General features: G+C 39.6%; 1 protein-coding gene and 1 pseudogene across 1 annotated transcript; one reads left to right on the top strand and one right to left on the bottom strand.

Annotated features, from left to right (window-relative positions):
• Positions 1-12,604: 12,604 nt before the first annotated feature.
• Positions 12,605-16,425, top strand: LOC125157103 (endogenous retrovirus group K member 7 Env polyprotein-like). Its single transcript, XM_047843326.1, has 2 exons — positions 12,605-12,675; positions 15,112-16,425. Exon 2 carries the CDS (start codon positions 15,273-15,275, stop codon positions 16,077-16,079), a length of 807 nt encoding a protein of 268 aa, XP_047699282.1. The 5' UTR covers positions 12,605-12,675; positions 15,112-15,272; the 3' UTR covers positions 16,080-16,425.
• A 7,279-nt stretch (positions 16,426-23,704) lies between these two features.
• LOC125157017 (NADH dehydrogenase [ubiquinone] 1 beta subcomplex subunit 5, mitochondrial-like) lies at positions 23,705-66,081 on the bottom strand (annotated as a pseudogene).
• Between the last annotated feature and the right edge of the window lie 6,008 nt (positions 66,082-72,089).

Genomic DNA, 72,089 nt, shown 5'->3' with positions numbered 1-72,089 from the left:
CTCCCCAAGTGTATGTGAAGGCATGTCAAGGTCTTGGCTCTGGAGACACCAGCTATTCTTATGCAGCAAATGAGTCCCAGGCCAGCATCCTATTAGTCAGCCTTGATCCTAGTCCTTGCCAACATGCAGCGTAAGAGACAGGGAGGGCCTTTGCCTCCTGTGTCATTTAAACCCGGTCCTGAAGGTAGAGAGACATATTTTATTGCGCAGTGTTTTTTACTTCTCTTTGCAGAGGGCAAAAATCTCTGTTAAAGTACCAATCAACAGGATACTCACTAGGCTTGAGAAAAAAAAAAATTGAAGACATCAGCGAGACCCTTACCACAGAGATAAAAGAGTTAAAGAAGGATCAATCAGAGATGAAGAATGCAATAAATGAGAGATTGGAAACAGGCCTGATGCAATGAACAGCAGGATGAAAAAAGCAGTGGAATGAATTAGTGACCTAGAAGACAAAATAATGGAAAATAATGAAGCTGAACAAAAGGGAGAAATAATTATGCAACATGAGAATAGACTTAGGGAACTCAGTGATTCCATCAAACATAATACCATTCATAATATAGGAGTCCCAGAAGAAGAAGGGAGAGAAAAGGGGGCAGAAAATCTTTTTCAGGAAATAAGGGCAGAAAACTTTACTAATCTGGGGAAGGAAACGGACATCCAGATCCAGGAGCCACAGAGAACTCCCATCAAAATCAGCAAAAGCAGGCCAACACCAATTAATTAATTTTGCAAAGTGTAATTATAAAGAAAAAGTCTTAAAAGCAGCAAGACCAAAGAAGACCTTAACTTACAAGGGAAAAACCCATAAGGCTAGCTGCAGGTTTCTCAATAGAAACTTGGCAAGTCAGAAGGGATTGACATGATATATTCAAAGTGCTGAGTGGGAAAAGTCTGCAGCCAAGAATACTCTATCCAGCAAGGCTATCATTTAGAATAGAAAGACAGATAAAGAGTTTCCTAGACAAACAAAAATTAAAGGAGTTGATTAAAAGCTGACCACTAAGCCAGCCCTGCAAGAAATATTAAAGGGGACTCTTTGAGTGGAAAGGAGAGACCAAAAGTGACAAAGACAAGAAAGGATCAGAGAAAATCTCTAGAAACAATGACAAAGCAGGTAACAAAATGGCAATAAATACCTATCTATCAATAATTACTTTGAGTGTAAACAGACTAAATGGTCCAATCAAAACATATAGGGTGTCAGAATGGATTAAAAAAAAAAACAAAAATCCATCTGTATGCTGCCTGCAAGAGACTCATTTTAGACCTAAAGACACCTGCAGTTGAAAGTGAGGGCGTGGAGTAACATTTATCACACAAACGGATGTCAAAAGAAAGCCAGAGTATCAGTACTTACATTGGACAAACTAGACTTTTTTGTTCTTGTTTTTATCCTGCTTTGGTATCACGGTAAAATGGGCCTCATAGAATGATTTTGAATGTGTTCCCTCTATTACATTATTTGTAAGATTTTGGCAAAGATGGTCATTAATTATATATTTTTAAATGTTTGGTAGAATTCACCAATGAAGCCATGTAGTCTTGGGCTTTTCTGTTCTGGGAGATTTTTGACACCTAATTCGATTTGCATTCTTGTCATTGGTCTAAGAAGATTTCCTATTTCTTGGATTCAAGATTCATGATTCCATCTTGGTAACTTGTGCATTTTTAGGAGTTATCTGGTTTTTTTCTACGTTATCTGATTTGTTAGTGTATAATTGTTTATACTGATCTTCTATCACACTATGCATTTATGAAGTATCTATTGTATTGTTTTCTCTTCCATTTCTCACTTTGGTTTCTGAGTCTTCTCTCCTTTTATTCTTAGGACATGCAGTTAATATTTGTTATGTCTCTTTTTACATGATTTAACCAGGGGACTCTTCTGTGTGTACTTGAGGAAAATGTGTATTCTATTTTTCTTGGATGGAATGTGCCATATATATATATATATATATATATATATATATATAATTAGAACCATGTATTCTGGGGGCACCTGGGTGGCTCAGCTGGTTTAGTGTCCAACTCTTGATTTCAACTCAGGTCATGATCTCATGGTCGTGAGATCAAGTCTTGCATTGGGCTCCACACTGGGTGTGGTGCCTACTTAAGATCCTCTCATTCTTCCTCTGCCCCTCCACTGAATGTTCCTTCTCACTCTCTCTCTCTCTCCCTCTCTCTGAAAAAATAAATTGAAAAAATAACCATGTATTCTGAAGTATCCTCCAAGTATGCTCCAAGTTAAAAACAAATAAAAAAAAACATTTTTGTTGATTTTGAATCTGGATAATGAAATTTGTCAAAAAAATTTTAAAGATTAATAAAAAAATAAATAATCGCTGAACATTCCACGTTCTAACAAGGAACGGAGAGACTGATGTAGAAAGCTATTAAGTATTTCCAAGAGCCCTGCTTTACACCCTTCTTTGCAATTGTTTCATGTGTATCACAATGGCCTATAAAGCTCACTATTGCTGGCAGGACCTTATGGGCACTTACCTTGCTCTTTCACAGCACAAGATCACTGCGTGAGGAGCATGTTAGATATTGAGTAGACACCTACTTGTTGGTAAGTGGACCACAGAATAGGGAGATGAGTCACTGAGTGGAGATAATGGAGTCAGACACCAGAAATAGGAGTAACACACCAAATTCCCTCCCAGACTGGGGCTCATTCTGCACCCTATCACTTAATGCTTCTAGTGCTTTCTTTGAATACTTGTATTATTTCATTTTTAAACTTACAAGCATTTGAAGCATTTGAAATTCTTCCTGATTTAAGACAGAGAAATGGGCCCATTTTTACCTATTTACCTGAGTGAATGGATATCTTGTTATCACCACACCACTTCATTTTTCTTAATTGTTTTTAAATTTAAATTCCAGTATAGCTAACATATAGTGTTCTATTTGTTTCACATGTGTAATATAACGATCCAATAATTCTATATATTACTCAGTACTCATCATGATAAGTATAGTCTTTAATTTCTATCACCTATTTCAACCATTACCCCACACACAACTTCCCTCTGGTAACCATCGGGTTGCTATCTAGAGTTAAGTGTCTCTCTCTCCTCTCTCTCTGTCTCTCTCTATCTCTCTCTTTCCCTCCTTCCCTCCCTCGTTTTTCTTTGTTAACTTGTTTTGTTTCTTTTTTTTTATTTTTTTAATATAATTTATTGACAAACTGCTTTCCATACAATACCCAGTGCTCATCCCAACAAGTGCCCTCCCCAATGCCCTTCACACACTTTCCCATCTCCCCCACCCCTCATCAACGCTTAGTTTGTTCTCAGTGTCCAAGAGTCTCTCATGGTTTGCCTCCCTCCATCACTGTAACATTTTTCCCCTTCCCCTCCACCATGGCCTTCTGTTAAGTTTCTCAAGATACACATATGAGTGAAAACATATGGTATCTGTCTTTCTCTGACTTATTTCACTTAGCATAATACCTTCTGGTGCCATCCAGGTTGCTGCAAACGGCCAGATTTCATTCTTTCTCATTGCCAAGTAGTACTCCATTGTATATATAAGCCACATTTTTTTTTTATTTTTCAATATATGAAATTTATTGTCAAATTGGTTTCCATACAACACCCAGTGCTCATCCCAAAAGGTGCCCTCCTCAATACCCATCACCCACCCTCCCCTCCCTCCCACCCCCCATCAAGCCTCAGTTTGTTCTCAGTTTTTAAGAGTCTCTTATGCTTTGGCTCTCTCCCACTCTAACCTCTTTTTTTTCCCTTCCTCTCCTCCATGGGTTTCTGTTAAGTTTCTCAAGATCCACATAAGAGTGAAAACATATGGTATCTGTCTTTCTCTGTATGGCTTATTTCACTTAGCATCACACTCTCAAGCTCCATCCACGTTGCTACAAAGGGCCATATTTCGTTCTTTCTCATTGCCATGTAGTACTCCATTGTGTATATAAACCACAATTTCTTTATCCATTCATCAGTTGATGGACATTTAGGCTCTTCCCATAATTTGACTATTGTTGAGAGTGCTTCTATAAACATTGGGGTACAAGTGCCCCTATGCATCAGCACTCCTGTATCCCTTGGGTAAATTCCTAGCAGTGCTACTGCTGGGTCATAGGGTAGGTCTATTTTTAATTTTCTGAGGAACCTCCACACTGCTTTCCAGAGTAAGCCACATCTTCTTTATCCATTCGTCAGTTGATGGACATTTAAGCTCTTTCCATAATTCGGCTATTGTTGAAAGTGCTGTTATAAACATGGGGGTACATGTGCCCCTATGCGTGAGCACTCCTGTATCCCTTGGGTAAATTCCTAGCAGTGCTATTGCTGGGTCATAGGGTAGCTCTATTTTTAATTTTTTGAGGAACCTCCCCACTGTTTTCCAGAGCAGCTGCACCAGTTTGCATTCCCACCAACAGTACAAGAGTGTTCCCATTTCTCCACATCCTGGCCAGTATCTATAGTCTCCTGATTTGTTCATTTTAGCCACTCTAACTGGCATGAGGTGGTATCTCAGTGCGGTTTGATTTGTGTTCCCTCATGAGGAGTGACGTTGAGCATCGTTTCGTGTGTTTGCTGGCCATCTGGATGTCTTCTTTGGAAAAATGTCTATTCATGTGTCCTGCCCAATTCTTCACTGGATTATTTGTTTTTCGGGTGTCGAGTTTGGTGAGTTCTCTGTAGGTTTTGGATACTAGCCCTTCATCCGATATGCCATTTCCAAATATCTTTTCCCACTCCGTCGGTTGCCTTTTAGTTTTAATGATTGTTTCCTTTGCAGTGCAGAAGCTTTTTATCTTCATGAGGTCCCAAAAGTTCATTTTTGCTTTGAATTCCCTTGCCTTTGGAGATGTGTGAAGTAAGAAATTGCTGCAGCTGACGTCAGAGAGGTTTTTTCCTGATTTCTCCTCTAGGGTTTTGATGGTTTCCTATCTCACATTCAGGTCATTTATCCATTTTGAGTTTATTTTTGTGAATGGTGTAAGAAAGTGGTCTAGTTTTATTCTTCTGCATGCTGCTGTCCAGTTCTCCCAGCACCATTTGTTAAAGAGACTGTCTTTTTTCCATTGGATACTCTTTCCTGCTTTGGCAAAGATAAGTTGGCCACACATCTGTGGGTCCAATTCTGGGTTCTCCATTCTATTCCATTGGTCTGTGTGTCTGTTTTTGTGCCGATGCCATACTGTCTTGATGATCACAGCTTTGTAGTAGAGGCTAAAGTCTGGGATTGTGAGGCCTCCCACTTTGGTTTCTTCTTCAATATTGCTTTGGCTATTTGGGGTCTGTTGTGGTTCCATACACATTTAGGATTGCTTGTTCTAGTTTCGAGAAGAATGCTGGTGCAACTTTGATTGGGATTGCATTGAATGTGTAGATTGCTTTGGGTAGTATTGACCTTTTGACAATATTTATTCTTCCAAACCATGAACGTGGAATGTTTTTCCATTTCTTTGTGTCCTCTTCAATTTCCTTCCTAAGCTTTCTAGAGTTTTCGGCATACAGATCTTTTACATGCTTGGTTACATTTATTCCTAGGTATTTTATGGTTCTCTGTGCAATTGTGAATGGGATCAGTTTCTTTATTTCTCTTTCTGTTGCTTCATTATTGGTGTGTAAAAATGCAACCGATTTCTGTACATTGATTTTCTACCATGCGATTTTGCTGAATTCATGTATTAGTTCTAGCAGAGTTTTGGTAGAGTCTGTCTGGTTTCCCAGGTAGAGTATCATGTCATCTGTGAAAAGTGAAAGTTTGACTTCATCTTTGCCCATTTTGATGCCCTTGATTTCATTTTGTTGTCTGATTGCTGAGGCTAGGGCTTCCAACACTATGTTAAACAACAGTGGTGAGAGTGGACTTCCCTGTCATGTTCCTGATCTCAGGGGAAAAGCTCTCATTTTTTTCCCCACTGAGGATGATATCAGCTGTGGGCTTTTCCTAAATGACTTTTATGATGTTAAGTATGTTCCTACTATCCTGACTTTCTCGAGGGTTTTTACTAAGAAATGATGTTGTGTTTTTCCAAATGCTTTTTCTGCATCTTTTGACAGGATCATATGCTTCTTATCTTTTATTTTATTAAAGTGACATACTACATTGATTGATTTGTGAATATTGAACCAGCTCTGCAATCCAGGAATGAATGTCACTTGATCATGGTGAATAATTCTATTTATATGCTGTTGATTTTGATTTGCTAGTATCTTCTTGAGAATATTTTCATCCATATTCATTGGGGATAATGGCCTGTAGTTCTCCTTTATTGTGGGTTCTCTGTCTGCTTTGGGAATAAAGGTAATGCTGATTTCATAGAATGAGTCCCAAAGTCCTCCTTCCGTTTCTGTTTTTTGGAACAGCTTGAGAAGAATAGGTATTAACTCTGTTTTAAATGTCTGATAGAATTCTCCTGGGAAGCCATCTGGCACAGTACTGTTATTTGGTGGGTTTTTTTTTTTTTGATAACTCACTAAATTTCTTCACTAGTTATGTGTCTGTTAAAATTTTCTATTTTTTACCTTTTGAGTTTTTGTAGTGTGTGGATGTGTAGGAATTTTTCCATTTCTTCCTCGCTGTCCAGTTTGTTGGTATATAATTTTTCATACTAGTTGCTGATAATTCCTTGTATTTCTGAGGGATTGGTTGTAAGAATTCCATTTTCATTCATGATTTTATCTGTCTGAGTCTTCTCTCTTTTCTTTTTGAGAAGCCTGGCTAGAGGTTTATCAATTTTGTTTATTTTTTCACCAAAACAGCTCTTGGTTTCATTGATCTGTTCTACTGTGTGTTTTTTTAATTCTGTATTGTTGATTTCTACTCTGATCTTTATTATTTCTCTTCATCTGCTGGGTTTGGGGTGTGTTTTCTGTTCTGCTTCTAGTTGCTTTAGGTGTGCTGTTAGACTTTGTATTTGCAATTTTTCTTGTTTCTTGAGATAGGCCTGGAATGCGATGTATTTTCCTCTTAGGAGTGCCTTTGCTGCACCCCAAAGGTTTGGGATTGTTGCATTTTCATTTTCATTTATTTTAATATATTTTTTGAATTTCTTCTCTAATTGCCTGGTTTACTGATTCACTCTTTAGTAGGACGTTCCTTAACATCCATGCTTTTGGAGTTTTTCCAGACTTTTTCCTGTGCTTGATTTCAAGTTTCATAGCATTGTGATCTGAAAGTGTGCATGGGATGATCTCAATTCTTTTATATTTATTGAGGGCTGTTTTGTTACCAAGTATGTGATCTATCTTGGAGAATGTTCCATGTTCACTCAAGAAGAAAGTGTATTCTGTTGCTTTGGGAAGCAGAGTTCTAAATATATCTGTCAAGTCCATCTGGTCCAATGTATCCTTCAGGGCCATTGTTTCTTTACTGATTCTCCGTCTAGATGATCTGTCCATTTCTGCAAGTGGAGTATTAAAGTCCCATGCAGTTACCATATTCTTATCAATAAGGGCACTTATGTTTGTGATTAAGTGTTTTATATATTTGGGGGCTACCATATTCGGTGCATAGACATTTATAATTGTTAACTCTTCCTGATGGATAGACCATGTAATTATTATATAATGACCCCCTTCATCTCTTGTGATAGTCTTTAATTTAAAGTCTAGTTTGTCCGATATAAGTATGGCTACTCCAGCTTTCTTTTGACTTCCAGGAGCATGATCGATGGTTCTCCATCCCCTCACTTTCAATCTGAAGGTGACCTGGGGTCTAAAATGAGTCTCTTGTGGACAGAAAATAGATAGGTCTTGTTTTTTATCCATTCTGATACCCTATGTCTTTTGATGGGGCCAGTTAGTCCATTTACATTCAGTGTTATTATTGAAATATACGAGTTTAGACTCGTGTTATCTGTAGGTTTCATGCTTGTAGTGATGTCTCTGGTACATTTTTGTCCTTGCAACTTTTCAGTCACAGAGTCCTCCTTAGGATCTCTTGTTGGGCTGGTTTACTGGTGATTAATTCCTTCCGTTTTTGTGTGTTCGAGAACAGCTTTATCTCTCCTTCTAGTCTCAATGGCAGGCTTGCTGGATAAAGGATTCTTGGGGGCATATTTCTCCTGTTCATCACATTGAAGATTTCCTGCCATTCCTTTCTGGCTTGCCAGGTTTCAGTAGATAGGTCTGCTACTACCCTCATTTATCTACCCTTGTAGGTTAAGTCCCATTTATCCCTAGCTTCTTTCAGAATTTTCTCTTTATCCTTGTATTTTGCCAGTTTCACTATGATATGTTGTGCAGAGGATCGATTCAAGTTATGCCTGAAGGGAGTTCTCTGTGCCTCTTGGATTTCAATGTCTGTTTCCTTCCCCAGATTGGGGAAGTTCTCAGTTATGATTTGTTCAAGTACGCCTTCAGCCCCTTTCTCTCTCTCTTCTTCTTCTTCTTCTTCTGGAATTCCTATGATACGGATATTGTTCCGTTTGATTGAATCACTTAATTCTCGAATTCTCCCCTCCTAATCCTGGATTTTTTTAATCTCTATTTTTCTCAGCTTCCTGTTTTTACATAATTTTATCTTCTAATCTACCTATTCTCCCCGCTGCCTCTTCAATCTGCACTGTGGCCGCCTCCATTTTATTTTGCACCTCATTTATAGCATTTTTTAATTCATCATGACTATTTCTTAGTCCCTTGATCTCTGTATCAGTAGATTCTCTGCTGTCCTATATGATTTTTTCAAGCCCAGAAATTAATTTTATGACTATTATTCTAAATTCTTGTTCAGTTATGTTGCTTAAATCTGTTTTGATCAATTCTTTAGCAGTCGCTACTCCCTGGAATTTCTTTCAGGTGAATTCTTCCGTTTCATCATTTTAGCTAGTTTTCTGTCCCTTATGAGTTTTAAAATTTGTTGTGTGCTCTGCACCTGTGAGCACTGCTGTATTAAAGGGTGGTCCTACACTGTCCAGGGCCTGGCCCCTCAGGAGGTATTTTTTTGGAAAGTGTTACTTGCTCTCTGTTGTGACTTTGGTTAGTTTAGTTCCCTACTCATAGTCATGTCTTGGACCCTCCACCAGGTGTGCTTTGATTTTTTACTTGACATACCCCTGTAAAGGAAAGCAAACAGGCAGTCAAACAGGAGACAAGAACATGCAAACACACAAACATATAAAACAAACAAACAAACAAAAACAATCCAACAGCAAAAGTCCAGAAACACCAGCTAAAAGTAAAGAACAGGGTGGAGGCGGTGCTGATGGAAGAGCACATACAAAGAGAGAAATGACAGGGGCGGGGGAAAAAGAAAAAATAAACATTAACCAGGCAGAGAGACTAAAAGACTTAATCCAGAGAAAGAGCAAGGAAAATAAGGAAGGAGGCGGGGAAAAGAAATGAGAATAAAATTACCCAGACAAAGAAACTATATGGCTTGATTATTCCAGAGAGAGAGAAAGGAATGTAATGAATGAAGTGTAGAACACGTATCAAGAGAATGGATTAAATATGTCTGTGTAAACCAACCAATAACCAGAAGAATCAGCCTAGAGGAGGGAAGAGATAAGAGGGAGAAATGGAGGGGGGGGGGGAGAATATATCTATATAGCAAGAAGTGTCCCAGAATTAATCCAGGCAATGCAGCAGCACTGGTCAGGAGGAGAGGTCTGTCTGGTCCTACAGTGTCTACCCAGCTCCAGTAGATACACAGTTACCCAGCGTGGAAGGACCTGGTTTGGCATAGGCTGGTCCCACCTCCACTGTGGGCCCTGCAGACTGATCCCTGAGGCCCCACATTGGTGGTGGTGGGGAGAAAAATGGCAAACCCCCAGTCTCTTCTCCATGACCCAGTGTCCCGAATCACTCCTTTGGAGCCGTCCTCCCTGTGCCGCAGGCGCAGACAAGGCTGTCTGTCTTGCTCCTCCAACTCCTTTGCCCTGGACGCTTGGCTGGGAGTTAAACTCAGCCTCCGTGTGCCCCAGTACTGGGGAAGCGCCTCCCGATATGAGGTCCCGGCTGCTTTTGTCCTGTGCCGCAGCCCTTCAGGGGAGGGGACCGGTTTCTCCTAATGTGGACAGCGCCCCTGATCTCCCAGTGAACCCGGGGGTGGCTCCCCTCCTCCCCAGGTGTGCTAACAGGGCAGCGGACCCCAGTCCAAAGATGGGATCTGCAGTTAGAGATCCTCTAACCTGCAGTTAGAGATGGGATCCCTCTCCATCCTGGTCCGAGGTTCTTCCTCTTGTCCAGATACAGTCCTACACTTCCCCAGCCGCTCTTTGTCTCCCCTCTGTGCCTACACAGCCCATTTTATCTCCCCCAGTTTGCAATCACCCACCTATGGTCTCTCAAGCTGTCCCAGTTTCTCCCTTGTAGACTCAGTCTCTTTTCCTCCCAGACTCTTGGGGTTCAGAGTCCTTTCACTTCAGTCCTTCTTTGTTTGGGAGACATGGGAAATACAGATCCCCTACTTCTCTGCCATGTTGTGAGCCTCATTTGTTTCTTAAATGCCACATATGAGTGAGGTGATATAATATTTGTCTTTCTCTGACTGACTTATTTCACTTAACATTATGCTCTCTAGCTCCATTCATGTTGTTTCAAATGGCAAGGTTTCATCTTTTTTATGGCTGAGTAATATTCCTGTGTGTGTGTGTGTGTGTGTGTGTGTGTGTGTGACTTCTTTATCTATTCATCTTCTGGTGGGCACTTGGACTGCTTCCATAATTTGACTATTGTAAATAATGCTGCAATAAGCATAAGGATGCATGTATCCTTTTGAATTAGTGTTCTTGTACTTTTGCATAAATACCCAGTAGTGCGATTACTGGATTGTAGGGTAGTTCCATTTTCAACTTTCTGAGGAAACTCCATACTGTTTTTTACAGTGGCTGCACCCGTTTGCATTCCCACCAACAGTGCAAGAAGTTTCCTTTTTCTCCACATTGTCAGCAACACTTGTCATTTCTTGTGGTTTGGATTGTACCCATTCTCATAGGGGTGAGGTGATACCTCATTGTGGTTTTGATTTGTATTTCCCTGATGATAAGTGATGTTGGGCACCTTTTCTTTTTTAATTTTTTAATGTTTATTTATTTTTGAGAGACAGAGAGAGGAAGAGACAGAGAGTGAGCAGGAGAAGTGCAGAGAGAGAGGGAGACACAGAATCCGAAGCAGGCTCCAGGCTCTGTCTGTTGGACATCTGTATGTCTTCTGTGGGTAAATGTCTGTTCGTGTCCTCTACCCATTTTTAAATTGGATTATTTGACTTTTGGATGTCACAACAGCACTTCTAAATCATCAGTCACATCTCCAATGATTTGAAATGCTGCTTTAATCACATCCTAATCTTGAAAATATAATTAGGTTGTATTAGTATCATGTTTTCTGTTTCATTAGTCATGCTGTCAATTCATGAGTCAACATCATCTTCTTGTATTGTACACTATGTATTGTGTGCTTTAGTATCTGATAGGACCAACTGTCACATCCTCCCATTACACTTATTTTCCAGATTTATTTCACAATTGCTGTTTATTCTACCAAACAATCTGACAATCAACTTATCTAAGCCTATCAAAACAGCTAATGGCATGTTAATGGGATTGCATTAAGTTAGTAAATTAACTTAGGGTCATTGGGACCATTATGATCTTGAGTTCTTACCTAAGAATATTATATGTCTTTCTACTGCCTCAAGTTTAATTTTGCGGGGTTTTTCTTTATGCATTGTCCATTGCTAGCTGAGTTTATGACCAATCGTTTCCTTCTCGCCCATTATGCCGTATAATGATTTGTTTGTTTGTTTGTTTGTACATAAGAAGGTTATTGAGTTTTGATGTTGACAGCATAACCTGCTACTTTCCTAGATTCTCTTTTTGTTTGTTGTACTTTTCCTAGCGTTGGCGGGGGGTGGTTTCCAACATGTAATCATATTATCAACAAATACAGAGAATTTTAGCTCGTCCTTTGCTTCTAATTGCTTGCCCTTGTCAGTTGTATTCATAACACCTCTCACACGGTGGCGAATATTGGAGGAGAAAAGTAGGCATCGTGTCTTGCTTTTGGCTTCATAAGGAAAGCCTCTAGTGATTCTCCATTAAGCAGGATGCTGGGGCTTTGTGTGTACGTGTGTATGTGCATGTATGTATGTGGGAGGCCGGACCCCAGTGTCAGGCTGATACCGGGTTGAGCAATGGCTCCCTGTTGACTCAGCCAACCCGGTGGTTCCCCCTCCCATTCCCCCACTTGCAAAGGCATACGAAAGCCTTGTCAAGGCTGAGAAAGCTAATTCCTGAAGCCTGTGGTCTGTGGGTGTTGGCAGTAACGTTACCCCCCTTTTCTACCCCGGGTCAAATAGAAACAAACATGGGAACTGTGTTTTGCTAGCAATCTATCAACAAGGTCTTGTTGTGACCCATTTAGAAGGTTCACAAGGTACACAGAACTAAATGTTTTGGTTGGCAGCGATCATGTGAAACCTGTTTATTCTTAGAATGATCTGACCCATAAGAGTCTTGATATAAAAGATTGTGTACAGCAAAAATAAAGCCGTCACTTGGGCCATCAGCCCAGGGGACCCTCCTGTTCCCAAACTGGCTTCTCTTCTCTTTTTTTTCTTACATTCTTCCCCTACCCTCAGGACCCTGATCTTGGTGTTTGTTGCGCTGGTGGCAACAAGTGGCGCCCAAACAGGGACCTGAGACAACAAGGAGGAAAGCGAAAGCAGATCACACGGCGTCTAATTCAGGTAGGGGAACTGTGCCAGCAGCACAGACGACGGGAGTAAAACTATGGGACAGAAACAGTCTACGGAACAGGGATATTTTGTAACTGCCTTGCAGGCTCTTATGAAGGAGAAGGGAATTAAGGTTTCTCAGTCAGCCCTTAGGGAATTTTTTGACATAGTGCATGATTATTGCCCATGGTTTCCAGACGGGGGTACAGTTGATTTAAAGGATTGGCAGCAAGTTGGTCAGGAACTTAAGAATCAAATGAAGATTTGTGGGGCTGCGGTTCCAGGGACCTTGTGGTCTACTTGGACCTGTATTAAAGAGGTCCTTGATCCTGGAGGTTGCTGCAGGATTTGAGAGCAATTAATGCTATCATGAAGCCCATGGGGGCTTTACAACCCGGCCTCCCTTCCCCATCGGCCATTCCTTTACAATATCAATTACTAGTTTTGGACTTAAAAGATTGTTTTTTTACCATTCCGTTAGCCCCTGGTGACGGAGAACATTTTGCATTCTCCCTGCCTTCCACTAACTTACAGGAACCTGCTAAGCGGTATCAGTGGAAGGTCTTCTCCACGAACTTACAGGAACCTGCTAAGTATCAGTGGAAGGTATCAGTGGAAGGTCTTACCGCAAGGCATGGCTAACAGTCCAACTTTACGTCAAGAGTTTGTGGCCAGAGCAATTACCCCTTTTAGACAGAGCTTCCCCCGTGTATATTGCATCCATTATATGGATGGCTTACTTTTGGCTGCTGAAACTGAGGAATTATTACAGGAGTCTTTTATTTCTCTTCAAAGATGCCTTAAAGCATATACTTTGATTGTTACCCCTGAGAAAGTTCAAAAGGAAGCCCCTTTTGAATACCTAGGGTATCTCATCTCCAAATCAACTGTTCGACCTCAGAAAGTATCAATTACAACCGGGCATTTGACTACTCTAAATGATTTTCAGAAATTATTAGGAGATATAAATTGGATTAGAAATACACTAGGGGTCACCACAGAAAAATTACTGCCTTTGTTTAATATTCTAAAAGGAGATAGTTCTCCAGCGTCCCCGCGAAGTCTCACTCAAGAAGCTAAAGAAGCCATAAGACATACAGAACAGGCCATTCAGCAGGCCCAAGTCACTAGAATTGACCTTTCTCAGCCTTTGTATCTAATAATATTAAAACCTCAAGTCATCCCCTTTGCAATTCTGTGGCAATCTCATGGCCCACTTGAATGGCTACATTTAGCCTTACACTCCCTGCATGTCATTAATCCTTTGCTATCTATCGTTTGTCTTCTTATCATTAGAGGAAGATCCTGAGCTGTTCAGCTCTTTGGACACGATCCAGAATTTATTGCATGTGTCTTTCTGACACAGAAGCTGGTGGACGCTGCTTTTGCCCAGTCCTTCGAATGGCAATTCGCCTTGGCTAATTTTACAGGCCAAATTAAATTTCATCTACCTTCTGATTCTTTAATACAAGGTTTCAGTCTTATAGATATTTTGCCCTATAATCCTATTGTTTGTCAGCCGATTGAAGATGCTGCTTCCATCTTTGTGGATGCTAGTAAAGAGGGTAAAATTGCAGTGTATTATGTCACTTCCCAACATAAAAATTTGATCACTTTAAATTATACGACTAAATCTGCCCAAAGGGCTGAGCCTTGTGCTGTACAGGTAGCCCTAAAAACTTACCCGGAATCTATAAATGTCTATTCTGACAGTCAGTACATTGTCAAAGCCGTGTTGCAGCTTCCCACTGCCTTTATACTGACAGCGGATGAGGAACTTTATCATCTATTTCATGCTATACAAAAACTTCTTAATTTACGGCACAGTCCAATTTATATTTCCCACATTCGAGCTCACACCGGTCTACCTGGTCCCCTAGCTGCTGGGAATCGGATAGCCGATGCAGCAACCCATTTACTGCAAGTTCTGCCCATTACCACTCCTTTGGAAACAGCCAAAAGGAGTCATGATAATTTTCATCAGAATGCGGCAGCCCTTCGATGAGAATTCAAAATATCTCATGAGGTGGTCAGACAAATTGTTAAACAACGCGACATCTGTCCACAATTCTTCCCACAGCCAGTCTATGCCATTATTCCCCGAGGTCTTCGGCCCAATGATTTGTGGCAAATGGACATCACCCAATATTTACCTTTTGGGAAATTGCAATATATACATGTGTCTGTAGATACTTGCTCAGGCTATATACATCTTCAGCCCACTCAGGAGAAGCATTTGTTGATGTTCAAAATCACCTATTTTCTGCCTTTGCAGCAATGGGCAAACCTCGTAAAATAAAAACTGACAATGGTAGTGCTTTATCCCACAAACCATTTTGCAATCCCCTGAAGGAAGAATTCATTCTGATCTTTGGAAGTTATATGCTGCCTTTGATAAAATATATACTAATGACAGTTTTAGTTTTCCAGAATATTATCTTTCTCCAGTTCTACAATTGCGTGCCTGTGTTCCACCTCCCTACTATTTGATTGTTGGAGATGGGACCATTACTTCAGTGAAAGAAGATCATCATCAGTTATACCGGCTGACTTGTCCTGCTTGTGTTTTGACCAATTGTCTACCAGTAGATGGACCCTGTAGAAGTGAAATGAAGGTTTATCTGCTCTTACAACCTCCCTATTGGATGTTGCCAGTAAATGTTACAGGACCTTGGTATCCTAATTATGGAATGCAATTTGCCTTAGAAATCAGTAAACGGCTGCGCAGGACCAGACGGTTTCTTGGACTCTTGATTGCTGGACTCATAGTAGCAGTGACTGTAATTGCCTCTGCAACTGTATCTGTAATATCCTTACATGAAAGTGCCCAAACAGCATCCCATGTAAATGAATTGGCTCATAATGTATCCAAGGTGTTTGCCACTCAAGAGAGAATAGACCGTAAATTGGAAGCCCAATTGGAGGCACTACAAGAAGCATTGATATATCTTGGTGATCAGTTTGCTGTTTTGCGTACCAGACTTTCTATAATTTGTCATGATGCATATAAGCATATCTGTGTTACCCCTTTAGAGTATACTAATATGACATGGGGACAAGTGCGTCGTCATTTACAAGGGGTTTGGCATGACACTAACACTAGCTTAGACCTCTTACAGCTACAAGAAGAGATAAATGCTATTGCAAGTAGCTCACTCAGTTTCCCTGACCCTGGGGATCTCGCTGGAACCATACTGCACCAACTTAATGGGTTTAATCCATTTAATATTCTTCAGCATTCCTTTTGGATCTTTATTGGAATTGTCTCTGAAATATCTGTTATACTTGTCTTGCTGTGTTGTTTCTGGAGATGGGGTCTCACTGCCTTTACCACGTACCAAGCCAGGATGCACATGTTGCAATTACAAACAATAGGGGGAAATGTGGGAGTGAGTGCCAGGCTGAGACCGGGTTGAGCAATGGCTTCCTTGTTGACTCAGCCAACCCGGTGGTTCCCCCTCCCATTCCCCCACTTGCAAAGGCATACGAAAGCCTTGTCAAGGCTGAGAAAGCTAATTCCTGAAGCCTGTGGTCTGTGGGTGTTGGCAGTAATGTTACCCCCCTTTTCTACCCCGGGTCAAATAGAAACAAACATGGGAACTGTGTTTTGCTAGCAATCTATCAACAAGGTCTTGTTGTGACCCGTTTAGAAAGTTCACAAGATACATAGAACTAAATGTTTTGGTCAGCGATCATGTGAAACCTGTTTATTCTTAGAATGACCTGACCCATAAGAGTCTTGATATAAAAGATTGTGTACAGCAAAAATAAAGCCATCACTTGGGCCATCAGCCCAGGGGACCCTCCTGTTCCTAAACTGGCTTCTCTTCTCTTTTTTTTCTTACATTCCCCTACCCTCAGGACCCTGATCTCGGTGTTTGTTGCGCCGGTTGCAACATATGTATATATGTATATACACAAATATATATACATATTATCCTCTGCTTTCTACCTTCTGGAGTTCTATAACATGAATGGATCAATGGATGAATGTGAATGGGTATTCATGCTGTCAAATGCCTTTTCTGCATCTGTGGAGGTGGTCATGTAATTTTTCTCCTCAGCTCTATTAATACAACAGTCATATTATTAGATTTCATGACATTACACCTTTGCAGTCTTAGGATAAACTGCACCGTGTCATGAACTGGTGTGTGTGTGTGTGTGTGTGTGTGTGTGTGTATGCTTTTGTCATAGGATTGTGTTTGCTGATATTTAAGAAACTTCCTTCGTCGTATTCTTCTGTGCAATTAGACTGTAATTTTCATTTTTGGTGAAAATTTGCTAGATTTTGGAATCAATTATGTACTTGGTTCATCATCTTATCATTAAACGTTTGGTAGAATTTGCCTGAGGAAAGTACCACTCCAGTCACTTTTCTTTCTTTCTTTTTGTTTAATATAATTTATTGTCAAATTGGCTTACATAGAGTGTGTAAAGTGTGCTCCTGGTTTTGGGGGTAGATTCCCGTGGTTCATCGCTTACGTATAATACCCAGTGTTCATCCCATCAAGTGCCCTCCTCAATGCCCATCACCCATTTTCCCCTCTCCCCCCAACAGACACATGATAAGATGCTCAACATCACTCATCATCAGGGAAATACAAATCAAAACCACACTGAGCTACCATCTCACACCAGTCAGAATGGCTAAAATGATGAACAACTCAGGAAACTACAGATGCTGGCAAGGATGTGGAGAAATGGGAACCCTCCTGCCCTGTTGGTGGGATTCCAGTCGCTTTTCTACGGCAGGAGTCTTGAGCCAGTTCATCTATTTCTTCCAAGTAATGGGTTTGTTTAGACCTTCTGTCTCAACTGGGGTCAACTGGGGTAAGTTGTAATTTTCTAGAAATACGTCCATTTCATCTATGTGTTCAAGTGTAGTTGAATAGAGTTGTGCAAGTTCTTCACTTGAGAGTCTTAAGATCTTCCTTTGTTTTGATGACAATTTCCCACTTGTTACTTGAAATGTTCTGTGTCTGTCCTTTCCTGCCTGTTTTCTTGATTACTATACCATTGATTTGTGCATCTTGTTGATCCCTCCTGAACTTATGCCAATATCTTTATGCATAAGTTCTATTGTAGTTTTGTTTTCTAACCCTTTTATTTCTACTTTTACTTTTAATGATTCTCTCTGTCTACATTCTTTTAGTTTCCATTGTGGTCCTTTATCTGGCTTTTTGACTGAATGTTTTATTTATTTATGCTTATTTTTATTGACACAGGTATTTTTACCATAAAATTTACTCTGACAATTGTTCTAGCTTCCAATTCTGATATATTGCATTTTCATTATCATTACTCCCATCAAATTCTGTAGTTTTAACCTGAATTTTCCACTTATTTCTAAGATTTGTTTAACAGCCTCAGAAAGAGTCAGTTTTCATGAATGTTCCATGTTCGTCTGAAGAGTAGATGTATTACCTAATGTAAAGCTTCAGAATTCAGATGTCTATCTATAAGGTGTGTCTTTTGCATTCTGATGTTTAGATCTTCTGTATGATTATTACATTTTTGGGGGGCAAGTTGGTCATTCTTGGAATGAGGGACTTATGTTAAAATCATTGATCATCAGTGTCTTTCTTCCTATTTCTCCTTATACTTCCTACAGTTTTTGCTCTATGAATAGTTTTGCTGTGTGACTGGGTACATAATTATTCATAACTCACATCTTCCTTGTAAATTTTATCCTTTAGCTTTATCAATGGTGCTCTTTTTTTTCTCATCTAAATCATTTTGATGTCAATTCTATCTTCTTGAATGTCAGGATTGTAAACACTGCTTTCTTTTTTATTTGCAATTGGCTTAACCATGTGAATGACATTGTTTTAGGTGTATCTCTTGAAAGAGAATGGTTTTGGATGTTGCTTCAATGGCAATCTTGAAATATTTCTACCATTTACACTTTTTGATAGGATCACTATGTTTGGTCATTTGGCTCTGATCTGTTATAATGTTCATACACACATATAAACTATATATGTAACCTCAGTAGGTCTTTTCACTAGGTTGTCCACTTCACTCTCTCCTTTTTGTTGGTGTTCAGAATGGTTATTATTTTTTTCCAGTAGTTACTTCCATTACTCCTTAATAGCCTACTTAATATTCTTGATATGGAATGGACACTTATTTGTAAATAAATAGGTGGCCAAAGGATATCAATACATAATTCACATAAAAACAATACACATACAAACTGTCAGTTATATGATTGAATTAGTTCTGGAGATCTAGTGTACAGCATGGTGACCATAGTTAATAGTATTGTATCGCATACTTGAAATTTGTTAAGAGGCTAGGTCTCAAGAGTTCTCATTAAAGAAAAGTAACCATGTGACGCAACGGATGTGTTGATTAGCTTGATTGTGGCAATCATTTTGCAATGTATACGTATATCGAATCATCAAATTGTACACTTCAAAATATATACAATTTTAATTTCTCAATTATACTTCAATATGGCTGAGGAAAAAACCAACTGCATACCCACTGCCCTTTTAATATATGCTTAATCAAAATAATTAGAGAAATACAAATTAGTACCCTGGGCTATCATGCTAAGTGCAACAGGCACGTTGCTGAAAAGAATATATAATTCTATCTCAATTTTGCAAAAGGATATATGTATGTGAATATGTTTTGTGTATTTCAACACACATGCATACACACGCATCTCTAAGTAGGTGAATGTGTACACACACACACACACACATGCACGTCTCTAAGCAGGTAGATGAATGGGATCGTGAGTACTGAGTTCCTGAGTTCCTTTCATAAGCCTGACTGACCTCAGTTGTCTGTAAAATGGTCATAGTAATACTTACCTCACGAAGCTGTTATGAGTAGAGAAGACAAAAACTATAGAAAATGTGTGACCCATAATGCTTAAATAAATTAAAGTTTGTTCTCCCCTGTGTTCTTCCTCTCACAAAAGGGCTCATTTAAGCATGGATATCTCATAGAGGTACTTGGATCGGAGGCAGCAAGAAACAAAATGTATACACACTTATATGATAAATGAGCTTTGCTGTCATTTCTTTGTAGGAGGAGATACCGACGCATGGTGTGGGAGAGGAAGCAAATCATCCCCCAACTACTTTTTATTTGATGTGTGTTATCCTGAGAGGCCTGAGAAAATTGAAACTTAAAAGCTTAAGTTATGGAAAACTGAAACCTAACCAAGCTTAACCAGCTTGTTCCGCTTCTGTACAATTGCTTGGCGCACCCATGTATTCCTGATCAATCATTATTGCCTGGCACATCCGTATATTCTTGATCAACCATTGTTACTTGGCACATCCGTGTACTCCTGATCAATCATTGTTGCTTGGCACATCCGTGTATTCCTGATCAATCATTGTGATACCCGTACCCCCGGTTGTGGTCTGACCTGAAGGCAGGAACCAATCGAATACTGTTAAGTGTCCAACTTTAAACACCAACCAATCGCAGCTCTGTAACTGTGGAAAATTCCTGATTTCCCCATGACTTGTTTGTACCTGTCTATAAAAGGGGTGTAAAAACCTCTCTCAGGGCCTCTTGGCGTCACCGGCAACGGGGGCGCAGAGGTCCAGGTTCGAACCTGCAATAAATGACCCTTGCTGCTTAGCTTTGACTCTGGACTCTGGTGGTTCGTTTTGGGGGTCTCTTAGACTCTGGGCATTTCAATCCTACTTGCCACAAATATGCCACTCATAGATCATTCCTGCTAATGTTTTCACCTGCATTGTATTCTTCCAAAAGTTTTCTTATGCAGGTGTTTAGATATTTCTGCATGCATGTATTTATATGTTTATATTCAAAAGATGAGGTCTCAGGTTTCATGTAGTCTTATAAACTTATATCACTCTAGTGGATTTATTTTTGCCCCCCAAAAGGTATGTCCAAATCCTAACCCCCATATCTGTCAACATGACCTCATTTCAAAATAGAGTCTTTGCAAATGTGATTAAGTTAAAGATCTCGAGATGAGATTACCCTGAATTTAAGGTGTTTCCTGGATTCAATGACTGCTGTCCTCCTAAGAGAAACAAAAGAGAGATTGCACACACACACCGGGAAGAAGATGAGTCGCACTGCCACAAACCAAGGAAATCCAGGAGCTACCAGAAGTTGGAAGAGGTAAGGAAGGATTCTCTTCTTGAGGCTTCAGGGAGAGTGCGGCCTTACTAACACCTTATTTTAGACTTCTGGTCTCCATAACAGTGAGACACTAAATTCCCCTTGTTTTAGGTCACAAATTTTGTCATATTTTTTTTTAATTGAAGCCCTAGGAAACTAATACACCTATTAGCAACATACTTCAGTGTCATCGGTTGTGAATTCATGTCAGTCTATATCCTTTTTTTTTTTAAATTCCTGTGGGAATGGTAATATCAATTATGATATGTAAAAATAGATATGGCTGAAAATTTCTTATGTGCTAATATTTTATGAATTGTTTCATTTAATGGCCACAGCACTCCTACGAGGTAGATCCTGCTGCCAATTCCTATTTTGTAGGCAAAAAGTTGAGGGACACAAAGAACAAGGACTTGGCCAGGACCGCACATTTAAGGAGCAGGACAGCTTGGGTTTGTACCCAGTACTTCATTCTCCAGAGCATGCCCCATGCCTAGGAAACTGTCAAAGATTTGCTGTTCATTAACAGAAGCAGTGTGCACAAATATTATTATTTTAGGAGGTTATTTAAATGAATATTCAGTATGTGTCAATATACGTATATGAAAAAAGTTGGACCTGGTGACAAAAGATGGCTTGCGATCTTGGTGAAAGCACATTCATTGCAATTATGGGGAAGGAAGACACAGTGCAGTGAGGTAAGGAGTCAATGGGAAGTGAAGAATGATAACAGGAAATGCAGGAAATGACTTCTGTAACTTTGTCTTTGAAGGAATCAAGGAAAGAGGAAGAGACAGAGAGAGAGAGAAAGGGAGAAAGAGAGAGGAAAGGTGAGAGAGAGAGAGAGAAAGAAAAGAAGAGAGAGAGAGAGAGAGAGTGAGAGCGTGCCACCTCTGGCTTAAAGGAGATGAGGGGTCCAAGGAGAGACTTTTTTTCTTGTTTTTAATCTTTAATGCCTTGAAAGGGCTAATTTAAAAGTTCGTGTGAAGGAGCCATCTCATCTCAGATTTAACACTTGAATATGCCCACATATTTATTTCTCTTCTTAGTCTCTTGTTTTAGAGTTAATGAAATGACTCTAATGCAACAGTATGAGTTTTAAGTTGAGTACCACATATATTTAATTATCAGTGAATGAAATAAATGAATAATTGTGTATCAAAGAAATGTTAGCAATTTGTAGGTTTTTGCCTTTCAGGGAAGCATCAGACAGCTGAAATCCTGGTGGATGTGGTGAGATAACATATGAAATGAAGACCTCTGTACTGATGACTGCACAAAAGGTCCAAATTTTTCCTATAAATGTATTAGCATTCCGAGCAGTCCAGGAGCAGCAGTTAAGCTAATACCACACTGTTTCCCTGGTGTCATTTCTCACTGAGCTCATCAGGTGAGTCAAAAACAAGCCTGTCTTTCCAGCGTGGGGAACTGAATTAGGTTCTGCTCAGAGGCAGGATGGTATTAAACAGCCCTTTGGGGCTTCTGAGTCACTGAAGAAAGTAGAGAACCTTCCCTCCAATGTCAAGGGCACTCAAAGGCAATTTTATTGACTTATTTTTTTTAATGTTTATTTATTTTTGACAGAGAGAGAGAAAGAGAGAGAGAGAAAGAGAGAGAGAGAGAGAGCATGAGCTGGGGAGGGACAGAGAGAGAGGGAGACACAGAATCTGAAGCAGGCTCCAGGCTCTAAGCTGTCAGCACAGAGCCCAACACGAGTCTCAAACACGCTGACCCCAAGACCATGACCTCAGCCCAAAGCTAAGACTGGACACTTAACCAACTGAGCCACCCAGGCGCCCCGATTATTATTTTTTTTTAACTGAGTGTGGGTCACGGTTATGGACTGAATGCTTCTGTCCACCTCCCCATGCCCCCATGCCCCCATGCCCCCACACCCTGGCCAAGTTCATGTGTAAGTTCTATCCCCTAAGATGATGGAATTTGGAGTGGGGCTTTCAGGAGCTCATTGGGATTGAATGAGGTCATAAGGGTATGACCCTCATGATGGGATTAGTGTCCTTAGAAGAGGAAATACTAGAGATCTTGCCCTCTCTCTCTCTCCCTCTCTGCCAACTGAGGACTCAGCAAGAAGACAGCCATGTATAAGCCAGGAAGAGAGCTCTCCCCACATACCAACTGTGCTGGAATCCTGGTCTTGGACTTCCAGCCTCCATAACTGCAAAAAAAAAAATATGCATTTTTGTTGTTTAAGTCACCCAGCCTATGGTATGTTGTTATGAGTGCCCAAGCTGATTAATGTGTTCACCTTTTCCTCATTTGTATGTCTTGTAATACTTTTGAAAATTAGACCTTTTACATAATACATGTTTGCAACTCTGGCTTCTGATATTTTTCAACAATTTTGCTGTTGCTAATCTATATTGTTTGTTTGTTTAGCCATATGTCTGGAAGAAACCTTTGAAATTTGCTTCCTTTGTCAAATACAGCAGATGATGCCTTGTTTAGTGTGTGTGTGTGTGTGTGTGTGTGTGTGTGTGTGTACTTTTGTGCACATGTAGGAGCATGTCTTGCTCAGTTTTGTTCTTGCTTCTATTTATAGGTCTGTCTTATTAAGGGCATCCACTGGTTCTGTGTAGTCTAAGGATGAATAAATGATTGGATAGAGTTTGTGCTCCAACAACTCCAGCCAGTAAGGCTTCTGTGCTCTGTCATTATATCTGTGTGTGGGTAGGGGAGTGCATTCAAAGTTCTGGGTTCTTGTCACATCTCCTCTGTCTGTGAATGCTTGGCTCTCTCAGGGCTGGGGCCCTGGCTAGGGTTTGGGTTAGGTCTCAAGAGGGGTCAGGGCCTGGACCCCCAGCAGTGCAGTAGTCTCCCCAGAGGGCTGAGTTGAGGGCACAGGTTAGGATGCGGGTCAGGCTCAGTCTTTGGGTTCAGGTTAGGATGCAGGTCAGGCTCAGTCTTTGGGTTCAAGTTCCAGCCTCTGGTGTGGGCCAAGCTTAGCTTTGACCTCAGCATCCCCCTTGTGCAGCCCCATCCCTGCTTTAGAGATGGCATGACGACTTTCCAGGTTCCAGCTCAATAATCTTGCACCGGTTCTGGGCTCCAAATCCATTCTGTTCTCAGACCTAGGAATTGGGCCCCCATAAGGAAAGAGCCTTGGCTAGGGATAGGGTTAGATCCCAGGAGGGTTCAGGGGCTGAACCGACAGCAGTCCAGTGACTTCCCTGGAGGGCTGAGTTGAGGGAGCCTGTTAGGGTGTGGGACAAGCATAGGGTTTGGGTGCAGTGGACGACCAATTGTGTGTCCCATGCTTAAGTTTGGGCCCCAGATCCTCCTCTGAGGCTCCATTCAGGCCCTGGAAACTCACCACTAGTCAGGAGTGTTTGGACAGCTGGGCTCTTTCTGATCTCTGCTATGCATTCATGTAGCTGCAGCCAGGAACATGCTCACCGCAACCATGACCACGAGCTCAGGCTAGCAGAGTCATTACAGCTCCCACCTATCCACTTCAGAGATCATCAATGCCACCAACAGCTTCCCAAATTCAGCCAATCCCTTTAAGCACATCAGAAAACCTCCTGTTCCTCCTGACCTGCCACACTGTAGAATTCCATACCTATCAAGCTGGGGGGTGGAATGAAATGGAATGGGAGCAGCCCCACCCAAACATCACAGAATCCCACTATTTTATGTAAAGTTCAGCAGTTTTCAAAACATTCAGATTATTGTACACCTCTGGTCGCTTTCCAAGGCATGGAAATGGCTGGTTATTAAAATGTTGTCCAGCATGGTAGTTGCTTTTTTGGGGACAGGAGCTGCCAGTCCTCTCAGTGGCCATAGCCAGAAATCCTCCTCCTTTTTCTGAACCCGACCTTCTTTCACAATTGTAATATTGCTCTTGTTGGCTCCTCTCTGAGCTCCCAAAATAGAGAAACACTTTGTGATGTCAGCTTTGGGTCTGGGCACTCCACTGTGGCTACTGCTTTCCTCCTCATGCTCTAGTGATGACTCAGCCTACAAAGCTGTACACTCTGGCCTCTTATTGAGTAAGAATTGCCTCAAGTCCTCATTAAAACAGCATATGTATCTTGATTTAATAGACACCAACCGTCAGTGGCTTGTAAGGAGATGGGGACTTATGAGGAAGGCTTTACACATTCCCAGGCCCTTGTTTATAATCCCAGTAAGAAAACCCCCTGACCTCCCCTGCTTATAGGTAATGTGTTGGTTGAAGGTCAAAACCTGAAATAAATATTGCAACTGGTGTTCATGACTTCAACTAGTAAGAAAGACTGCACTCTCTACAAGGCCAGCTTCCACACATAAATCTGCACTTATTTTATTTATTTATTTATTTATTTATTTATTTTATCGGAGGGGGGGTATTACTTTAGTTAGTAAAAACACAAGCCCTCCTCCCTGAGAAATTTCTTGACTTCATTTTTTAAAGGCATATTTTTTAAAAGTAATTTTAGGCTTACAACAAAATTTGGAGGAAGGTAGAGATTTTCCAAATAATTTCTGCCCTCACACATGCATAATCACCCTCATTATCATCTTTCACCAGAATGATACTTTTCTTTTTTTTTTAACCACTGATGAACCTACATTGGCACACCATAGTCACCCAGTACCCATAATTTGACCTCAGGCTCACCATTGGTGTTGTACATTACGTGGATTTAGACAAATATATAATGATGCATTTCTATCACTATAATATCACACACAGCATTTTTATTGCTGTAAAAGTCCTCTGTGCTCTGTCTACTCATTTCTCACTCCCTCCACACACACACTGTCGCCTTTACATTGAGTCCATAGTTTTGCCTTTTCCACACTGTCATATAATTGTAATCCTACACTTTTCAGATGGGTACTTTCACTTAGTAATATATATTTAAGGTTCTTCCATGATTTTTCATGGCTTGATATCTCATTTCTTTTTAGCACCGAATAAATAAATATGCCATTGTCTGGATGTATCATAGTTTATCTACTCACAAACTGAAGGACATCTTCAGAAACTTGATTGCTTCCAAGTTTTGGCAATTGTGAATAAAAATTCTACAAACATCTGTGTACAGGTTTTTGCGTAGACATAAGTTTTTAACTTCTTTGGATAAATAAACAAGGTACATGATCGTTAGGTAGTATGGTTAGAGGATGTATAATTTTGTAAGAAACCACCAAACTGTCTTACAAAGTGGCTGTACTATTTTGCATTCCCACCAGCAATGAAGAAGAGTTATTTTTGCTCTACATCCTTGCCAGCGTTTGGTGTTTTCAGTGTTCTGGATTTTGGCCATTCTAATAAGTGCATAGTGGTACTTCACTGTTGTCTTAATTTGCATTTTCCTGATGACATATGATGTGACTCATCTTTCATAGGCTCATCTACCATCTACCTACCTTCTTTGATGAGGTGTCTGTTAAGATCTTTGGCCCATTTTTGTAATCAGGCTATTCATTTATTATGGTTGAGCTTTAAGAATTCTTTGTATATTTTGGATAGCAGTCCTTTGTCACATGTGTCTTTTGCAAATACTTTCTCCCAGACGGTGGCATGTTTTCTAATTTTCTTGACATTGTTTTTCACAGAGCGGACGTTTTCATTTTAATAAAGTCCAACATATCGGTTATTTATTTCATGAATAGTGACTTCTGAATTTTATCTGAAAAGCCATCACCATACCTAAGGTCATCTAGTTATTCTCCTATGTTATCTTCAAGAAGTCTTATAGTTTTGCATTTTACATTTATGTCTGTGATCCATTTTAAGTTAACTTTTATGAAGAGTATAAGGTCTGTATCTAGATTTTTATTGTTTTGTATGTGGATGTCTGTTTGTTCCTGCACTATTTTTGAAGAGACAATTTTTACCCATTGTATTGCCTTTGCTCCTTTGTCAAAGATTGGTTGACTACATGCATGTAGATCTACTTCTGTGCTCCTCCATTTGATATAATTTTATATGACTTTGTCAAAATTACACTGTCTAGATTGCTGTAGATTTATAGTAAGTCTTGAAGTTGGGTATGTTCAGCCCTCTAACTTTGTAGTTCTCCTTCAATATTGTGTTGGCTATTCTGGGCTTTTGCCTCTCCATATAAACTTTAGCATTCATTAGTTTTTTTTTTTTTTTGAAATGGGTTTAGACAAGTTAATTACCAAATACGTTGGGCAGAACAAGCATCAAGCATAATCAATACATTCTGGAAAAGAAGTATCATGGGAGGGGATGACAGGTAGTCTTAACAGATACTAAAGCATAGAATATGCACTATAAAAGAGTGTGGCATTTCCCATGAATAGACAGAAAGATTAATAAAACAGCACAAAGAATACTTACAACCAACTACATTTGAGAATTTAAAATATAATTAAGGCAGTATTTTTAATCAGCAGATATATCACAGATTATTTACAAAATGGTACTGTGATAACTTGATGCCCATAAGCATAAGGCCATTCCACCTAGAACAATTCCTGACAGCAGAATACTAGAAACAAGACTAATGTCCACCAATAGGTAGATAGTTGAATAATCCAACATACATCCATGCTAGAGAGTACTATGTCACTATGAAGACAATAGAGACCCCGTCTCTTTACTGCTATGCAGTGTTCTCTAGGTTATACTGTTAAGTGAAAAAAGGAAGGTGCAGAAATGTGTGTAGAGATGCTGCATTCCAATACGGTATCTACTAGTCATGCATGGCTATTTGTATTTAAATTTATTAAATTTAAAAGACACTCAAAATTTAGTTATTCCAGGGTTAGAGGAATAGCAAGGATGGAAGCTTATGATGTATGTTTTCTGAAAAATATAATACATATTTACTGGCTCCATGAACTGAGAAGGCAAGAAACAGTGGTCAATCCAGTAGTACTGAGCAATTCTAGTATCCAGGCTGATTCCTCTAAAATAATTTCCCACTGAAAGAAAGCCAGGATTCCTTGGAGAAATGGTGGGTTCCAGGTCTGGGGTAGAGTTTTTCACAGGAGAGTCTGGACCAAACTATCATTCCTGAAATCATGTCAAAACCAATCAGAGGCCAACCTAAAGAGACTCCCACTGGCCAAACATAGAACAATTTGAGCATCAAATAAAATAATGACTACAATGGATCAAAACACAACACACATACAAATATTTATGAACTCCGCATGACAGTCTAAAAGCAAAGCAAAGCAAAACAAAACAAAACAAAACAACAAGCTCATTGCTCATCTTTGGAGGCTTCTAGAGAAACAACTCATTATTGCGAAAAGTGGAAATGTTGCCAGAGAATTAAGCAGTCATCCTACCCTTCTTGTGCATACCATATGCAGTGTGATCTAATAGCTGATGAAAGGAAGTTTCTTGTATATATGGATTCCAGATAATAAATGAAGAGGTAATTATAGAACTAGAATAGCGCCCTTTTGCAACATTTAATGAAATGCAGTTCTGGCAACTATCTTCAGACTGCAAAAAACATGTGGTAAAAAGGAGATGGAAATTTTATACTAGATGTATCAGGCTGAGAACACTCAAACCCAGCAATCATCTTTAACGTCAGAGAAGAGACAAGACACAATGAACCTTCTGGTGCAACTCTATAGGAAGTTCAAGTTTGCTGTCAGAGGGCAAAAACTGTAGATTACCTCACTGGGTCTCTGTGTACTGATAATACTCTCATAGTGTCTCTTTTTTGTTTCTTTGGGGTTTTTTCACACAACACTGTATAAGTTTACAGCATGCAGCATAGCGACTTAACATACAAAGACACTTCAAAATGATCATCACATAAAGTTAACATCCATCAACTCACATAGTTACAAAAAATTTTTTCCGTGTGATGAAAACCTTTAGGATTTACTGTCTTAGCAACTTTCATATATACCATACAGCATTGTAAACTATAGTCACGATGCTATACATTACATCCCAAGACTTCTTTATTTTATAGCTGGAAGTTTGTATTTTTTTTGACCATTTTCACCCAACTCCTCCTTCCCCTCCCCCCGCACCACCACTGCTTTTGCTAACCACTAATCTGTTCTTCGTACTTAGGAGTTCAAGTGTGTTTTTTGTTTGTTTGTTTGTTTGTTTTAGATGCCACATGTAAGTAAAATCATATGGTATTTGTCTTATTTGGCTTATTTCATTTAGCATATCATAGTGTCTGTTTTTTAAACCACACAAAATCCTTGACAACAGGGAAATGTTTTGCTTCACAACACTGAGCAGAGTTCTGCCAATTGCCTGGGTCCAAATCTAGTGCCTCTAGTATGCTCTTGCAGTCAGTGGTGTGAAGAGCCAAGGTGTTTTGTTTTCAGCAAAGAGTTAGGGACCTAGGGCAATGCCAAGATACTTCTGATACAGAGAACAAGTCAGTGAATCATGGTTGCTATAGAAACCTAATGTTATTATGGTGAACATGTGGACTTTTCATCATGACTTTACAGACAGACATGGCCATGGAGAAGAGCAGGTCCTGTCTTCAGTTATTTGGGTCTCAGAAGAAACTGTGAGTGTCTTACTGTGGTGGATGAGTCGACTTGGGGTGTGGGGAGACAAAGGGATCTTAGATCCATTCATCTCTTTCCTGCTTTGGGACTCAATGTCCTGGCCGTCTCTTAGAGAGATGAAATGGCCTTTGGGGTACCACCTGGCTCCAGTAAGTGTAGTGTCCAATTACAGGGGTGTCCTGGAACTATTTTCTTTTTTAAAAGGCAGGGTGACTGACTCTTTCTGAACCTCAGCTTCTCCTTCTGCAAAACAGGGATGAGAATGCTGCACCCACACGATCGCTGAGAACGTTCAGTGATACACATGAGCAAGCTTCTGCCCTTGTGGTTATTGCAGGATCATGAATGCCTGTATGAATTTAGGCCACTTCTTATTCCTTTTCAACTTTGTACTTAGGAGGTAGATGAGGGAAGATGAAGAAAAAGGCCTCGTGACAAGTCCATTATAACATGTCCCTGTTATGTTGTATCATTGTATCATTGTCACTAACCCAGTGCCTCACATGGCTCCCAGTACCAAGTTACATCAGCAAAGCATGGTGATTGCTGGATCTCTCTCTCTCTCTCTCTCTCTCTCTCTCTCTCTCCCTCTTTTTCCGTGTACATCTCTTCATGCCAGTGGAAGAGCTCATATAAAGAGCCTGATGGAGACAGGTCCTGAGTTTCTGTGTCCTGATGGCTGCTGAAGCTTCTACTACAGATTCAAGGGCAGCGGTCCTCACATTGTTATTGGGATATGATGCCTGGCTCAAATGCGTTCATAGATCTGAAAAAAAAAAAGCATGTTGTGGAATTTCTCCTGTGAGGTTCACACATGAGCCTTAAAGTAGAGAAGCTACTTTAATCTCATTATGGGAGAAGAAGTTTAGCAGGTGAAATTTCATTCCACCAGCAGCTATGTGCTGTGTAGCAGCCCTTGAGCCCCATCTTAGAGATTCCAGCTTTTGCTGAAAGGAATGAATTGTCCTACTTGAAGAAGGAATTTGATCTTCAATATGCATTTGGAATGAATGTACCTACATTGTCCTCATTTTATAAATATTATTCAGAGATTCCTATGTTTCTCTCAGATGGATTTGATATATGCAGTTGGTTAGAAGCTCTTCATGGCAAGTTGAGATTTTAGCATGGATTTCTCCCTGACAGCCACATTTTATCCATTTTGCAATCAATTTTTTAAATCCAGAAAGCTTGCAAGTGTTACTTAGAAATTGTCAGTTATGAGAATATGATAATTTCTAAAATAATAATTACTATAGAATATTCGCTGCTGTAGTAATACCCAGCCACATTCCCTAAAACAACCAGGCATTCTTAAAGAGCACTATGGTTATTTTCCCAGGATATAACATTTTCAGTTCTGTACTGTAAGGCTTTCTCTCCTTATTCCTCTGCCCCAACTCACAACTTGCTCTGTCCCCAGGCAACCACTGATATTCTGCCACTATAGATTATTTTTTATTTCCTAGAATTGTGTTTAAATGGAGTCAATGGAACCATAAAGGTTGTATTACTTTATTAGGGGAGGTCTTCCTACTTTCCTTCAGCCTATTTATTTATAGATTTTTCAATATTATTGTATATGTCAGGAGTTCCTTCACTTTTATAGCTGAGTAGTATTCTGGTATATTAATATACCACAAATTGTTATATCCATTCACTTGTTGATACTTATTTGGTGGTTTCCATTTGGGGGCTATGGTAAAAAAAAAAGCTACTAGGAACGCTTGTGTGTGGGTCTTTACATGGACACATACTTTCTTTAGGACAAATGCTAGAACTGCAATGGCTTGATGATATGGTAGATGTAAGGTTAACATTGTAAGAAACTGCCCAACAGTTTTTCAAAGTGGTTCTACCATTTTTGTCCTACCAGCAGCGTATGAGAGGTCCACCCTCCACAACTTTGCTGATGTTTGCTATGGTCAGGCTTTTCAATTGTGGCTATTTACAAGAGGTTGCAAAGGTACCTCACTGCAGGTTTAATTTACATTTCCCTAATGATTGATGGTATTGAGTATATTTTTGTGTGCTTATTTGCTATTCTCATGTTTTCTTTGATGGAGTTATGTTCAAATCTTTTGCCTGTTTATTTATTGGACTGTGTCTTTCTTATAGACATTTCTTTTTTAAATTGTGGTATAAAAACATAACTTAAAATTTAGTATCTCATCCTTTTAGCTGTACGATATACTGTTTCCTTATGAATCTTGTGCAGAAGGCCTCTTAAATTTTTCAACTTGCAAAACTACAGCTATATGGCCATCGAAAAACAATTTCTCTTTTCTCCCTCCCTAAGCCCCTGGAAACTGCCATTCTACTTTCTGTTTCTACGAGTTTGACTACTCTAGATATATCATACTACTGGAATCATGCATGTGCCTTTTTGTGACTGACATGTGTAACTTAAATAATGTCCTCAAGGTCCATCCATGTTGTAGCATATGACAGAACTTCCTTTTGTTTTAAGGCCGAATAATAATCCATTGTAGGTGTATACCGCTTTTGAAATCCATTCATTCTATGATGGACATTTTGGGTTGCTTCCACCTCTTTGTTACTGGGATCAATGCTGTGATGAATATGAGTTTGCCAGTATCTCTTTGAGAACCCGTTTTCAATTCTTTTGGATATATACCAGAAGTGGGATTGCTGGATCACATGATCATTCTATTTTTAGTTTGCTGAGGTGCCTCAATGAGGTTTTCCATAGCGGCTTCACCAGTTCACATTTCCATCGACAGTGCACAGAGGTTCCATTTTCTTTACATCCTAGCCTACACCTGCTATTTTCTGTTTTATTTGAGATTGGGCATCCTAACGGTTGTGAAGTAACATCACATTCAGTTTTGATTTGCATCTCCCTGGTTGTCAGAGATGTTGCACATATTTTCATATACTTGCTATCCATTTGTATATCTGCTTAAGAGAAAAGTCTATACAAATCTTTTGCCCATGCTTTAATTGGATCATTTAGAGTTTTTGTTGCCACTGTTCCTGTCGTTGACTTGTAGGACATCTGTGTGTGTGTGTGTATATATATATATATATATAGTAACTATATAGTATATAGTATATATAGCATAGTATATATAGTATATATATATATATATATACCAGATATACTAGATATTTACCTTTTATAAATGGTCTACCAATATTTTCTACCAATATTTTCTCCTATTCCATAGCTTGCCTCTTCAACCCCTTGAGTGTTTCTTTTGCTGTGCAGAAGTTTTAAATTTTGATGTAGTCATATTTGACTACTTTTGCTTTTGTTGCCAATGATTTTGGCGTCATACTCAAGAAATCATTACCAAATCAAATGTCATGAAGATTCTCCCCCATGTATTCTTCTAAGATTTTTATAGTTTCAAATCTTAGATTTCAATCTTTAGTCCACTTTAAATTAACTCTTGAATATGGTGGAAGGACGATCCAGCTCCAACTTCAGTCTTTTCATGCGGATACCCAGTTTGCTCAACACCATATATCGAAGAGACTATACTTTCTGCTTTCCATAGCCTTGGCAACCTTGTCAGAGATCATTTCATCATACACATGAGGGTTTATTTCTGGGTTATCTATTCTGTTCTATTGGTTTATATATTTGTCTTCATGCCATTACCATACTATTTTGATTACTGTGCCTTTGTCATATATTTGTAAGCAGGAAGGGTGAGGCCTACAGCTTTGTACACCTGTTTCAAGACTGTTTTCACTATTGGAGGGGAGTCTTTGAAATTCCACATAAGTCTTAGGAAAATATTTTTTCTATTTCTGCAAAAAAATGCCATATTAAAAACTGACATACAATTATCATGCAGTGTTATACAGTATCAGCTATACAATGTAATGATTTAACAATTCTGTATGTTTCTCAGTGCTCATCAAGACAAGTGTACTCTTAATCCCCATGACCTATTTCACCCATCCCCCCTCCCACCTCCCCTAGAGCAACCATCTGTTTTTTCTCTCTATTTAAGGGTCTGTTGTTTGTTTGTCTTTTTTTAAATTTGTTTGTTCCTTTGTTTTGCTTCTTAAATTCCACCTATGAGTGAAATCATCTTATTTTTCTTTCTCTGGACTAGCTTATTTCGATTAGCACTATACCCTCTGAGTCCACCCATGTCACTGGAAATGGCAAGACTTCATTCTTTTTTATGGCTGAATAGTATTCCTTTGCATGGTGTGTGTGTGTGTGTGTGTGTGTGTGTGTGTGTGTGTGTAGCACTTCTTTTTTTTTCAATATATGAAATTTATTGTCAAATTGGTTTCCATACAACACCCAGTGCTCATCCCAAAAGGTGCCCTCTTCACTACCCATCACCCACCCTCCCCTCCCTCCCACCCACCCCCTATCAACCCTCAGTTTGTTCTCAGTTTTTAAAAGTCTCTTATGCTTTGGCTCTCTCCCACTCTAACCTCTTTTTTTTCCTTCCCCTCCCCCATGGGTTTCTGTTAAGTTTCTCAGGATCCACATAAGAGTGAAAACATATGGTATCTGTCTTTCTCTGTATGGCTTATTTCACTTAGCATCACACTCTCCAGTTCCATCCACGTTGCTACAAAGGGCCATATTTCATTCTTTCTCATAGTGTAGCACTTCTTTATCCATACATCTATCAATGGACACTTGACTTGCTTTCATATCTTGGCTATTGTACATAATGCTGCAACAAACATACACATGCATATATCTTTTCCAGTTAGTGTTTTTGTATTCTCTGGGTAAATACCCAGTAGTGGAATTTCTGGGTCATATAACAATTCTATTTTTAATTTTTTTGAGCAATGTCCATACTGTTTTGCACAGTGGCTGCACCAGTTTGCGTTCCTGCCACAGTGGTTCCTTTTTCTCCACATCCTCACCAGCACTTGTTGTTTCTTGTGTTCTTGATTTTAGCCATTCTGACAGGTATAAAGTGGATATCCCATTCGGGTTTTAAGTTTCATTTCCATGATGATTACTAATGTTGAACATCTTTTCATGCACATATATTGGAAGAATCAATATTGTTAAAATGTCCATACTACCCAAAGCAATCTACAGATTTAATGCAACCCCTATCAAAATATCAACAACATTTTTTACAGAACCAGAAAAATCAATCCTAAAATTAGTATAGAACCACAAAAGACCCCAAATAGCCGAAATAATCTTGACAAAGAACAAAGTTGGAGGTATCACAATCCCAGATATCAAGGTATGCTACAAAGCTGCAGTAATCAAAACAATATGGCCATAAGTCTTTTGATACGGATTGCACTGAATGTGTAGATCATGTTAGGTAGAAAGGACATTTCAGCAATTCATAGCTTCCAATCCATGAACATGGATGTCTTTCTATTTGTTTATGTCTTCTTTAATTCTTTTCAGCATGGTTTATACGTTTTCACTGTTCGAGTCTTTTGACCACTTGGCTAAGTTTAATTCTAAGGATCTTATTCTTTTTGATGCTATATAACATGAGATTACTCTTTGAATTGTTCACTGTTAGTACGTAGAAACACAACAGTTGCTTTTGTGTCAGGCAACTTAGCTGAATGTATTTGGTAGTTGTGGAGTGTTTAGGGTTTTCTACATACAAGATACTGTCATCTGTGAACAGAGATAATTTCACTACTTACTTTCCAAATTGGATGTATTTTATTTCATTTTCCTTCCTAATTGCTTTGGCTAGGACTTCCAGTCCTCTGTTGAATAGAAGTAACAAAAGAGGGTATCCTGTCTTTTTCCTAAGGAACACTTTGAGTTTTTCACTGTTGAGAATAATGTTAGCTATGGTCATTTCTTACATGGTCTTTGTTATATTTCTATAACTTCCTTCTATTCATAATTTTAGTGTGCAGTGTTTTTGACATGAAAGTGTGTTGAGTTTTGAAAATGCTTTTCCTGCCTCGAGAAGATCATGTGATTTTTGTCCCTCATTCAGTTTAATATGGTGTATTACACTGATTGGTTTCCCTACCTTAAACTATCACTGCATTCCAGGAATAAATCCTACTTTGTCATACAATATAACGCTTTTAGTGGGTTGTTGAATTGAGTTTCCTAATATTTTGTTGAGGATTATCCCATCAATATTCCTCAGGTATATTGGTCTCTAGTTTTCTTTTCTTGTAGAATCTTTGTCTAATTTTGGCATCAAGATCATGCCAACCTCATAAAAATGAGTTTTGAGAGAGGAGGAGCCAAGATGGCAGAAAAGCATGGAATTTTTTTGTGTGTCTTGCATCCATGAAATACAGCCAGACCAACACTAAACCATCCTGCACACCTAGAAAACTGATTTGAAGATTAACACAACCATCTGCACAACCTGAACCACAGAATTCAGCAGGTACATGGCACAGAGAGGTGAACTGGGGGAGAGGGAAGCAGTGTAGGGCAGGGAGCCGCTTTTGCGTGTGGAGAGAGGACGCAGAAGGTGTGAGGGGGGAGAATACAGGAAAAGCGCCCCCCACAAAGCAGCTGGAGAGAAAGTGGAAAAGTGGAAACAGCCGCAGGGACAGAACTAAAAAGGGAGAAAGGAGAAAGGGGGGGGAGTTTAAATTACATTAAGAATATAAACAGAGGGAGTGCAGGGTCTGAAACTCCACAGCTCGATACCAGGTGGTGCTCTGGTGCGAAGGGCAACTCCCCAGGAGCAGAGTGGAGCCCAGGGTTCTTCAGGCCACATGGGGAGAGGCAGTTCCCCTGCTTGGAAGACACCTGGTAGAGGCTGTGTGGGTCCTCCAAAAGCAAGGCCCCAATGGACCCAGGAGAACAACCACATTCACTGGGGCTGGAACAAGGCCATTAAGGGTGAAGCCTGGTGCCAGATGTGTGTTGTGATTTTTCATAAGCCTTGAAGCGCTGCTGCTACATTATCTCGTGAACTTTTTCTGGGGTGGGCCAGCACCCGGCCGCAGTCTCTGGGCAGCAGCAGCAGCGCAGACCCGCAAACGTTTCTGGGTGCAGCCAGCACCTGGCCATTGCTCAGTAAGACCCTCCACAGAGGGGCAGAAAAGGTCAAAGCCGCAGTCCCTCAGAAGGGGTCAGGAAAAGCAGCCCCATCTGAGACAAAACTCAGGAGGGAGGTGCTGCCTGGGGCTTGGTCACAGACAGTGTAAAAGCAGGGAGTGGACGGAAGCTGAAGACAAAGGACGGGTGTGCAACTGCTGATCAGGGAGAACAGAGTTCCGATACTAGAGACTGGGTAGCTGGGTGATGCCATTTTCACCGCTTCCACGCATGTGCATATGCACCTACAAGCGCCACAACAATCCACCCCAGTAGGCTAAGCACGACCATCTAGTGGAGAATTGAGCCATTACACTAAGCCCCACCCAACTTGGCCAACTTCGATCTTCAGGAACACAAATCTCTCCACCTGCTTACTTTATGGACTATAAAATTCTTCATAGTTTGACTTCTAGGGGAAAACGAAGTAACCTCATTCGTATTTCAGTCTGTTTACCGGACCATCTATTCAATTTTCTTTCTTTCTTTTTCATTTTCTTTTTTCTCTTTTTCGTTTCTTGTCTTTTTCATGAATACATAAAGAGAAACAATTCATTTTTACTTTCAATTTTTATTAAAAATATATTTTTCAACTACATTTTCTGCTTTTGTGCAAATTTTTTTCAAATTCTATTTTACTTCCATCATTTCATTTTAGTCTACTTCATGTATTCATTTTTTTTTCAAATTTTCAAACAATTTCCTTTTTCTTTCTTTATTTTTCCTTTCCCCTTTTTTTCTAATCTATCAAGCCCCTTTCAACACCCAGACCAAAACACACCTAGTATCTAGCATCATTTATTCCACTTGTGTGTGTGTGCATGTGTTTGTTCTTTTTTTGTAATTTTCATATGTTTTTTTTTAATTTTAACATTTTTCATTTTAATTTCTTTACCTCATTAATTCCTTTTCTGCCTTCAAAATGACGAAATGAAGACAAAAGCAGGAAGAAACGACAGCCATGGACTTAACCAACACAGATACAAGCAAGATGTCTGAACCAGAATTTAGAATCACGATAATAAGAATACTAGCTGGAGTCGAAAATAGATTAGAATCCCTTTCTGTGGAGATAAAAGAAGTAAATCTTGTCAGGATGAAATAAAAATGCTATATCTGAGCTGCGATCTCTAATGGATGCCACAGTGGCAAGGAATGAAGAGACAGAACAGAGAATCAGCGATATAGAGGACAAACTTATGGAGAATAATGAAGCAGAAAAAAACAGGGAGATTAAGGCAAAAGAGCACAATTTAAGAATTAGAAAAATCAGTGGCTAATTAAAAAGGAACAACATCAGAATCATAGGGGGTCCCAGAAAAGGAAGAGAGACAAATAGGTGTAGAAGGGTTATGTGAGCAAATCATAGTGGTAAACGTCCCCAATCTGGGGAAAGACACAGACATCAAAATCCAGGAAGCACAGAGGACTCCCATTAGATTCAACAAAAACCATTAGACCATCAACAAGCCATACCATAGTCAAATTCACAAAATATTCAGTCAAGGAGAGAATCATGAAAGCAGCAAGGGACAAAAAAAGTCCCTAACCTACAAGGAAAGACAGAGCAGGTTTGCAGGAGACCTATCCACAGAAAGTTGGCAGGCCAGAAAGGAGTGGCAGGATATATTCCATGTGCTGAATCAGAAAAATATACGGCCAAGAATTCTTTAGCCAGCAAGGCTGTCATTCAAAATAGAAGGAGAGATAAAAAGTTTCCCAGACAAACAAAACTTGAAGGAGTTTGTGAGCAATAAACAAGCCCTGCAAGAAATTTTAAGGGGAACTCTCTGAGGGGAGAAAAGATGAAACAAGAAAGAAAGAAAGAAAGAAAGACACCAAAAACAACAAAGATTACAAAGGACCAGAGAACACCACCAGAAACTCCAAATCTACAAGCAACATAATGGTAATAAATTCATATCTTTCAGTACTCACTCTAAATGTCAATGGACTCAATGCTCCAACCAAAAGATATAGGGTAACAGAATGGAACAGAAAACAAGATCCATCTATATGCTGTTTACAAGAGACCCACTTTAGACCTAAAGACACTTTCAGATCGAAAGTAAGGGGATGGAAAACTATCTACCATGCTAATGGTCAACAAAAGAAAGCCGTAGTAGCCATACTTATATCAGACAATCTAGGCTTTAAAATAAAGATTGTATCAAGAGATGCAGAAGGGCATTATATCATAATCAAGGGGTCTACCCACCAAGAATACCTAACAATTGTAAACATTTATGTACCAAATGTGAAGACACCCAAATATATAAATCAATTAATCACAAACATCAAGAAACTCATCAATAGTAATACCATAATAGTAGGAGACTTCAACACCCCACTCACAGCAACGGACAGATCATCTAATCAAAAAATCAACAAGAAAACAATGGCTTTGAATGACACACTGGACCAGATGGACTTAACAGATATATTCAGGAAATTTCATCCAAAAGCAACAGAATATACACTCTTCTCCAGTGCACATGGGACGTTCTCCAGAATAGACCACACACTGGGACACAAATTAGCCCTCAACAAGTACAAAAAGTTCAAGATCATACCATGCATATTTTCAGACCATAATGCTATGAAACTCGAAAACAACCACAAGAAAAAAATGTGGAAAGATAACAAATACTTGGAGACTGAAGAACATCCTACTAAAGAATGAATGGGCTAACCATTAAGTTAAAGAGGAAATTGAAAAGTACATAGAAGCCAATGCAAATGATAACACCACAGTCCAAAACCTCTGGGAGGCAGCAAAGGTGGTCATAAGAGGGAAATATATACCAATCCAGGCCTTCCTGAAGAAGGAAGAAAGATCTCAGATATACAACCTAACCTTACACCTTAAAGAGCTGGAAAAAGAACAACAAATAAAACGCAAAAACAGCAGAAGACAGGAAATAAAAATTACAGCATAAATCAATGCTATCAAAACCAAAAACACACTAGAACAGACCAATAATACCAGAAACTGGTTCTTTGAAAGAATTAACAAAATTGATAAACCACTAGCTAGTTTGATCAAAAGGAAAAAGGAAAGGGCCCAAATAAATAAAATCAAGAATGAGAGAGGAGAGATCACAACCAACACAACAGAAATAAAAACAATAAGAGAGTATTATGAGCAATTATATGGCAATAAAATGGGCAATCTGGAAGAAATGGACAAATTCCTGGAAACATATACACTACCAAAACTGAAACAGGAATAAAAAGACAATTTGAACAGACCCATTACCAGTAATGAAGTCGAATTAGTATTCAAAAGTCCCCCCAAAAAACAAGAAGTCCAGGGTCAGATGGCTTTACCGGGGATTTCTACCAAACATTTAAGGAAGAGTTAACACCTATTTTCTTGAAGCTGTTCCAAAAAAAAAAAAAAAAAGGAAGGAAAACTTCCAAACTCTTTCTATGAAACCAGCATTACCTTGATTCCAAAACCAGACAGAGACCCCACTAAAAAAGAGAATTATAGACCAATTTCCCTGATGAATATGGATGCAAAAATCCTCAACAAGATACTAGCCAACCGGCTCCATCAGTACATTAAAAACATTATTCACACAACCAAGCGGGATTTATACCTGGGATGCAGGGCTGGGTCAATATCCACAAAACAATTAGCGTGATTTATCACATCAATAAAAGAAAGGACAAGAACCATAGGATCCTCTCAGTAGAGGCAGAGAAAGCATTTGACAAACTACAGCATTCTTTCTTGATAAAAACCCTCAATAAAGTAGGGATAGAAGGATCATACCTCAAGATCATAAAAGCCGTATGTGAAAGACCCAACGCGAATATCATTCTCAATGGGGAAAAACTGAAAGCTTTCCCCTTAAGGTCAAGAAGAAGACAGGGATGTCTACTCTCGCCACTGTTATTCAACATAGTGTTGGAAGTCTTAGCCTCTGCAATCAGACAACACAAAGAAATAAAAGGCACCCAAATGGGCCAGGAGGAGGTCAAACTTGCACTCTTCGCAGATGACATGATACGCTATATGGAAAACCCAAAAGATTCCACCGGAAAACTACTAGAGCTGATTCATGAATTCAGCAAAGTTGCAGGATATAAAATCAACACACAGAAATCGGTTGCATTCCTATACACCAACAATGAAGCAACAGAAAGAGAAATCAAGGAATTGATCCCATTTTCAATTGCACCAAAAGCCATAAAAAAAAAAGCCTGGAATAAATCTAACCAAAGGGGAGAAAAATCAATACACTGAAAACTATAGAAAGCTGATGAAAGAAATTGAAGAAGACACAAAAAAATGGAAAAAGATGCCATGCTCCTGGATGGGAAGAAAAACATATTGTTATAATGTAAATACTACCCAAAACAATCGACATATTCAATGCAATCCCTGTCAAAATAACACCAGCCTTCTTCACAGAACTAGAACAAATAATCCTAAAATTTGTATGGAACCAGAAAAGACCCCAAATAGCCAAAGCAATCTCAAAAACGAAAACCAAAGCAGGAGGCATCACAAGCCCGGACTTCAAGCTATACTACAAAGCTGTAATCATCAAGACAGTATGGTACTGGCACAAAAAGAGACACTTAGATCAATGGGACAGAATAGAGAACCCAGAAATGGGTCCACAAACATATGTCCAACTAATCTTTGACAAGACAGGAAAAAATACCCAGTGGAATAAAGACAGTCTCTTCAGCAAGTGGTGTTGGGAAAACTGGACAGTGACATGCAGAAAAATGACCCTGGACCACTTTCTTACATCATACACAAAAATAAACTCAAAATTGACAAAAGGCCCAAAACAGATGAACATAAAGGAAAGGAAACAAAAATAATATAAAAACAGGGAGGGGGAGAAAAGATAAGAGACTCTTAACTATGGAGAACAATCAGAGGGTTACTGAAGGGTTTGTGGGAGGGGGGGATGGGCTAAATGGGTAAGGGGCCTTAAGGAATCTACACCTGAAATCATTGTTACACTGTATGCTAATTCATTTGGATGTAAATTAAAAAAAAAACTAAAAAATAAAAATAAAAAAATGGATGGAAGACCTAAATACAAGACAGGAAGCCATCAAAAACCCCGAGGAGAAAGCAGGCAAAAATCTCTTTGATCTTGGCCGCAGCAACTTCTTACTTAACATGTCCCCGAGGCAAGGGAAGCAAAAGCAAAAATGAACTATTGGGACCTCATCAAGATTAAAAAAATAAATAAATAAACTGCTGCATGGCATAGGGAACAATCAGAAAAACTTAAAGGCAATCGACGGAATGGGAGAAGATATTTGCAAACGACATATCAGCTAAAGGGTTAGTATCCAAAATCTATAACGAACTTATCGAACTCAACACCCAAAAAACAAATAATCCAATGAAGGAATGGGAAAAAGACATGAATAGACACTTCTCCAAAGAAAACACCCAGATGGCCAATCGACACATGAAAAAATGCTCAACATCACTCATCATCAGGGAAATACAAATCAAAACCACAATGAGATACCACCTTACACCTGTCAGAATGGCTAACATTAACAACTCAGGCAACAACAGATGGTGGTGAGGATACGGAGAAAAAAGGATATCTTTTGCCTTTTTGGTGGGAATGTAAGCTGGTGCAGCCCCTCTGGAAAACAGTAAGGAGGTTCCTCAAAAAATTAAAAATAGAACTACCCTACGACCCAGCAATTGCTCTAGTAGGCATTTGTCCAAGGGATACAGGTATGCTGTTTCAAAGGGACACATGTTTATAGCAGCACTATCAACAATAGCCAAAGTATGGAAAGAGCCCCAATGTCCATGTATGGATTAATGGATAAAGAAGATGTGGCGTGTATACACACACACACACACACACACACACACACAGTGGAGTATTATTCGGCAATCAAAAAAGTGAAATCTTGTCACTTGCGACTACGTGGATGGAATGAGAGGGTATAATGCTAAGCGAAATTAGTCAGTCAGAGAAAGATAAATATCATATGACTTCACTCATATGAGGACTTTAAGACAGAGAACAGAAGAACATAAGGGAAGGGAAGCAAAAATAATATAAAAACAGGGATAGGGACGAAACTTAAGAGACTCTTAACTATGGAGAACAAACAGACGGTTGCTGGAGGGGTTGTGGGGGGCGGGTCAGCTAAACTGGTAAGGGGCATTAAGGAATCTACTCCTGAAATCATTGTTGCACTACATGCTAACTAATTTGATGCAAATTTTAAGAAAACTATTTTTTTTTAAATGAGTTTTGATGCGTCCTTTCTTCTTCAATTTTTGGAAAGAGTTTTGGAAAGACTGACGTAAATTCTCCTTTAAGTGGTTGGTAAAATACGGGACGCCTGGGTGGCTCAGTCGGCTAAGCGTCCGACTTCAGCTCAGGTCACGATCTCGCAGTTCGTGGGTTCGAGCCCCGCGTTGGGCTCTGTGCTGACAGCTCAGAGCCTGGAGCCTGTTTCAGATTCTGTGTCTCCCTCTCTCTGACCATCCCCCATTCATGCTCTATCTCTCTCTGTCTCAAAAACAAATAAACGTTAAAAAAATTAAAAAATGAAAAGCATTGCTGTTAGATTTGCAACAAAAACTTAAAATTTTTTGAATCCTCTGATGTCTAATTTCGTTGTCAACTACTCCTGCTACTCAACTTTAAGTGCCTATCTGCTCCAGCGTGTTAGATCAGTAACACTTCTTTCATTTAAGTAATATTTTTCTAGTGATTTATATGTCGCTGGGTACACAGCAAAGAGAATGTGACAGGCAGGCTCCCTGGAGTTCTCATTCTGGTTTGGGAACACTGGAAGTTAGTAGGCAAAGAAATTAATAAGCATATAAATGTCATATGAGGAATTGTGCTTTGAAGAAAATAAACACCTGAGTAGAAAATGACTGGAATGGAGATTATTATGGATGGGGTTTTCAGTGAAGCTCTTTCTCAGGAAGTGACATGTTAAATGAGTCCTGAACAGGAGAAGGCAGGCATAGGCAGGCCCCCTTAACTGGGAGAGAAGGCCTTACATGTAGCAGAAACCTCCTGTCATCTCAGATGGACCCTTTCATAGACTACATCGGAGAGACCACCCTCCTGGGAATAAGGCAGACAGATCAAAAATCTACCACTTTGAATAACAAAGAGGTAATGGAGAAATTAAAACCTCTAATTCAAGCCCAGGAGAAGAACCAAGATTGAAACTACACAATGGTTGCCTTGTCCTTCCGTCTCTATTAAGAGAGATTCTATCAGGCACTTATCCTTCCTTCTATATATATGTGTCCATCATGGGATCTTCAAGTCCTGGGCCTGGAAGTCCTGCTTCTAAGCAAACTGAAGAGAAAGCTGCATGAGTTAGCATGTTCAATTATTGTGAAGATGCTTGAGACATAGAAACACACATACGCCCACATGCACACTGACATGCATGTGTGCATACATACATGCATGCAAATGCTATCAAATAAATTGTTCTAATCTGCTTCTTTACCCATAAAACCTATACTGGGAATATATTTCCAAAGCAATGAATATAAAAGCATCATATTCATTATCAGTTCAAAATCATCCTATATTTCCAACCTTTTATTCAATAAAATTTTCATATTTTAAACCCTACAGAAATTGAAATTTAAAATAAAAATATCCTCTAACTCTCACCAGCATGCACACATCGAATTATTTTCAAATGAAACCTTTACTGTGTTATTTTTTTGCAACAGTATATGAACATATGTCTAAGTCAATAAATGTATTCCTGCACTACCATTTTGTGACTCAATTTACAGATTTTCCCATTTTACTAAACTTTACCTCTTTACCATTGTCAGATTACCAATTAATACCTTTCATTGTTTATCGAGTATGAAACAATATACAAATGTTTATTTAGAAACTGAAATTATTCTATCCTACCCTACTCTCCCACTTTCTGCTCCCCATAACACAAAGACAGTCTCTGTTAATTTATTTGTGCCTGTTTCCCAGAATTTTCCTCTGTGTGTAATGCACCTCTTAACAATCACACACACTCTTGTACACTCATGTTGATATATATTATTTTGCATAATGCAATCATATTCTTCATAATATTCAACAACTTCTGTTTTGCATAATATGATTCATTTTCATTTTAATTAATTTGTGTTTGGGGACATATGTCCAAGTGTTTATTGGAGGTTTATACTTCTTATATGTACATTCTTCCTTGATATTATTGACTCATCTCTATACTATGAGTATTTCATACATCAAGGATATAAACACTGTAGCTGAATAGAAGTTGTAAATAATTTCTCATCACTTTTCACATGCCTTTTGATTTTTAATTTTTGGTACACGGATGGCATTCTACACTTTATAATGATGTTTAGCATTTAGAAAGTACCTCAGCACATTGTTTTTATTTATTTATTTGTTTGTTTATTTTTAATATGAAATTTATTGCCAAATTTGTTTCCATACAACACTCAGTGCTCATCCCAAAAGGTGCCCTCCTCAATACCCATTGCCCACCCTCCCCCCCCATCAACCCTCAGTTTGTTCTCAGTTTTTAAGAGTCTCTTATGCTTTGGCTCTCTCCCTCTATAACCTCTCATTTTTTTTTTCTTCCACTCCCCCATGGACCTCTGTTAAGTTTCTTAGGATCCACATAAGAGTGAAAGCATATGGTATCTGTCTTTCTCTGTATGACTTATTTCACTTAGCATAACACTCTCCAGTCCCATCCACGTTGCTACAAAAGGCCATATTTCATTCTTTCTCATTGCCACGTAGTATTCCATTGTGTATATAAACCACAATTTCTTTATCCCGCACATTGTTTTAAAAAGAACAACTGACTAATAATGCGTTGAGGTATATCAAATGTCCGCTTATAGGACAGAGTGGCAAAAAGCTTAGTCTTTTGTGCAATTTCAGGTTTTGAGTCCCGGAGCATTAATTTATAAGGTGTTTTCTTAGGTCACGTTACTTATTCTTTTGACTTCAGTTCCATTGTCTGAGTAATAGGGATAATTATTGCTCTTGAATGGAGCTATTAGTATTACATGAGATTGAACAGAAAAAGAAGAAAAAACCTGCATAAGATACTTTTGTACCTGTTAATATCTTACCATTCAGGTTCCCTTTCCAAAAGTCAACAGTCAGTGCTGCTTCCTTGGGTCCATTTAAACATCTCAGGAATCAGCCACTCTATGTGTCCCCATGCCGAGGCCTATTGGCCCATGGGGCAGGATTTCATGCCCACCATCATCTTCATGCCCAATGGAGGCATGACACAACCCAGTTTCCATTTGAAGGAGTTTCCCACAATTGGGTCTTAAGCCCAGGAAATCTATCACCTAAACAGGAGGCTGCCGGTTGGCCTGTTTGACTCTGGAAAATTTACACAGCTCTGTAAATGTGAGGTTGGTCATCTCTAAAATGGGACTAAGAGTGGTGCCTTCCTCACAGATTTGTTGTAAGAAAAAAAAAACAGAGAAACTCTCAAAGAATGTCTGGTGCATAGCAGGACTTTGATAAATGTTACTCTCAGCTCACCCCACCTCTTCTGTCCCACAAGATAGAAGATTTGAAACAAGACCACATCTGGAAATGTAGCAGCAAGAAGTAAACTTTGGTCCCATCTCACCATTTCCTTTTTTCCAAGTACTTTCCTATCTCTCCATTTTCTTTCTAGCTTGACTAGAATCAATTTCTTATTGTGCTCCAGGAAGGAGAAATAGTATGGAAGAGCATAGAATAGGAACAGGTCAGCTACACAGAAGATGGGAGTCATCAAACATGCACCTCAGTTGCCAGACTCATTAACTGACCACAGGACATTGGGCAAGTCCCTTTCCCTGTGCTGGTCTGCAGCCTAACACAGAAGAACACTCAATATACAAACAGGGGTTAGAGGCATCAAATGTGGGATCAGAAATGACCAGGATTTGACCCTGGGAATCATTACTTGCTGGTCGTATGATGTTAACCAAGAGTTTTATCTGTTAATCTACTATCTGCTCTATGACTATTGATGTCTTTTGTGATTGTTTATTCTTATTATTCCTACCATCAGTCCAAAGGGTGAATAAAGAGGGGTAGCGATTCCCTTGCCAGCTGTTACAATTTCCCAAGAATCTATTATTTTATCACTGTTGGATAAAGTGGTTGGTGTACAATGTAAAAGAACTTTAGGAAGCTCATGAACAGACCAGGATGTACAACATTATTTAATATATAATGAATTTGGCATTTCCAATCAAATTCAGTGCTCAAGGTTTGGATCTCTGTCACTTCACTAAGTGTTCATTAATAAATAAAGTTAGATCATCTCTTATGCCCTGACATTTAATCAGAACTCTTCTACTTGCTGGTACTTAAGGTACAAACTAAGATAAAAAGAAAAGCAAATAAAAAACCACCCAGAATACTTACCTCTATATTTGGTATGATAATAGTTCTATGAAACATATACATGTTACATTCATATGCACAGAAAAAAAATGATGGAACAAAATAGCAAAATGTGAATTTCAAAGATGATGGGATTGGTGTGAACTGAGATGTTTAACTTCTGTCTTTGTCTCAGTATGAAACATTTGCTAAGATGAGTATGGCTTTTATTTATGATAAAAAGTGTAGCTCTTACAAGCTCTACTAAAGCATAGAAAGCTATAAATTTAATTGAGGTTAAGGAAAAATTTTGTTCCTCTGTAATTACATCTTCTTTATCTTCCTCTAGAGATAATCACTATCCAGAGTGAAATAATTGTCATGTTAACACATCGCTTTATCCTTTTATGCCATATAAGAACCTACTTAAACAAAATACAGTATTGTTGTTCACACTTTCACTGCACACTCACACACACACACACACACACACACACACTCACAACACACACACGGTAGGCATCCTTATCCCCCATCTTGCTAATTTATTTAACTCTATGTGTGTGTGTGTGTGTGTGTGTGTGTGTGTGTGTCTAAGAGGGAGTGTGCAAGAGAGAGAGAGAGCTTTGTAAAGAAATCGAGGTGAACCCTTTATCAAGATCCCAAAACCGTGTTTGACCTATCATCAATGCCAGTGTTTGTTTCCTTCCCATCTGTGTTAGTCTTAACAAATTACCAGATTGGATGGCTTAAACAGCACAAATTGACTTGTTGAAGTTTTGGAGGCTAGAAGTCGAAGATCAAGGTTCTGGCAAGGTTGATTTCTGGTGAGACCCGTCTCCCTGGTTTGCAAATGGCCACATTCTCACTGGATCCTTACATAGCCCTTCCTCTCTGCGTCTGTTCAGGGAGAGAACCAGTTCTAGTTTTTCTTCCTCTTCTTATGAGGACACCAGTCCTATAGGACTAGGGTCCCATCCTTATGACCACATTTAACCTCAACTACCTCCTTAAAGTCCCTATATCCAAAGAGAGCCACGTTGGGGATCAGGACTTTAGTATGTGGATGTGAGCGTAAAATTAATTCCGTAATGTTCTGCCCTCTGAACCCCCAAAATGCATGTTCTCGCATGCAAAAATACATCCACTGCCATCTCAACAGCGCCAAGAGTCTTAACTCACTCCAGCATGAATTCCAAGTGTAAAGCCTCATGTAAATATCATCTAAATGGCATATGGATGACTTGGAGGTATGATTCAACCTGAGCCATAATTCCTCCCCAGCTGTGAACCTGTGAAACCAGACAAGCTGTGTGCTTCCAAAATACAAAATGAGGGGGACAGGCATAGAAAAGACACTCTCATTTGAAGAAAAGAGATATCAGAAGGAAAACATGGATAAACAGATTCCAAACAAGTCAAATACACAGCAAGGAAAATTCCATTATTCTTTGAGCTCAGTAATAATGCTCTTATGCTGGATGATCTCTCAACTCACTGGGAGAGCAGTTTCACTCTAAGGGCCTGGACAGCATCCCCACCCGCATAAAATAGCCCTACAAGGCAGTGTGGTCCCTGAGGCACTGGCCACTGAAACTGAGGAGGTGGCCCCACCAGTGAAACCCAGGATAAACCCATAGACTTGCCCCGTTGACTTGTAGTGGGAGGAGGTAGAAGCACTGATGTCTTGGAATAGTCTTTGGAGGGTGATTCTTCCCTTTTCCTGAAGGATAGAACATGTTTGCAACCAAATAACTGCACTCCGCTCCTTCCCCCAAAGTCCCCACAATTCCCACAGCCTTTTTTTCCTCCTATCCCCCCTTTTTTTTCTGTCCATTTCAATCCCAGGTGGCAGTGTCTCTGCTGGTAGAATCCCATCTCTATTTCTGAATTCAGCTGAGATGGCTGATTAAATCCAGAGGTAATCTCTTCCTGGAGTGATTTCCCAGCCATATCGTTGGTGTTTTCTCCTGAACAAGCTTTCTCACTTTTTTATAATATACGTAGGCTCAGAATGTTCCATATCTTCAAGGCCCATTTCTTTTTTGCTTGCTAGTTCATTGGATTTATCTCTCCTCTCACATTTTATTATCAGTAGTAAGGGGAAACCAGCCCACACTTCAACACTTTGCCTAGAAATCGCCCCTGCTAAATATCCAAGGTGGTTTCTCACAAGTAGAAACACTAATGGTGCATTCTGGCATGATGGTAATCATAAGAATAGTTAATATTGCTGTGCACCACCCTGTTGTATGTGCTAAGGCTAAACTTACTCATTTCATCCTCAGCAGAGCCAATGAGGAAGAGCTATTGTTGCCTGATTTTAAACACCAGGAAACTGAGGCACAGTGAAGGCAGAGCTAGCAAGCCACAAGACAGATTTGAACAGATTCTGTGTGGCTGCTGAGCCCCATATCTCTCCAGTGTACACTATTGCTTCTCATCTGATAAGGCCCTCAACCTTACTGTTTATCAAGACAGAGCAAAAAGAAAGAAAAAAAAACAAGAAAAGAAAAGAAAGAAAAAACTGAATTACAACATTTCCCCACAGTTGAATAGGCAGGAATTTAAAATATTGACAACAATCGCTGTGGTTTGCAATATGGAGGGAAATTATCTTGTTATATTGAGGAAAGGGCTTCCTTCACATCTTGTCTTCTTTCCTGTCCCATAAGCACGTACCCATTCTAAAGGCTTTCCTGGGGATGGTCTAAGAATACACTTTCTTCCCTGTCATTTGTTATTATTTTCTTAAACTGTAGTTTCTTTTTTTTCAATACCTGAAATTTATTGTCAATTGGTTTCCATACAACACCCAGTGCTCATCCCAAAAGGTGCCCTCCTCAATACCCATCACCCACCCTCCCCTCCCTCCCACACCCCATCAACCCTCAGTTTGTTCTCAGTTTTTCAGAGTCTCTTATGCTTTGGCTCTCTCCCACTTTAACCTCTTTTTAATTTTCTTCATTCCCCTCCCCCATGGGTTTCTGTTAAGTTTCTCAGGATCCACATAAGAGTGAAAACATATGGCATCTGTCTTTCTCTGTATGGCTTATTTCACTTAGCATCACACTCTCCAGTTCCATCCACCTTGCTACAAAGGGCCATATTTCATTCTTTCTCATTGCCACGTAGTACTCCATTGTGTATATAAGCCAAAATTTCTTTATCCATTCATCAGTTGATGGACATTTAGGCTTTTCCCACAATTTGGCTATTGTTGACAGTGCTGCTATAAACATTGGGGTACAAGTGCCCCTATGCATCAGCACTCCTGTATCCCTGGGTACAATCCAAGAAGTGCTATTGCTGGGCCATAGGGTAGGTCTATTTTTAATTTTTTGAGGACCCTCCACGCTGTTTTCCAGAGTGGCTGCACCAATTTGCATTCCCACCAACAGTGCAATAGGGTTTCCTTTTCTCCACATCCTATCCAGCATCTATAGTCTCCTGATTTGTTCATTTTGGTCACTCTGACTGGCGTGAGGTGATATCTGAGTGTGGTTTTGATTTGTATTTCCCTGATGAGGAGCGACGTTGAGCATCTTTTCATGTGCCTGTTGGCCATCCGGATGTCTTCTTTACAGAAGTGTCTATTCATGTTTTCTGCCCATTTGTTAACTGGGTTATTTGTTTTTCAGGTGTTGAGTTTCGTGAGCTCTTTATAGATTTTGGATACTAGCCCTTTGTCCGATATGTCATTTGCAAGTATCTTTTCCCATTCCGTCGGTTGCCTTTTAGTTTTGTTGGTTGTTTCCTTTGCTGTGCAGAAGCTTTGTATCTTCATAAGGTCCCAGTAGTACATTTTTGCTTTTAAGTCCCTTGCTTTGGGCATGTGTCAAGTAAGAAATCTATACGACTGAGGTCAGAGTGGTCTTTTCCTGCTTTCTCCTCTAGGGTTTTGATGATTTCCTGTCTCACATTCACGTCCTTGATCCATTTTCAGTTTATTTTTGTGAATGGTGAGAGAAAGTGGTCTAGTTTCAATCTTCTGCATGTTGCTGTCCAGTACTCCCAGCACCATTTGTTAAAGAGACTGTCTTTTTTCCATTGGATGTTTTTTCCTGCTTTGTCAAAGATTAGTTGGCCATACGCTTGTGCGTCTAATTCTGGGGTTTCTATTCTATTCCATTGGTCTATGTGTCTGCTTGTGTGCCAATACCATGCTGTCTTGATGATGACAGCTTTGTAGTAGAGGCTAAAGTCTCCGATTGTGATGCCTAACGCTTTGGTCTTCTTCTTCAAAATTACTTTGGCTATTCGGGGCCTTTTGTGGTTCCATATGAATTTTAGGATTGCTTGTTCTAGTTTCGAGAAGATTGCTGGTGCAATTTTGATTCGGGTTGCATGGAATGTGTAGATAGCTGTGGGTAGTATTGACATTTTGACAATATTTATTCTTCCAATCCATGAGCATGGAATGTTTTTCCATTTCTTTATATCTTCTTCAATTTCCTTCATAAGCTTTCTATAGTTTTCAGCATACAGATCGTTTACATATTTGGTTAGATTTATTCCTAGGTATTTTATGCTTCTTGGTGCAATTGTGAATGGGATCAGTTTCTTTATTTCTCTTTCTGTTGCTTCATTATTAGTGTATAAGAATGCAACTGATTTCTGTACATTGATTTTGTATCCTGCAACTTTGCTGAATTCATGTATCAGTTCTAGCAGACTTTTGGTGGAGTCTATCAGATTTTCCATGTATAGTACCATGTCATCTGCAAAAAGTGAAAGCTTGACTTCATCTTTGCCAATTTTGATGCCTTTGATTTCCTTTTGTTGTCTGAGTGCTGATGCTAGCACTTCCAACACTATGTGAAAGAACAGCGGTGAGAGTGGGCATCCCTGTCGTGTTCCTGATCTCAGGGAAATAGCTCTCAGTTTTTCCCCATTGAGGATGATGTTGGCTGTGGGCTTTTCATACATGGCTTTGATGATGTTTAAGTATGGTCCTTCTATCCCGACTTTCTCGAGGGTTTTTATTAAGAAAAAAATGCTGAATTGTGTCAAATGCCTTTTCTGCATCAATTGACAGAATCATATGGTTCTTCTCTTTTCTTTTATTAACGTGATGTAGCACGTTGATTGATTTGTGAATGTTGAACCACCCCTGCAACCCAGGAATGAGCCCCACTTGATCATGGTGAATAATTCTTTTTATACGCTGTTGAATTCGATTTGCTAGTATCCTATTGAGAATTTTTGCGTCCATATTCATCAGGGAGATTGGCCTGTAGTTCTCTTTTATTACTGGGTCTCTGTCTGGCTTAGGAATCAAAGTAATACTGGCTTCCTAGAATGAGTCTGGAAGTTTTCCTTCCCTTTCTATTTCTTGGAATACGTTGAGAAGGATAGGTATTATCTCTGCTTTAAATGTCTGATAGAACTCCACTGGGAAGCCATCTGGTCCTGGACTCTTATTTGTTGGGATATTTTTGATGACTGATTCAATTTCTCCACTGGATATGGGTCCGTTCAAGCTTTCTATTTCCTCCTGTTTGATTTTTGGAAGTGTGTGGGGGTTCAGGAATTTGTCCATTTCTTCCAGGTTGTCCAGTTTGTTCGCATATAATTTTTCAGAGTATTCCCTGATAATTGTTTGTATCTCTGAGGGATTCGTTGTGATAATTCCATTTTCATTCAGGATTTTATCTATTTGGGTCATCTCCCTTTTCTTTTTGAGAAGCATGGGTAGACGTTTATCAATTTTCTTTATTTTTTCAAAAAACCATCTCTTGATTTCATTGGTCTGCTCTACAGTTTTTTTAGATTCTATATTGTTTATTTCTGCTCTGATCTTTAATATTTCTCTTCTTCTGCTGGGTTCAGGCTGTCTTTGCTGTTCTGCTTCTATTTCCTTTAGGTGTGCTATTAGATTTTGTATTTGGGATTTTTCTTGTTTCTTGAGATAGGCCTGGATGGCAATGTATTTTCCTCTCAGGACTGCCTTCGCTGCATCCCAAAGCGTTTGGATTGTTGTATTTTCATTTTCATTTGTTTCCATATATATTTAAATTTCTTCTCTAATTGCCTGGTTGACCCACTCATTCTTTAGTAGGGTGTTCTTTAACCTCCATGCTTTTGGAGGTTTTCCAGACTTTTTCCTGTAGTTGATTTCAAGCTTCATAGCATTGTGGTCCGAAAGCATGCATGGTATGATCTCAATTCTTGTATACTTATGAAGAGCTGTTGTGTGACCCAGTAGGTGATCTATCTTGGATAATGTTCCATGTGCACTCGAGAAGAAAGTATATTCTGTTGCTTTGGGATGCAGAGTTCTAAATATATCTGTCAAGTCCATCTGATCCAATGTATCACTCAGGGCCCTTGTTTCTTTATTGACCGTGTGTCTAGATGATCTATCCATTGCTGTAAGTGGAGTGTTAAAGTCCTCTGTGATTACCACATTCTTATCAATAAGGTTGCTTATGTTTGTGAGTAATTGTTTTATACATTTGGGGGCTTCCATATTTGGTGCATAGACATTTATAATTGTTAGCTCTTGCTGATAGATAGATCCTGTGATTATTATATAATGCCCTTCTTCATCTCATGTTACAGCCTTTGACTGGAAGTCTAGTTTGTCTGCTATAAGTATGGCTACTCCAGCTTTCTTGTGACTTCCAGTAGAATGATATATATTTCTCCATCCCCTCACTCTCAATCTGAAGGTGTCCTCAGGTCTAAAATGAGTCTCTTGTAGACAGCAAATATATGGGTCTTGTTTTTTTATCCATTCTGATACCCTGTGTCTTTTGGTTGGAGCATTTAGTCCATTTACGTTCAGTGTTATTATAGAAAGGTATGGGTTTAGAGTCATTGTGATGTATGTAGGTTTCATGTTTGTAGCAATGTCTCTGGTACTTTGTCTCACAGGATACCCCTTAGGATCTCTTGTAGCGCTGGTTTACTGGTGACAAATTCCTTCAGTTTTTGTTTGGGAAGACCTTTATCTCTCCTTCTATTCTAAATGACAGACTAGCTGTATAAAGGATTCTCAGCTGAATATTTTTCCTGTTCATCACATTGAAGATCTCCTGCCATTCCTTTCTGGCCTGCTACGTTTCAGTAGAGAGATTGGTCAGGAGTCTTATAGGTCTGTCTTTATATGTTAGAGCATGTTTCTCCCTAGCTGCTTTCAGAATTTTCTCTTTATCCTTGTATTTTGCCAGTTTCACTGTGATATGTCGTGCAGAAGATCGATTCAAGTTACGTCTGAAGGGAGTTCTCGTGCCTCTTGGATTTCAATGCCTTTTTCATTCCCCAGATCTGGGAAGTTCTCATCTATTATTTCTTCAAGTACACCTTCAGCACCTTTCCCTCTCTCTTCCTCCTCTGGAATACCAATTATGTGTAGATTATTTCTCATTAGTGCATCACTTAGTTCTCTCATTTCCCCCTCATACTCCTGGATTTTTTTTATCTCTCCTTTTCTCAGCTTCTTCTTTTTCCATAATTTTATCCTCTGGTTCACCTATGCTCTCCTATGCCTCTTCAATCCAAGCCATGGTCGTTTCCATTTTATTTTGCAGCTCATTTATAGCATTTTTTAGCTCCTCCTGACTGTTCCTTAGTCCCATGATCTCTGTAGCAATAGATTCTCTGCTGTCCTCTATACTGCTTCCAAGCCCAGCGATTAATGTTATGACTATTATTCTAAATTCACTTTCTGTTATAGTGTTTAAATCGTTTTTGATCAGTTCGTTAGATGTTGTTATTTCCTGGAGATTCTTTTGAGGGGAATTCTTTTGTTTTGTCATTTTGGATAGTCCCTGGAGCGGTGCAGAACTGCAGGGCGCTTCCCCTGTGCTGTCTTGAATAACTGGACTTGGTGGGCGGGGCCACAGTCAGACCTGATGTCTGCCCCCAGCCCACCGCTGGGGCCACAGTCAGACTGGTGTGTACCTTCTCTTCCCTTCTCCTAGGGGCGGGATTCACTGTGCGGTGGCGTGGTCCGTCTGGGCTACTTGCACACTGCCAGGCTTGTGGTGCTGGGGATCTGGCATATTAGCTGGGGTGGATTGGCAAGGTGCACAGGGGCGGGAGGGGCTGGCTCAGCTCACTTATCCTTTGGCGATCCGCTTAGGGAAGGGCCCTGTGGCACCGGGAGGGAGTCAGACCCACCGCTGGAGGGATGGATCCTCAGAAGCACAGCATTGGGTGTTTGTTTGGTGCAAGCAAGTTCCTTGGCAGGAACTGGTTCCTTTTGGGATTTTGGCTGGGGGATGGGCGAGGGTGATGGCACTGGCAAGCACCTTTGTTCCCCGCCAAGCTGAGCTCTGTCCTCCAAGGCTCAACAACTCTCCCTACAGTTGTCCTCCAGCCTTCCCGCTCTCTGAGCAGAGCTGTTAACTTATACCTTCTAGGTGTTAAGTCCCGCTGTTGTCAGAACATACTTGGTCTGGCCCCTCTGCTTTTGCAAGCCAGACTCGGGGTCTCTGCTTTGCCGACGGGCTGCCCCTCCACCCCGGCTCCCTCCCGCCAGTCTGTGTAGCTCGCACCGCCTCTCCGCCCTTCCTACCCTGTTCCGTGGGCCTCTTGTCTGCGCTTGGCTCCAGAGAAACTATCCTGCTAGTCTTCTGGCGGTTTTCTGGGTTATTTAGGCAGGTATAGGTGGAATGTAAGTGATCCGCAGGACGCAGTGAGCCCAGTGTCCTCCTACACCGCCATCTTCCCTCCTGAGATCTAAACTGTAGTTTCAAAAGCAATAGGTCATCTGGATGTCTTCTTTAGAGAACTGTCTATTCATGTTTCCTGCCCATTTCTTCACTGGATTATTTGTTTTTTGGGTGTGGAGTTTGGTGAGCTCTTTATAGATTTTGGATACTAGTCCTTTGTCTGATATGTCATTTGCAAATCTCTTTTCCAATTCCGTCAGTTGCCTTTTAGTTTTGTTGATTGTTTCCTTTGCTGTGCAGAAGCTTTGTATCTTCATGAGGTCCCAATAGTTCATTTTTCCTTTTAGTTTCCTTGCCTTTGGGAATGTGTCAAGTAAGAAGTTGCTGTGGCTGAGGTCAGAGAGGTCTTTTCCTGCCTTCTCCTCTAGGGTTTTGATGGTTTCCTGTCTCACATTCAAGTCCTTTATCCATTTTGAGTTTATTTTTGTGAATCGTGTAAGAAAGTGGTCTAGTTTCAATCTTCTGCATGTTGCTGTCCAGTTCTCCGAGCACCATTTGTTAAAGAGACTGTCTTTTTTCCATTGGATATTCTTTCCTGCTTTGTCAAAGATGAGTTGGCCATACTTTTGTGGGTCTAGTTGAAAAGATGCTCAGCATCGCTCCTCATCCGGGAAATACAAATCAAAACCACATTCAGATATCACCTCACGCCAGTCAGAGTGGCCAAAATGATAAATCAGGGGACTATAGATGCTGATGAGGATGTGGAGAAACAGGAACCCTCTTGCACTGTTGGTGGGAATGCAAACTGGTGCAGACACTCTGGAAAGCAGTGTGGAGGTTCCTCAAAATTTAAAAATAGACCTACCCTATGACCCAGCAGTAGTACGGCTAGGAATTTACCCAAGGGATACAGGAGTACTGATGCATAGGGGCACTTGTACCCCAATGTTTATAGCAGCACTGTCAACAATAGCCAAATTGTGGGAAAAGCCTAAATGTCCTTCAACTGATGAATGGATAAAGAAATTGTGGTTTATATACACAATGGAGTACTATGTGGCAATGAGAAAGAATGGAATGAAATGTGGCCCTTTGTAGCAACGTGGATGGAAGTGGAGAGTGTGATGCTAAGTGAAATAAGCCATACAGAGAAAGACAAATATCATATGTTTTCACTTTTATGTGGATCCTGAGAAACTTAACAGAAACCCATGGGGGAGGGGAAGGAAAAAAAAAAGAAGTTAGAGTGGGAGAGAGAGCCAAAGCATAAGAGACTCTTAAAAACTGAGAACAAACCGAGGGTTGATGGCGGGGGGGTGGGAAGGAGGGGAGGGCAGGTGATGGGCATTGAAGAGGGCATGTTTTGGGATGAGGACTGGGTGTTGTATGGAAACTAATTTGGCAATAATTATCATGTATTCAAAAAAATAAAAAAATTTAAAAATTAAACAAAAGCAATATATATTTATCTTAGGTAAAGTAGATAATATAGAAGAGAGAGAGCAAAGCATTACCCCAAAACATACAACCAAAAGACAACCCCTGAATGTTTTAATCTGCATTATATTCTTCAAGAATGCATTACATTCTTGCTTATGCAGGTATTTTATGTTTGCTCATGTATGCATATGGTTGTATATTTAAATAGGAAAGGTAAGATCTCGTATTAGTTTTCTAACCTAAATGTCATGGTAATGGATTAATTTATGTCCTGAACAAGATATGTCCAAACCTCAACCTCTGAACTTGTGATGGAACCTTATTTGGAAACAAGGTCTATGCACATATAGTTAAGGACTTTGAGATCTAGGGTAGTCCCTAAATCTAATGAGTGTTGTCCTTATAAGAGAAACAAAGGGAGGCATCACACAAAAGGAAGAAGGCCATGTGAAGATGGGGCAGAGGTTAGAGTTATGCTGCCACAAACCACAGAAGACCAGGAACCACCAGAGACTGGAAGAGTCAAGAATGAATTTTGCCCTAGAGCCTTCAGAAGAAGCATGGCCCTGTCTGACACCTTGATTTTGGGCTTCTGACATTCAGAACTATGAAAGAATACACTTTTGATATTTCAAACGACAGAATTTGTGGAGACTTGTTATGGCATCCTAGGCAATTAACACACTCACTACAACATATCCCATATATCACTGTGAATAATCCTTAGACAATATCTGAACCTAGTGAGAATAAAGTGGCTTGTGACCTTGGTGAGACTGCATCATTGCAATCATGGAGACAGAAGCAGTGAGCAAAAGATTTGGTGGGAAGTGAAGGTCAAAATCTCTGGAACTTTGATTTTGAAGGGGAAGGGGGGGGACAGAAAGACGGAGAGACAGAGTGAGAGGCTTATGCCTGCATGGGAATTAGGGGTCAGAGAAGGGAATTTTTTTCTTTCTTTTTATGTTTTTTTAACTTCTTTTATTTTTTATTCTTTTTACTTTACATCCAAATTGGTTAGCATATAGTGCTACAATGATTTTAAGAGTAGATTCCTTAGTGCCCCTTACCCATTTAGCCCACCCCCCCAACCCCTCCCGTAACCCTCAGTTTGTTCTCCATATTTATGAGTCTCTTCTGTTCTGTCCCCCTCCCTGTTTTGATATTATTTTTGTTTCCCTTACCTTATGTTCATCTGTTTTGTCTCTTAAAGTCCTCATATGAGTGAAGTCATATGATTTTTGTCTTTCTCTGACTGACTAGTTTCACTTAGCATAATACCCTCCAGTTCTATCCACGTAGTTGCACATGGCAAGATTTCATTCTTTTTGATTGTTGAGTAATACTCCATTGTATATAGATACCACATCTTCTTGATCCATTCATCCATCGATGGACATTGGGGCTCTTTCCATACTTTGGCTATTGTTGATAGTGCTGCTATAAACATGGGGGTGCATGTGTCCCTTCGAAACAGCACACCTGTATCCCTTGGATAGATGCCTAGTAGTGCAATTGCTGGGTCGTAGGGTAGTCCTATTTTTAGTTTTTTGGGGGGGAACCTCCATACTGTTTTCCAGAGTGGCTACACCAGCTTGCATTCCCAAAGGGAGTTAAAAAAATAGTTGATGCCCTGAAGTTTGAACAAATTTAAAAGTTAATGTTTAAGAGTTATTTCATCTCAGATTTAACTGTTGAATTTTCCAGTATATTCATTTTCCTCCTTATCCTCTTATTTACACTACATAATTAATGGAACACTTTCAATGGACAGTATGGGTTTTAAGACAATATATATTTAGTTATTAGTGAATGAAAGAACTGACAATTGTATGTCAAAGAAATGCTAGTAAATCTTGGTTTTCTGCATCTCAGAGGGGCAGCAGTTGGCTGAAATTCTGGTGTGATATGGCTGGATAACGCATGGTCTGAAGGCTCCTGCAATGGTGACTCCAGGACTGGCCTAGAATATTCCTGTAAATGTATTAACCTATGGAGCAGTCCAAGAGCAGCAGTTAGGCAAGTACCACACCTTGCTGCCATGATGTGCTCTATCACTGAGGTCACTGAGGTGAGTGAAAAACGGGCCCGTCCTTTTAACCATATGTGGAATTTAAGAACTAGAACAGGTGAACATAGGGAAAGGGCAAAAAAAGAGAGAAGGAAGCAAACCGTCAGAGACACTTAACTGTAGATAACAAACCAAGGGTTGCTGGAGGGGAGGTAGGCCAGGGATGGACTAAATGGATGATTGGGTATTAAGGAGGTCACTTGTGTTGAGCACTGAATGTTATATGTAAGTGATGAATCACTAAATTCTACTCCTGAAACCAATATTACGTTATATGTTAACTAAGTAGAATTTAAATAGAATTTTGAAAAAGAAAAAAAAACAGAGCTGTCTTATTGCATCCTTAATTGTAATAGACAAGATATGGAAGCAACCCAAGTGTCTATCAATAGGCAAATGGATAAAGAATATGTGATACACACAAACACATACACACACACACACACACACACACACACCACACCACACCACACCACACCACAGTGGAATATTACCCAGCCATAAAAAGAATGAAATCTTGCCACTCACAATAACATGGATGGACTTAGAGGGCATTATGCTCAGTAAAACAATCAGACAAACAGGCAAATACCATATGATTTCACTTATATTTGGAATCTAATAAACAAAACAAATGAACAAACAAAACATAACAGAAACAAGCTCATAAATACAGAGAACAAACGTGGTTGCCAGATGGTAGGAGATGGGGGGGGATGGGTGAAATAGATGGAGGGGATTAAGAGATACAAAATGGAAGTTATAAGATAAATAAGTCGTGGGGATGAAAAGTACACCACAGACAATATAGTCAATAATATTTTAATAACTTTGTATGGTGACAAAGGGTGTCTACGCTAATAGTAGTGAGCGTTTTGCAATGTATATAATTGTTGAAAAACACTTTGTACACCTAAAACTAATATAATATTCTGTGTCACCTGCACTTCAATTTAAAAAAAGCAAAAAAAAAAGTAAACAAATAAGCAGCCTTGTCTGCCCAGGGTGGGGAACTGGATTAGGGTCTGCTCAGAAGCATGATGTTGAGCATTGCTTATAAGCTTCTGATTCACCCAAGAAACTAGGGATCCTTCTGTCTACAAGATTTTAAAAACAAGGTGTATAAGAGAAATATATGCTTCCTTCATAAGGATATCTATATTTTCATTAGGAGAAACAGTGAGAAATACCTTTTCACTATGCCTGCCTTAGCCCTGAAGCTCAGCCAGCACCTACTGCTGCGTCTCAACTTTTAAAGGGCCCTTGAAGTCCCACTACATGCCATATACTCTGAGTAGGTTTTCTCATTTTTCCCTTGGGACACTTGTGTGGCAAAAGTATCCTGAGTCCCATTTCACAGATGGCAAAGCTCATGCTCACAAAACCAAATTCACCTCTCCAGTTAAATGGCAGGATGGGAATGAGGTTCCATCCTTCACCCTCTCTTGAGGACACAGAGCAGGCTTGCTTTTAGAAGATGGGTTTCTAAGCCTTGATAAATGAGCATTTCACACTCCCCTGATATTGTGGCACCATGGGTATTCATCCAAAAGCCCCTTTTAACAATGATGGTAATAATGCACATGTATGTTCATGTACATGTACATTCTTCATTCTTCATTTCATAAACACTCATTATATTCAATTTTATAGGAGAGCCAAGTAGATTTCAAAATTGAATTGATCTGTGTGTATGTGTGTGTGTGTTTCCTCTGGCTCAACCACCCCATCTCAAGTGTAGCTATAAATTCAGTTCATACAAGGGGTGGATTCTGAACTCAGATTTAGATATCCCAGAAAATGATGGACACCAAGGAATTACTGCCATGAAGTGAAAAATTCCCAAAAACTCTGGCTGAAACCATTCAACCAAGATCACAAATTCCATCTTTCCTTCTTCCTTGATGAGCCTCCTGGTCTGTGCCTCAGAGCTGCAATTCTGGCTCTGGCTATCAAGTGGCATCCATCTCCATTTTCTTTTTCAAATAAACCAAGCAAAGAATAAGAAAAGTCTTGGAATCATTTGTTTACTAAGATTATGTTTGGAAAATTCATATGCCTATTAAAGCAGTTCCATTTGCTCTTGGCCCCAAACCTATATCGCATTTAGTGATGTATTTTTTTCCCTCTTCAGTGCAGGTTGACCATGTCCACACTGTAGCATGTCCCTCCCAGAGACAAATTTTCGCCCTCCACCACCCCACCCCCATACAGGCTTCCCAGTCTCAGTCCAGTGCCCCATTCTCTCTCAGGCACCTCCTACCTGTCCTGTGCTTCCCTGCCCTAAGCCCACCTGCTGCCCTACCTCCTACTACCATGGTGCAACACTATCGCCTGTGTATGATTTTAAGAATGTCCTGTATATAGATATAATCTATACATATATCTACACCTATACCTATACCTATATCTATCTATCTATCTATCTATCTAACCCATCAGTTCTATCAGACAGAATTTAAATTATTTAAATAATTGTATACAATTGGTTCACATGCTAGATCTTAAGGGAAGGTGTTTTTGTTTGTTTGGTTGGTTCGTTGGTTTTTGGTTTTTGCTCCTTGAATAAACAAACCTCTTGTAGAGAAATTGATGGTGGAACTATGTTGGTGCCACCTCGTGACAGGAGCCTGAGCTGCAGTTTGAGCATGGCTGAGCAGGAAGGTGGGAGGGAGGGGCTGTGGTGAAAACCCACCAGACAGCTTTCAGGACATCTGAGTAGAAAGGGGGCATTCCCAAGGGTACAGGGACATTCTCAAGGGTGCCTGTGTGAGGTGTCCAGACAGAAAGTGCAGCTTCTTTCCATGCTGAATAAAAGCTCTAGGCCACTGGAACAACAAGATCACTTTGATTTTATGCTTTGAGACCTCTGGATAAATAGGTATATGCCTATATAAGCAAAAAATGGATCTGTGTCCTTTATGATCATTGTAACCTGTTTTAGCACACTTTTTTACCATCTTTCTATGTAAACACATTTCAATGATAATATTTTCAATTACTTTACAACAAAATTTCACTTATTTTTTAAATAAAGACCAGTTGTGGCATCATATGAATGGCCCAACATTTATTTCTCCAATACTAGTGATGTAAATATAGTTTTTTTACCACATTTTCTATTACAAACAATAGTATGCTAACATTCTCTCTTCTTAAAGTTTATTTATTTATTTTAAGAGACAGAGAGAGAGAGAGAGAGAGAGAGAACGAGTGGGGGAGGTGCAGAAAGGGAGGGGGGCAGAAAATCCAAAGCGGGCTGGGTGCTGACAGCAGAGAGCCCAGTGTGGGGCTGTAACTCATGGACTGCAAGATCATGACCTGAGCTGAAGTTGGATCCTTAACTGGCTGAGCCACCCAGGCAGCCCTCTCTTGTCTTAATTTTAAATCCAGTACAGTTAACATGCAGTGTTCTATTAGTTTCAGGTGTACAATATACTGATTCAACAATTCTATACATTACTTAGTGCCTATCATGATAAGTCTTCTCTTAATCCCCTTCACCTACATCACCCACCTCCTCTCTGGTACTATCAGTTCTCTGTAGTTAAAGAGTCTGTTTCATAGTGTTTTGTGGTCTCTCTCTCTTTTTCCTTTGCTCATTTGTTTTGTTTCTCAAATTCCACATACGAGTGAAATCGTATGGTATCTGTCTTTGTCTGACTGACTTATTTCGCTTGGCATTATACTCTCTAGCTCCATCCATGTTGCTACAAATGGCAAGATTTCATTTTTTTTTATGGCTGAGCGATATTCCATTGTACATATATACTACTTTTTATCCATGAATCAATCGATGGAACTTGGGCTGCCTCCATAATTTGTCTATGGTAAATAATACCACAATAAACAGAGAGGTGCATGTACCTTCTCGAATTGGTGTTTTTGTATTCTTTGGGTAAATACCCAGCAGTGAAATTACTGGATCGTAGGGTAGTTACATTTTAACTTCTTGAGGAAGCTCCATACTGTTTTCCAGAGTGACTGAGCCAGCTTGCAGTCCCATCAACAGTGCAAGGGGGTTCCCTTTTCTGCACATCCTCTCCAACATTTGTAGTTTCTTGTGTTTTTGATTGGGGTCATTCTGACAGGTGTGAGGTGATATCTCACTGTGGTTTTGAGTTGCATTTCCCTGATGATGAGTGATGTTGAGCATCTTTTCATGTGTCTTTTGGCCATCTGGATGTCTTCTTTGGAGAAATGTCTGTTCATGTCTTCTGCCCATTTTTTAATTGGATTATTTGTCTTTCGGGTGTTGATTTGTATGCATTCTTCATAAATTTTGGATGCTAAGCCCTTTTATTATTTAATTTACTTTTAAAATTTACATCCAAGTTAGTTAGCACATAGTGCATCAATGATTTCAGGAGTAGATACCTTAATGACCCTTACCCATTTAGCTCATAACCCCTCTCACAACCCCTCCGGTAACCCTCTGTTTGTTCTCCATACTTAAGAGTCTCTTATGTTTTGTCCCTCTCCCTGTTTTTATGTTGTTTTTCCCCTCCCTTCCATTATGTCCATCTGTCTTGTATCTTAAAGTCCTCATATGTGTGAAGTCATATGATATTTGTCTTTCTCTGACTAATTTTGCTTAGCATAATACCCTCTAGTTCCATCCACGTAGTTGCAAATGACCAGATTTCATTCTTTTTGATTGCCGAGTAATACTCCATTGTGTGTGTGTGTGTGTGTGTGTGTGTGTGTGTGTGTGTATCCCTGATGATGAGTGATGTTGTGCATTTTTTCATGTGTCGGTTGTAGATGCTAAGACTTTATCAGATATATCGTTTGGAAATATCTTCTCCCATTGAGTAGATTGTCCTTTACTTTCGATTTTTTCCTTTGCTGCGTAGAAACTTGTTATTTCGATGTAGTCCCAATAGTTTATTTTTGCTTGTGTTTCTCTTGCCTCAAGAGTCATATCCAAAAAAGAAAAAAAGGAGTCGTTACAGTCAGTGTCAGAGAAATTACTGCCTGTGCTCCTTTCTAAGATGTTTTATATTTTCAAGTCTCACATTTAGTTCCTTAATCTATTTTAAGTTCATTTTTGTGTGTGGTGTAGGATTGTGGTCCGGTTTTATTCTTTTGGATGTAGCTGCCCAGCTTTCCCAACATCATTTGTTGAAGAGACTGTCTATTTCCCACTGGATATTCTTGCCTCCTTTGTCAAAGATCGATTGACCATATAGTCATGGGCTTATTTCTGGGATCTCTATTCTGTGCCACTGATCTGTGTGTCCATTTTTGTGCCAGTGCCATACTGTTTTGAGTACTACAGCTTTGTGATATAAGTTGAAGTCTGGAATTGTGATACCTCCAGCTTTGTTTTCCTTTTCAATATTGCTTTGGCTGTTCGGTGTCTCTTATGGTTCCATACAAATTTTAGGATTGCTTGTTCGAGTTCTGTGAAAAATGCTGTTGGTATTTTTTGACAGCGATTCCATTAAATCTGTAGACTGTTCAGGATAGCATGGACATTTTAACAGTGTTTGTTCTTCCTATCCATGAGCATGGGATGTCTTTCTATTTGTGCCATCTTCAATTTCTCTCATCAGTGTTTTATAGTTTTCAGAGTACAGGTCTTTTATATCCTTGGTTACGTTTATTCCTAGGCATTTTATTATTTTTGATGCCATTGTAAATGGGATTGTTTTCTTAATTTCTCTTTCTGCTGCTTCATTATTAGTGTGTAGACATGCAACAGCTTTCTGTACGTTGATTTTGTATCCTGAGACCTTACTGAATTCATTTATCATTACTAGTAGTTTTTGGGGTAGAGTCTCTAGGGTTTTCTATATATGGTATCATGTTATTCTGCCAATAGTGAACGTTTTACTTCTTTTGTACCAATTTGGATGCCTTGTATTCCTTTTTCTTGTCTGATGGCTGCGCCTAGGACTTCTGGTACTATGTTGAATAAAAGTGCTGAGAGTGGACATCCTTGTCTTGTTGCTGACACTAGGAGGGGAAAGCTTTCAGTTTTTCCACATTGAGTATGATGTTCACTGTGGGATTTTCGTATATGGCTTTTATTATGTTGAGGTATGTTTCCTCTGAACCAACTTTGTTGAAGGTTTTTACCATAAATGGATCTTATAATTTGTAAATGCTTTCTCTGCATCTTTCTAAATGATTACATGGTTCCTTTATTGTCACTGAAAAATTGTTTATTCAGGGGTTAATGGTTTATATAGTTAGTTCAATATTTATGTAATTTAAAATTATGAATTACCTGTGAGTAATCTAGATATCTACAATACAGACATTTGTGTAAACTACTATATTTCTTGGTATTTAATATAATTGGACTTCCCTAACTTCCAATTATGAGTCAAATAAAACATTAAACTTTCAAAGTTACACCTTTGGGAGTTCACAAATTCCTAGTTGTTCAAGTTTCTATATTTACCTATATACCTTCTTATAGGAGGAAGCCAAAACCCACAAATAAAAAGTTTTAATCTGCCCTTCACAATGGGTACCAAATCATCATAATGTACACTTTAAATATCTTACAATATTGTCCACTATGCCCCAATACAATAAAGCTGAAAAAAATGAAATCCCACACTAAAGTCTTAATCTGAACCAATGCTGAGTAATAGAGCAATAGAAGGCCTTTTATTCATCGCATGAGCAAAAATATAGAATATATTTTTAATTAATTTTCCCCTACAGAGAATATACTTTGTATTTAGATAAATAAGAGATTCGATGTTGGGAGTTGCTTTTGGAGAATGATCAATCAGCGCCTTATCAACGGAAGGATACTGATACAAGGGACCATCGCCTCTGGGATGCATTAACTAACCTTGGTACTTCCAGTTACTTTAACCATAAATCGGACTTTTCAGCTTCAATTTGAAGAATAGCCATTGTCTTTTCATAATTCTTTTCAGGGCCATCGAAGAAAGTTCTGGAAATCCATCTTGATATAGGATGCTTGAAACATTCTGTTTCAAGTGTTCCAGGATTTGGCCTTCTGGTATTTCTGCTAACTCAAGCTTCACCAATGAATATATTCACCAGAGTTATGCCAATTGCTACTGGAATCCCACTCAACAAAAATGTAGAATTTCATTAAACTCAAATAACACCTGTCATAGAATCCAGAAGGTTTGGTGATAAACAGTCTTTTCTCATTGTTTCCACTGTGTCGCACTGAGCTTCAGTCTTCAGAAAGCCATGGGTGAGGAAGCCCCTGAATCCAAGCTGAGTGCCGAGACAGTGGCCAGAGAGAGCGGACACTGCAGTGACAGAAACCCACTGTAATGAACTCATGACCACCATGGCTACTGCAAGCAATTCTGATCATATGGTTCTTATCCTTTCTTTTATTAAATTTGGTTGATTTGTAAATATTGAACCACTCTTGTATCCTATGACTAAACCCCCTTGATTGTGGTGAATTATTTTTTAAGTGTATTGTTGGATTTGGTTTGATAATATTTTCTTGAGGATTTTCACACCTATGTTCATCAAAGTGATTGGCCTGTACTCTCTCTCTCTCTCTCTCTCTCTCTCTCTCTCTCTCTCTCTCTGTCTCTCTGTAATGTCTTTATCTGGCTTTAGTATCAGGCTACTACTGGCCTCCTAGAATGAATTTGGAAGATTTCCTTCCTCTTGTATTCCTTTTTTGGAATAGTTTGAGAAGATTAGGTATTAACCCTTCTTTAAATGTTTGGTAGAATTCACCTGTGAAGTCATCTGGTTCTGGACTTTTGTTTCTTGGGATATTTTTGTTTAGTTTTGTTTTGTTTCATTACTGATTCTGTTTCATTGCTGTTAGTTGTTCTGTTCAAATTTTCTGTTTCTTCCCGATTCAGTTTTGGGAGGTTACATGTTTCTAGGTATTTATCCATCTCTTCCAGTTTGCCCAGTTTGTTGGGATATAATTTTTCATACTATTCTCTTATAATCCTTTGCATCTCTGTGATGTCAGTTGTTATTTATCTTCTTTCATTTGTGATTTTGTTTATTTGACTCCTCTCTCTTTTTATGATGAGTCTGGCTAATGATTGATCACTTCTGTTGATTTTCCAAAGAACCAACTCCCAGGTTCATTGATCTGTTCTTTTGTTTTTTGTTTTGTTTTGTTTTGTTTCTATTTCATTTATCTCTTCTCTAATCTTTATTATTTCCTTCCTTCTATTGGTTTTGGATTTTGTTTGTTCTTTTTCTAGTTCCTGGAGGTGTAAGGTTAGATTGTTTACTTTTAGATTTTTCTTGCTTCTTCAGGTAGGACTGCATTGCTGTAAACTTCCTCCTTAGGACAGCTTTTGCTGCATCCCAAAGATTTCGGATTTCTGTGTTTTCTTCTTCTTTTATCTCCATGTATTTGTTTTTTAATTCCTCGTTTATTTATTTGTTAGCCCATTCATTGTTTAGTAGCATGTTATTTGACTTCCATGTATTTGTGCCAGTTCCAGGTTTTTCTCTTGTGGCTCATTTCCTGTTTCACAGCATTGTGGTCAGAAAAGGTGCATAGTGGTATGACTTTGATCCTTTTGAATTTGTTGAGACTGTCTTGTGGCCTAATGTGTGATATATTCTGGAGAATGTTCCATGTGCACTCGGACAAAAATGTGTATTCTGCTATTTCTGGATGGAATGTTCTGAATATATGTGTTAAATCCGTCTGGTCCAAAGTGTCATTCAAAGACATTGCTTCCTTGTTGATTTTCTGTTTAGGAGATCCACCCATTGATGTCAGTGGGCTGTTCAAGCCCCCTACTATTATCGTATTATTATGAATTGCCTTCTTTATGTTTGTTATGAACGGCTTTATGTATTTGGATGCTCTCATGTCAGGTGCATAGATATTTACAATTGTTATATCTTCTTGTTGCATTGTCCCCTTTATGATTACATAATGTGCTTCTTCGTCCCCTCTTACAGTTCTTGTTTAAAATCTATTTTGCCCAATATAAGTATTGCTACCTTGGCTTTCTTTTCATATCTACTTGCATGATAAATGTTTCTCCATCACTTCATTTTCAATCTGCATGTGTCTTCAGGTCTGTAGTGAGTCTCTGGCAAGCAACATATAAATGCGTCTTGCTTTTTCACATTTCTGTCACCCTATGTCTTTTGATCAGAGCGGTTAGTCCATTTACATTAAAATTAGAGACAGGTAGGTAATCATTGCCATTCTGTTACCCAATTTATGGTGGTTTTTGTGGTTTTTCTCTGTTCCTTACTTTTCTTGCTCTCTTTCTTCACAGTTAGTTGGCTTTTTTATTGATAAACTTGGATTCCTTTCTCTTTAGTTTTTGCTTATCTGTTACTGTTTTTTTTTTTCTTTTACCGTTCAGCTTGTATATAATATCTTGTGCAAATAGTTGATGGTTGCTTAAGTTTGAACTCATTCTTTACTCCTCTCCCCTCACCCCACGTTTTAGGTGTATGCTGCCATACTTTACATCCGTGTGTTTTGAGGGACCCTTTGACTGTTTTTTATAGATGTACTTATTTTTACTGCTTTGATGCTTCCTACATTTCTTATTTCTGCTTATGGATTTCCTTTCCACTCAAAGAATCCCCTTTAACATTTCTTGTAGGGATGGTTTAGTGATCATGGATTCCTTTAGCTTTTGTTTGTCTGGGAAACTCTTTATCTGCCCTTATATTCTGAGTGATAGCCTTCCTGGATACAATATTCTTGGCTGCAGATTTTTTAGTTTCGCCACTTTGAATATATCATGCCACTCCCTTCTGGCCTCCAAAGCTTCTGTTGAAAAATCCACTGATAGCTTTATGGGGTTTACCTTGTATGGAATTTTCTTTCCTCTTGCTGCTTTTAAAATTATCTCATTACCACTGCTTTTTACCATTTTAAGTATTATGTGTTGGTGTTGACCACTTTAGGTTGATTTTTTGGGGGGCCGTCTGTGCCTCCTGGATCTGGATTTCTCTTTCCTTCCCTAGATTTGGGATTTTTTTCCAGCTATTATTTTTTCAAATTAATTTTCTGCCCCCTTTTCTCTCTCTTTTCCTTCTGGAGCCCCTATAATGTGAACGTTATTATGCCTGATGGTGTCACTGAGGTCCCAAAGTCTGTTTTCATTTTGTGTTTTGTTTCCTCTCAACAGTCCAGCTTGGTTGCTTTCCATTACCCTGCCCCCCAGGTTGCTGATACGATCTGCTTCATCTAGTCTACTATTCTTTGTATCTGGTGCATTTTAAATTTCAGTTATTGGGTTCTTCATCCCTGATTGTTTCTTTTTTATGATTTGTATCTCTTTGTTCAGGGTCTCACTGAGGTCCTCCAAACTTTTCTCGCATCTCATGGTATCTTTATGACCATTACTTTCAATTCTGTGTCAGACACACTATGCAATCCCCATTTCACTTAGGTCTCTTGCTGTGATTTTGTCTTGTTCCTCCATTTGGGACATATTCCTCTGTCTCCTCATTTTGTCTAACTCTCTGCACCTGTTTCTATGTGTTAGGAAAGTTAACCACATCCCCTGCTCTTAAAACTAGTGGCTTTATGAAGAAGCAACCCTGTAGTGCCTGCAGTGCAGTGTCCCCTATTCACCAGAATTTAGCGCTTCAGGGTTTCTCGTATGTTTGTTGTGTGCACCCTGCTCTTGTGGTTGAGCTGCTTTTTCCTTCAGTTCAGCCATCCACAATGGCGCTCTTTGCCTGTGGTGGGCAGGGCTTGGTCCCTGTGTTGCTGGTGGGCCAGTCTGGGGCCACCTTGGGCTTGATTTGATTCAGACCAGGCATCTCCCAGGGATACACTAGCACTGAACTACAGGGCACTTTCCCTGTTTTGTCCCCTGAGAAGCTTTCCTTGATGGGCAAGGCCTGCAGTCAGACCCCCTGTCTGCCCACAGCCCACTGCTGGGACCATAGTCTGATTGTTGTGTGTGGTTATGTTTCTCTCTCCCCAGGGCAGAAGTCACTTTGGGGTGGCACTGGCCCTTCTTGGGGCTGCTTGCAAACTTCCAGGCTTGTGGCACTGCTTTACATAAGCTCCATCCAAGAGAGGATTGGAGGGGGTGGATCCATGGAAGCGTGGGGGGCTGGGGAGGGGAATGGACTTGCAGTGTTAGCAAGGTTTGCATGGGTCTGCTGTGGGAGAGGACCTGGAGCCAAGGCCCGATTGGAGGGGGCATGTCCACAGTGAAACACGAGGGCTGGGTGTCCTGTCAGCAAGTTAAGTAGGGAATGTCAGCACCTCACTGGTTCCTTGTTTGTTCCCCCAGGTGGCTGTGTGTTCGTGCTGCGGTGGGGGGGAAGGAAACTGGCTCCCACCAGCTCCTTTGTTTGTGGGCAAGTCCCCCACACATCCTTGCCCTTTCAACACATGCTCCGAGATCAGTAAATAAATCTCCCTCCCATGTCCCCATGTGATTTTCAAACTGCCCCTTCTATGCTGTATCTCCACAGGGCTGTTTGTTGTCCTGTCTCTTTAAGGGTGGGGACTCAGTTCCCCCTCACCATGCTGGGTTTAAGTCCCACTGGTTGTACAAACTAGTGAAATTTGGCCCTTCTGGTTTTTGCAGCCAATGTGATGAGAATTTGTCTTTCCTGTGCGGGCTACATAGTGTGAGAGTCTATTTCTCTCCCCTCTCCACACCTGGGCAGCCCTCTCTCCTGAGGGCAGTCTCGTGGGTCCACTTAGTACCCCACTGCATCTTCACCCTTCCTACTTTCTTTCATCAGCTTCTTCTCTATATTTAGCTGTGGAGAGTTTCTTCTGCAAGTCTTTGGGTTGTCTTATGGGTTATTTACACTGATATGAATGTTATCTGGTAGTATCAATGAGCCAAGGTGAGCTTAGAGTTTTCTGACTCCACCATCTTCCCGGGGAGTCTCTTAACATTCTTCTTCATAGGCATTCAGATGTTTTAGTAAGCATTTCTCTTAATAAGTTCTTGAAAGTGTTTTTTTCAAAACCATGAAAACTGCATTTTATATGAACACAACTTTGAAAGAAACTATTTTATATTTCTAACAACGCTGTATGATAGTGCCTGTTTCCCCACACATTACAAATGTGAATCATTGCTAATCTGATAGGCAACAAATCGTCCCTCCTGGTTGTTTTCATTACAACTCATGTTTGCTCCCTGCATAGAATTGTACCTTTTCAATGGGACATAATCAATTGTCACAGCCCTATGTTATTTGGAATTCAGAGTGTTTCTCATATTCCCAATTATCAACACTTTGTGGATGGCACCTGACTGTGCTGAAGAGCACAGTTCATGTGGCTTTTGCACTGGTGAGCCAAATGTGTTCTCTTTGAGCACAGAACACTGTCTTGGGAGAGGTCTAGTTCATGAGAAAAACTGGTAGGGAATTATCAAGATGGCAATCCTTAGAACCAAATCCTACTTCCATCCTTAACTATGCCCTTAAGTTAAATCTCTATCAGGGAAATTGTTGGTGTGAAGGATGTACACCTCTGTAGCCTTTTGAGAAGTCCCACCATACCGACAACCAGAAATATAGTTCCTGAATAGTCCCCTCAAAGAGGAGCCTCATGAGAAAGGCCACAGAGCAGTGGAGAAAGTAGTAATGTTAAGGTCATGTCACACAGGCCAGGCCCTGGACTCTATTCTTGGATTCCTCATGCTTTTTTGTAATCTCTTCATCCTCTTGTACCCTCCTGTAGCCTCCGACTGCCTCCCCTGGGACCTCTCCCTGTTCCCAGCTAACCACTAAACTTCTGTCACCATTAATTTCTCTTAAAAAAAAAAACACCCTTCTGTCAATAAAACTGTACAGAATGCACTTTTGTTTTCTTGCTTCTTTCATTCAACTTAACTATGTGTCAAGCTATCCATTTGTTGCATGGTTGGATAGTTCCTTAGTATTGCTAAATAATATTCCACTATATGTATATATGACGATTTGTTTTAGCCATTCATCTGGTGATGGACATGTGGATTGTTTTCGGCTTGAAGCTCTTTTCAGTAAAACGGTTGTGAATATTTGTATACAAATCTTTACATGGATAATATTTCTTCTGTAGGGTAAATACATAAGAGCTCAATGGCTGGATCATATGGTAGATGTTAGATGAACAATGTAAGAAACTACCAAACTAGTCCTAGAGATTTTGTATCATCTTTAATTCCCACCAGCATTCTATGAGGGTTCCATCCTCCACAATGTTTAGTATGGTCAGTATTGTTAATGTTGGCCATTCTCACAGGGGTGTAGTGATATTTCATTGTAGTTTTAATTTACATTTCCTTATTAACTAACGATGTTGATCATCTTTTCATGACCCTATTTGTCACTTGTATAATCTCTTGGATGAAGTGTTTGTTTAATTGTTT

The sequence above is a fragment of the Prionailurus viverrinus genome, chromosome X (assembly GCF_022837055.1).
Source record: "Prionailurus viverrinus isolate Anna chromosome X, UM_Priviv_1.0, whole genome shotgun sequence".
Lineage (NCBI taxonomy): Eukaryota > Metazoa > Chordata > Mammalia > Carnivora > Felidae > Prionailurus > Prionailurus viverrinus.
This window is presented reverse-complemented; position numbering and strand designations above follow the sequence as displayed.

Bases quoted from the DNA above. Each gene is read 5' to 3' on its own strand.
- LOC125157103 (XM_047843326.1), top strand. From the start codon at position 15,273: ATGAAGGTTTATCTGCTCTTACAACCTCCCTATTGGATGTTGCCAGTA.